This window comes from Corylus avellana, chromosome ca10 (assembly GCF_901000735.1).
Source record: "Corylus avellana chromosome ca10, CavTom2PMs-1.0".
NCBI lineage: Eukaryota > Viridiplantae > Streptophyta > Magnoliopsida > Fagales > Betulaceae > Corylus > Corylus avellana.
Window position 1 is genome coordinate 1634548 of NC_081550.1, and position 69847 is coordinate 1704394.

The window sequence follows — 69847 nt, forward strand, 5'->3', positions numbered from 1 at the left end:
TGTCCATTAGAGTGTTATCAGTTTCTTCAATCTGCCCAACAAGGGTCTTGCAGAATTGCTTCACTGACAATCTTGCTTCTGATACTACCTGCAAGAAACCTTCCACCATTACTTCCTCATTGACAGGCATTAAATTCTCTCCACTCCCATCTGAGGATTTCCCTCTTTTAGGAAAAGTTCCAAGCTTTTCAGGAATTTGGGAATCCTTTGCCTGCATGGATTGTCTCAAAGCTCTCTTCAGCTCTTCACAGTAAGTCTCCAAGTACTCCAGCTTCTGTCTAAGCTCCCCCAAGGAAGATTTCATCTCAGCAACTTCCATCAAGGCTGCGTCTCTATTCTCATTTGCTTCCATCAGCTCTTTCTTCAATGTTTCCATTGACATTATCCCCAAGTCCTTAAAGATTTGGGAGACTTCCTCAGATTCCGCTCGGTTTGGGGAGTTTTCGTTCTTGTTCTTCTTCTTTAAACGAGGAAAAAGCCATGAGATCACTCCCCGATTCTTGGGTTGTGATTGAATGGATGAGTGAGAATCAGTTAATGGAACAATAATATTAGAATTCCTGCTGTTTTTTGTCAAATTCTCAGATTCTGTAGTTATAATTGCAGGCTTGCATCTATTGCAGGAGGAGGATACTGATTTGAAGTCCCCCAAACTGTTTCTTCTGCTTGACTTAAAGAAGTCATTCCCGGGGGATGTTTGAAGGACAGTGATCTGCGTTGAACAAGAACCAGTGACAGATTTGTGATCTTCAGCTGGACAAATGTGGGATTCTAAGCCGGCCAAACCAGAAGGCAATCCCTTTCTTGATGATGAATTCTCCTTATAATCTGATAAAACAGTTTCATTGCCATATCCTCCTAGTCCATACTCATCCCAACTTTCTGATATTGCTCGGTCTTTTAGTGGGATTTGATGATATCCTGCCAGCGGTTCATCTTCATAGCTCTGTCAATATTTCCCAAATTCAGAAACTTTTCCATAATTGTACAAACAAAAATTGCAAATATTGAAATAGAGAATTTTTCTTTGTGGGTCAAATGTAGGCTCAAGTACTAAAGATCTGTGGTAAACATACACCCATTTAAACACAGACTGGAAATCAATGCAAAAGTAGAAAAGAATAGTTGTCATAAAATTCTGCAAATACGTTAACAATATTCGATTACAGGCAAAATTCAGAAATAATCCTGACAGTAAATAAGGTCAGAAGCGCATAAAGAGTACTTAAAAAAACACACACACGGATGTATACATGAACATAGAGAATAAATAATCTTTATTATAACGAGGTTATCTATTTATTTGATTTTAAATGCAACTCTTATGGTGGACGAGACCCATCTAACAGTTCTTTCACTATCCAATTAATTAATGCACGAAAAAAAATATAAAAGAATAAATGAACAACAGGATCATCATTACAACACGTGAAATTGACTTTGTTGGTTTTGGTATAATTAGAGGCATGAACCTAAAACAATCATCAACTTAAAATACTTATGTTTCAGGCCAAAGCTAGCAATTCATATTGGTGGCAAACTGTAAAGCAAGTGTTTAACTTTAATTTAAAAAAACAAAAACCCAATACATAAAACACGTAGAGTACAGGCTATAAAGCAAAAAATTATGGAGAAGATTAAGAAAAATTTATACTCACAGGTGTGAAAACTGGGTAATCTTGAGCAGAGAACTGAGAAGTAGTGTGTGAAGCGGGGGAAGAAGACTGGAATCTCAGATTGGCAGGACTGTTTCCTTGCATTAGAGCAGCATGGAGAGCTCTCAGCTCCACTGCTTTGGCAATGGCAGCTTGGATTTCTTGCCTGCTGATTTCATGGTTGGTATTGTTGGTGTTGGTTTTGCTTTTGCTGTTGTGGTTTTCAAAGATTTGAGAGACAGTAGTAGCAGCAGCAGCCATGAACAGAGGACAGAACAGAGCAGTACATATGAACCCAAAAAAGAGAATATCTAGTGTAGGAATAGTTCAGAAATTTTTCAATGTGAGAAAAAAACAAAGAGGATTAACATGTGGGTATCCGACGGTTGGATTTGATTCAAAGAGAGGAAGATCATATCCAGTGCAAAATCTTGGAGAACCAGAAACTAGGGAGATATACTCAAGAGAGAGAGAGAGAGAAAGAAAGATGTGTAGAGGAGGTATCTCAAACCAATAACCTTTTGTCTTTGTTCTAAAGGATTAATAGAATGAGAGCATGTGAAGCACAGAGAGAGACAGAGAGAGAGAGAGTGGGGAGAGGAGGAGAGGAGAGAGTAGTTTCTACTCTATGTGGGCATGACTCTTTGAAAGTAATTTACCAAAATGCCCATAGTTTCCAAATTTAACCATGACAAATTGACAACAACATGAAATGGTGGTACGATTGTCAACATGATTAAATGGATACTATCATAAGCAGTTCCACTACTACAATGCCAACAGTTTGAAGTTGTATCCTCCAAATTATTGCTTTGAGAGAGTCCTTAGAATACTCTGTGTTATCATCACCTGCAATCATAGCACTTTGTTGCCTGTTAAGAGGGCCTTTATACGTACATTGATTAGACACATACACATCATTTTGGATCCCATTATTTAAGCTCCTACCAAATTCATAATTTAGTCCCTTTCCCTCCCCAATGTGTTTCCCGGGCTTGATTTTTGATTCTTTGCACCGTTTCCTTTTGGTGCAATATTAATCTTTTCTTACCCAACATATTATATACAAGCATGTACATTGATGATGTTCAAATCTGTGCTTAAGAGGACTTTAAAGTATTGAGAGTAATGGCTTAAAAGCCTACACCGACGAGCCGGTGAGAATTTCTTTGATGTATAAGTTAGTTGAAAACTTGAAATAAAGAATTTTTCTTTCTTCCCAAAGAGGAAGAGCAACTTTCCTGAAGAACCAAAGAAGGTATGGAAGCACCACTCTCTTCTATAACAAGGACAATATGCATTTAATGCCTCTTGACCTGTTTCAAATGAAGCATTATCAAGGTTTGAACCATTTTAGGTAATGTGAATGATTGAGTATGTTACGGTCTAATGTGATTTTTCTGAGTTCATTGAAATGAGACACCTTAGGCCAATATGAGCATAGGCTGGTCAGCACCGAAAATAGGTTGTCTGGCCCAAACCTAAGAAGATAAAATCCAAGCGTATCTCATATATATATATATATATATATGAAAGAGATCCAATAATGCAAGGAATTCCTTTGTCTTTGTTCATGGGAATGTATGGTGACAATTTGATAATGTTTTTAAATTTATTTATTTTTGTTTTGGTTTGAAAAAATATTTTGATGGAATATAAAATAAGAAGTAGTTGTTGGTAGGGTTTACATTTGAAAATTATTTTGGGTTAAAAAGTGTTTTACTTTATGAATTGTTTGTTAATGATTTGAAAAAAAAAAAAGTGTCTTTTAAAACGGTTAATAAACGAGGATGAGAATTATAACTAAATATATTTTTGTAAGACGTATGTACCAATAACAATAATTAGATTTAGGTTAGGTCATAGGTGTAGTATGGGAAACAACAAAAAAAGAAGAAGAAGCATTTGGATTTATCTTACCAGAAAGAAAGCAACATGGCATATGCAAATTAAAAACCTTCAAATAAAGACCACCTTAATGGACCTCGTATACCCTTTCTTTTTTCTATTAATTTCTTTTTTTCTTTTTTCTCAGGCTAGGTTAGATGATCAAGCGTGCACCAAAGAAAAGCTGAGGATAAATTAATAGATATAGCTTTTTTGATAAAGCTTTTCCTTTTTATCTTTTGTTTTCTTTTTTCAAAATAAAAACATTAACAAACAATAAAAATACAAAACACTCTAAATTATAATATTTTAAAGAAAAACCCTCTAAACATCCTTAACAATCAAGTTACTCTATGTAAATATAGCCATTAGCATTATGTGGCTGTGGCCGTGGGTCTGCCAATTGTTCATCATGCAAACGTGGGTGACCTTTAACCCTTGAAAAAAAAAGGGTAAAATCTTACACCATCCTAAACTACTTCCAAGAGGTAACTTAGAACTTATAACCTTTTGATGCAAACAATATTGGTGATGTCCAATATGTTCCCTTTGTTGATGAGAGTTGACCTTTTTGTGGACAAATAAAAGCAACCCACTTCTACTTCTGCAACTCTTAAAAGTTAACCCTAAAAAGTGATTTGGATCCTTAGAATGGACCAAGGCTCAAGCTTTCCTTCAAAGTTAATCATAAGAAATCTTCCAACAAAATTTATTAAACTGACATCTGTTTTTTACAACAAGGGCTTCTTAGTTCTCACCTACATTTTCACATACTCTAAAAACACATATTAGTTTGAAGTAAAGTTAAAAACCATACTTTTATTCGACTATTATCTCACCATACTGACGTGTCAATGTTAAAAAAACCCTTAAATTATTTTTTTTGTTGGATAGGGCATTTGACTGTCTCATTTAAAAATCAATTGGTGTCCAGTAAATAAAGTTAAAGCCTTTTACGGCATTCAAAATTACACTTCGCAAGATATGTTCTAAGAAAAACAAAAATGAGCAAAACGACATTATTGCACCTCAACATTTTTTAATAATGACGGATCCAAAAACAGATTGTCACTATCACGTTAGCATAGTAAAATAATAATGAAATAAAAATATGGTTTTTTTATTATTACTCTTAATTTAATAGACCATGTTAGTGAAAAATTTGTCCCTTAAAAAAAGTTACCATTTTTGTTGCTGTATAAAAGTGGATTTTTTTGGTGTTGAGGACAAATTTGTCAATTCAGAAGAGACTGAGCTGTCTGAGTGCTGTTCTTGCCGAAAGGGCCCAAGGTGGGTGACAGAAATATCCAAAACCTTCCAAACACTCTTACACAGTTGTCTTTCTCTTTCCTTTTTATTTTTTAATTTTATTTTTCTTTTGTTTTCCAGAGTACCCTCCTCCTCCTTTCACCAAACAAAGTGAATCTGTGGAAGCACAGTGGGCCAAACGGGGACCAAATGGAAATGGAAACTCCATTGGGCCATCTGGATCCACAAATTACTGAAATGTCCATATCGTACTATTTACTACTTCCAAGAGAATAGTATGTGGTGCTAAATGGAGTATTCCAAGGAAGCAAGGGTGCTTTCGAAGAAATTAATATAAAATATATTTGTTTGGAGATGCTTTTTAATTTTATATGAAAATGGAATTCCATGTTGGATTTGGTTATGGAGTTCGATGTTTTCCATGACTACTTTGTGTTATAAAAATCAATTATCTTATTCATTAACTTTCTCATCAATTCCAACCACCCCCATGAAGTTAGTAAGATTTTGTCAACCTCCACATGCAAAAAGTTCATGTTGTTTGATCAAAAATATCGTAATATTATGCCTCAATTAACATAAAAAAAACTGTTAATATTTTTATTTTAAAAAGGAAAATAAAAATAAAAAATGTTATGAAACAAGCAATTGAGGCAAACATTGCCTAATAAGAGTTTAAGTTTACTTTCCCTTCTTAAGTAAATCAATTAGGCTAAGGCTATGATCTTCAAGCAAAGGTTTAGAACCTAACAATTAGGTTTGTTTGTTTTGACAATAAGCATAGTTAGGAAAACATACTTGTACAATATAATATTGGAAGGCTTAATTCTTGTGAACAAAAATAATTTTAATTCAAATTCCCAGTTTCATGCCAAACTTTTTTTTTTTTTTTTGCCGTACTTCTAAATTTGACATCCATGGAGTTTTGGAGATCGAATCTGTCAGTATTTAATAACTAAGGGTCTATTTGGGTGTGTGTTTAAGGGGTTTAAAAGTTAATATTCAAAAAATCTGTTTGAAGAAAAAAGTACCCGTTTGGTAAAAAAAAATTGAAAGCGTTTTTAAGGATCCAAAAATCTTAAGAATTGCCAAAACGCACTTTTGACAAAAGCTTAAAAATGAAATTTTTGTCAAAAAATGATTTTTGACTTAAAAGCTCTATTTATCAAACGCAATTCCAAACATACTCTAAATAATACTATGTCCATACTGACATAATAATAAGACATTTTAATCATGTTTGTGACTTAAACTCGTAACATTGTGTTTACTCTAATGTTAATTATTAATTGTTAAGTGCCTAACTATTCATTTTAAAACCACTAAAAACTGTTAAATATGGATTTGTTTTAACCTTTAGGATTGTAACAGAGAGATATGATAGAAAAAACAAAGGCCGGCCACGGCATCTTCATCATTTGCCTTGTACAGCAAAACAAATAGAGCAAACATGTGTTGACTCAGCTGGAGGATCATTATAAAATCAAAATGGCAGAAAGTGCTGGGTGTTCTTCATCAATCCCCCCATGTTAAAAAGCTTTTGATCTCTTGCTTGCTGACATGATTATGCTGCGGGCATGCATGTCGAGCTTTTGCCCCCCCCAGGGCATGGTGCATGCCTATAATGATCTGGATATGGGGTACTGCATATGACATATCATTAATGACCATATAATTAGCTTCGAAGATAAATTACTCAAATGCCAATACCATAGGCTTAATTAGTTAATAAGATATATTTGGGGCCACATGGGGATCATTACTTGTACCATTGTGTAAGTTTTAATCTAATTTACTATTCTCCTTCTTCAAGAATTTCTTTAATCATGCCTTTTTTTTACCTTTAATTATAATTCTTATAAACTGACGTGGTAGTCTATGTAACAACACGTGAGCTACAATCAAACTTAACTGCTTGGTGACTAATATGGTATGTGTCATACAAACTGTCACGTCAGTTTGTAAAAAATTGTAGTACCTACAGCGATACATTTTGATACATGGCTGTTTAATATATATATATATTTGTGTTTGTTAAGATATGATGCCCTTTCATTTTCACTCACAGCCTTGCCGGATTAATGAAAAGAAAGGTGGCTTGAATTGGTGTCTCTTTCTGTGTACCAGAAGGAATAAAACAGGAAGTAGCAAATGATATACAAATAATTAACAAAACCAAAGTCTATGCAACAATATATATATATATATATATATATATATATATATATGTGTGTGTGTGTGTGTGTGTGTGTGTTGTTGTTGGAAGTCCCACATTGTCTGGGTATTAAGGAGATTGGTCATTTATAAGGGTGAGGGGAAACCTCAACTCTTGAGCTAGCTTTTGGGTTGAGTTAGGCCCAAAACTCATTTCTAACATGTGTGTGTGTGTGATTAAGTATCTTTTCTTTAGTGAAAACCCTAAAGTAAAAAAACTCTGCCTCTATCACTTTGTGGTTCAAATAACAAGTACTAAATGTTAAAGTAGAAAGATATATAAATATATAGAAGAGTATTGTTGCTGGCCTCCTCGTATAACGTTTGGTTTTGTCCTGTTTTGGTTGTCTTGGTCCCAGAAAGAGTATTCCTATGCCTTGTACTTTATCTGTGTTATTGTTACAGCATGATCAACGTAACCATAATAATGGTTTTTAATCGCATTTTTTAAGCATTATCACTAGATTAGGTGTTTTGGTGATTCTTCACGAGTATAGTACCCACTAATTTTAGTGTAATCAAGATTAGGAGAAGCGACTAGAGTAATTACTCTACTTGGCTGCGACCATGGTAGCACGTATCCGTTGAAAATCGCACAAGAGAAGCCTTAAAACGGTGAGAATCACAGATGCTTTCTCAAGTCCAATTGAGTCATAAACTAACTCAATTTCATCAAAACATTAGTGGGACGGATAATGGTTTACACTAATCAGTGATACCCATAATACCTTACACTTTTGAGTTGAATTGTATCCCAACATGTTTTATTATAATCTCGTTAAAAAAACTACCTAAAATATCAATCTCCCTGACACTAGAAACCCTCGTGAGTTCTTTCATGAGTCATGATCAAGAAGAAATGTTCCATGATAAACAGTACCAATGGAAAATGCTTGTCTTCTGTCAAACAATAGCTATCATAGACATAAGATTTGCTTCAAGGAGGAATCTGAATCCAAATTTTATAGACGTAATCTGAATAAAAAAGGCAAATAAACTAGTAGTCATCCTCTATTTCTTTATGTGCAACAGGGAAGAATGATCCAAACACATAAGAAATTCGTATGATCATGCTTAAATATTTTAAGCATTTTCTTTCATAAGGGATGAGGTTCTTAGATGAACACCTTATTTTAAGACCATAGGCACTATATTCTTGACCCGTGAATTAGGGCACCATTCTTGAGTGGTGTAGGCTCATAGCAACTTATATTCTAACCTCTTCCATTATGAACCAACTTTGAAGCCCCTCTAGTACATTGTTCTTTTTAGATATTACAATTTTTATTACTATTTCCTTACAAACTAATGTGATAATTCATGTGATACTTGTCACGTCAGCCACTAAAATATGGAATGCTACGTATGATACTTATCATGTTTAAAATGTAATTAATGCATTCGTTAATTATATTTTAAAATAATTATTTATTAAAATAGCACGTTATAAAACTATTAAATCAAACGAAGAGTTCATATACAACATATTAACCTTCCTCAAAAAAAAAAAAAAAAAAAAAAAAATACAACATATTAACCTTGCAAGTTTGCAAGCATAATTTGAGGGGCCAAATGGGCCAAAACCCAATTTGGAACGGATAGAGATCTCAAGGCCCAACGCAAACCTCTAAATTCAGTCTCCCTCTACCTCTAAAGAGAAAAATCTTATATGCATTCAAAAAGTTGATAAAATCCAATTGTGTATGCTAATCATTTTGGGGCATGAAATTTCATAAAAATTTGGATTTTTAATTCCTAGAAACTAAAGATGAAGATTTTTGTTACCAATCATTGGGTATTTTTTTCCCCCCTACAAGTTGCGTAGGTAGATGTATATTTTGAGAGTTTTCCGCAAGAGATGCGTTTTTGTTTTTTTTAGGTTAAAGATGCTTAACATTTTCATTTATGTGGCTGCTAGCTTTTGTAGAATTAGGATCATCTTTATTTCATTTGAACTGGAGAATATCCACTTAGCTATAGTAGAGGGTTTTTTTGTACTTTCAAAAAGTGAAAAGACAAAAATACCTCTCCACTATAACTAACTGGATATTCTCCAGTTCAAATGAACTGGAGAGGATCCTTTTCTGCATTTGTAGTTCACGAGGGCTGGCCAATTTTTTGCCTCTCAATTTGGGGGCCCAAATTGGTATAATCCGGTGGAGTTTCCGATGATTGACGACGTCAAAAATCAACACGTTTTTTTTTATCAACCCTAAACACAGGGATCCTCCCCATTTCATCTTCTCAATTTCACAAGATAATTTTATAGTCTACATTTTATTATACTTAAAACTTTCAAATAAAGTGACATTGCGTATACTATTCCACCCTAAACTCAAATTTTTAATTGAAAAGAAAAGAAAAAGAAAAAAAAAACAGAAAATAGTAATTTGGGCCATTTAAAGCCATTAAAACCTATGAAGTAAGAAAACCAGCCAGTGATGAATCTAACGGGTTAAAGTGACTTGAATGAAATTTATAGGACTAAAACCGTACCATACGATTCTTACTTCTTTTCAAAAACTCTCTTCTTAGCCGTAGGATACTTGCGAGGATCCAACGGTCAGAATTCAAATTACAGAGAATACGACCGTTGGCAGATTGCGTCGATTGGTGAGCTTCCTTATCAGTCTCTTGAGAAAGAAAGCAACAATATTCCACAAACCACAAATACACAGAGACTTAGAGAGCGACAGATTGTCGGGTCTAATCCCAAACTCAGATTAGATTTTGAGAGACAATCATAAAGAAGCGATGGAAGCTAGAGCGGTTCTTCCCCCACAACCCAGAGGTTCGTCACACCGTCTGAATTCTGATTGCATCTGCGTTCGGAAACTTTTATTCATTTTCTCTTGGATGATACCGTATGGGTTTTCTTGATTGATGGTGTATATATACATATAGCTTTGATTGCTTTTTGTTATAAAGCGTGGATTTGCAGATGGGTTTAGTTCTTGTTAATCATTTCTTTGATAATCTCAAGTGGGTTTTCTTGATTGACTATGTAATTTTGAGAGTAAAAAATGTTCTTTTGGTTATCTTGTTGAAATCTTTTTGTTCTTTTGCAACTGGGTAAAATGTTTGGATAATTGCAGTTAGGGTTTCATTTTGCCATCTCTTACATGTTTGTTTCTTCAACTTGATGGTTCTCATCATTTTCTGATGATACATTTCTGGGTTCTGGGTCCTTCTAAGAAATACATCCCTTTCTAGTGAGTTTGATTAAGTGGGCAGGGAGATTCATGTGGATGTGATTCTACGCTTCTTTGATTATATTATTGAAATCTTGATGGATTGGGTTTACTATGTATTTTTATTTCTAATTATCATATTCGTTGATTTTGTAGGTCCACTTAGATTGATTGGGTGGGGTCTCTCTGTGTTGAACTTTTTCACAGTTCTTTTGTATTGTGCATATGCATTTCAGGATATGCTTTGATCTCATATTCCCTTTCCCCCCCACTTTTTTTTTTAAAAAAATTTAATTTATTTGTTGTTTCAAGTTTCACACTTTCTGGGGCCTTTTATTTTCTTGTTTGAATATCTCTGATGGACCATATTGAAATCCCATGATTTTCTATTATTTTTGTAATAGGGGGAGGTAAGGTGAAGAATGTACTAGGCCAAAGAAATCGGCAAGTTCTTGGAGACATTGGTAATCTAGATGTGGTTCGTATTGTAGAGGAAAAGCGGATATCTCGCCCCATTACAAGGTTAACTCCTCTCTCTCTCTCTCTCTCTCTCTCTCTCTCTCTCTGCTCTTTGTCTCTGTCTCTGTCTCTCTCTCCCTCTCGTTGATTTTTCTTTTGGCCTCGCAGGGGTTATCATGCAAAACTGTTGGCTAATGCACAAGCTGAGGCAGAGAAGAAAAAGGCAATGACCTTCGGCAACTTTTGTTTAGTGTGAATGAAACTTTAATATTAGAAATATACCAACTCAATGCATTGAATTCTGTATGGTTGCAGAACCCAGTTATAGCACTTGTGGATGAGAAGGTAGCGGTTAAGAGAAAATCCGGTGCTAAGAAGGTGGCTGAAGCTCAAGAGAAGGGAACTGAGAAGCCCAAGCCTGAGACTGTAGTTGTGATTTCTGATGAAGAGGAAAAGGTTGACCCTGTTAGTGAAAGAAAGTCGAGAGAACGGTCCTCCAGGAAGGGAGTTAAGACTCTTACTGCGATCCTCACTGCTCGAAGCAAGGTAGATTTGGAGGTCTCCTTTTAGCATATTTTTGTTTATAGTTCGAGGGATTTTTGTCATTTTTCTTCCTCTTTTCTGTACTGAACTTTGATTTCCCTCAGGCTGCTTCTGGAGTCACATTTAAGCCAAAAGGTCAGGTTGTGAACATCGATGCCGGAGATGAAAATGATGCTTTGGCAGTAGTTGAATATATCGATGACATATACAAGTTCTATAAGCTCACAGAAGTAATCCTAGTATTTTCAAATCATCAGCTCAAAGTTTAGTTTTGTTCCTTCTCCCTCATAATGTGTGGAAGTTTTTTATGCAGGATGAGAGTCAAGTACAGGATTACATGAACTACCAGCCAGACATCAATGTGAAGATGAGGAGTATTCTCATAGACTGGTTGATTGAAGTTCACAGAAGATTTGAACTCATGCCTGAAACCCTCTACCTTACAATAAACATACTTGATCGGTACCTTTCAATGAAGAATGTATCAAGGAGAGAACTTCAATTGGTGGGCATAGGCTCCATACTCTTAGCCTGCAAGTATGAAGAAAGTTACTGTATGCAGGTAGCTACCATTCTTCTGTGATGACTTCTATTTTGTAATTTTCTTGCCTTCCTACTCACTATATTTTTCAATCTTATTGGAATTTTTAGGTACATGACCTGGTTTGCATATCAGACTATGCTTATTCGAGTGACCAGATACTTGTAATGGAGAAATCAATTTTGGAGAAGTTGGAGTGGTATTTAACAGTTCCTACACCATATGTCTTTCTGGCTCGTTATATCAAAGCTTCTGTTCCACCTGATCAGGAGGTAGTTCTATATTTTACTTTTGACTCATAAGTTTTTTGTAAATTCCTGCAACGGTTAAGTAGCACAAACTAATTGACGTTGTTTTTTCTGCTGATGTAGACTGAGAATATGGTATTTTTTCTAGCTGAATTGGGCCTTGTGCATTATCCAACAACCATTTTGTACCGCCCATCATTGATTGCCGCTGCAGCTGTCTACGCTGCACGCTGCACTCTCGGCAAGAGTCCTTTTTGGAGTGAAACTCTGAAGCACTACTCAGGCTACTGTGAGGAACAGATAATGCAAGTATTCTTTCTTTTGTAATTCTCACATGTAGGCTCAATGTATGTGATTTGTATAGGATGATGCCATATTGTAGTACAACATGCTACTTTTCGCACCCATTTCATATCCGCTCATGTAGTGTGTTTTAAATGCTTCTTATGTCAAGGAAAAAAAAATAAAATGAAAATCACTTAAAATATACCACGTCAATTGATAATATGGGTATAAAGAGTAAAAGGGAAAAACATAAACAAGTACTAATTTCAGTTGGTGTTTTCTATCTTTTGACAGGGATTGTGCCAAACTTTTGGTTGGCTTCCACTCAGCTGCTGCTGAAAGCAAACTCAAGGTGGTGTATAGGAAGTACTCAAGTCCAGACAGGGGTGCTGTTGCTCAATGTACTCCACCCAAAAGTCTTCTGCCCACATCATTGTGAAGATACCATCTTGTGTCTTGGCTACTTTTTGTACCCAAATCACTACTCTGTATATCTGGTGGTGTGTTTGAATCGGATTTTATGCTAGAAGATCTGAAATTCTTTTATATGTTGGATACTTAAGACTTGAATAATGATGTATATGCCTTTATTTCTAGTCTTTTGCAACGATCGATGCTGGCATGCATGTTTGCAGTAGTTGCTCAAGTGGGTGCTCAAATAATGATGAAATATGCAAATGCAGAGCTTTTCAAAAAGAAACTGAAAAAAAACAAAATCAAAAAAGCAGTTCATGGCATGAGAGACAGGAAGATATGTTCACTAAAAAGGAATCTTTTTCTTTTTTATTCTTTAAAGAAGAGGCATATGAACAATACGAATAATAGAAAGAACATACTCGAAAGGTAAATTAGGTCATCAATCACAATTTAGCAGAAAAAATTAGAACAACGATGGCTGCAAATTTCACAAAATTCAACCTCTACCACCAATTATCAAACAGATAAGATACAATAAAGAAAACCATTAGAAATCTAATAAGCGATTAGATTTCCAAAACATTCTCAGGCCACATAGAAACTAGAATAACAAAGATCTTGACAAATAAACCTAGAGACAAAGAAAGCACTTAGATCTAATCGTTAGCTCCACAATTTTCGTTCCCTAATTAAGCCCTCTCGCCTCTAATCCTACGGGCAAGCTGGATATCCTTGGGCATGATGGTAACTCTCTTGGCGTGAATAGCGCAAAGATTGGTGTCCTCAAAGAGCCCCACGAGGTAGGCCTCAGCAGCCTCCTGAAGAGCGGCGACGGCACTGCTCTGGAAGCGGAGGTCGGTCTTGAAGTCCTGAGCGATCTCTCTCACCAGCCTTTGGAACGGGAGCTTCCTGATCAGCAGCTCCGTGCTCTTTTGGTACTTCCTGATCTCTCTCAGAGCAACCGTCCCCGGCCTGAACCTGTGTGGCTTCTTCACTCCTCCGGTGGCAGGAGCCGACTTCCTGGCTGCCTTAGTCGCCAGCTGCTTCCGAGGCGCCTTCCCTCCCGTCGACTTCCGGGCGGTCTGCTTGGTACGAGCCATTTGAGAACTTGCTTGAAAATATGAAATGTGTTTGTTTCTCAAGAAAAGAAATCAGATCTATGTGAGCGATGGAAAATGACTAGGGGTTTGGGGTTTTTATAGATGGGGTTTTGGGGGCTGAACGGAGCGGGAAATTTTGAAATTTTGTGTTTCGTTGAAATTTTTGAAGAGGGAATATAGACGGTTGATAAGTGGGATAATCGACGGTTGACGCTCTTTAAAAGAGCATGACACGGATCGTGATCCGTGGCATTCCAAACCCACCAATAGCATTTTTTTGGTGATTTTTTTGGTAAAGCAGCTTGATCACTTTTCTTAACAAGCTTTTTAAACATGGTACATTTGATCATATATTTTGGCCGATGAGCCAAAATTTAACTGCGCCAAACCAACAGTTTTTATTGCAATTCTTTATAAAGTCATGACGTTATAAGTGCTACATAAATTGTCACATTATATGTACACATGATAAATGCCAAGCAAATTCCTAATTAACAATCTACATTTTATTGGCTAACATAGTAAATGACACGTCAATTTGTAAGAAGACTTATAGTTAAAACTATAGTATTTTTAGCAACACTCACATTTTTTATGTTCAAAGCTTATATATCACCTACGAGGTTTCATTTAAACAGGCTATAGCAATATTTGTATCCCCTGCCAAGCAGCAAACACAGCAGCTTGAAAAGCAAGAAATCATGAACTCCGTTAGTGGAGTCATGATTCTAAGAACGCCGGTGTGCATGACTGTTCATGCACGCCAGGCTTCTTTCTTTCTTTTTTTCTTTTTTTTTTTAATTAAAATAATAAAATATTATTATTTTATTATAATATTATTATTTCAGCCCGGTGTGCATCACGCTAGGCGTGACGTTTAACATCACTCCCGTTGGGTCGTGATACACTTGTAACACGCCAGTCAAAATTTTTTTTTTTAGTATTTTTAATTATAAATAATAATAATAATAATAATTTTGGCTGGCGTGCACATTCTGTTTTGCTTCACCCTGTGGCTTTCAAACTATCTTCCAATCGCAATTGGTCTCTCCAAACAATTCATCCACTAGACTGCCTCAAAAACCATTGTTTTTGGCCTCTTTCTTGGACTATGTACCAAGAAACTATTGTACTGAGCCACTTACGTGATGTTTTATTTTGCACTCTGATGTTTGTACTGAAGTCTTATTGGGGCGGGCAGCTCACCCCCTCCTTATGTTTTTCTTTATTTTATTAATGAAATTTCACTTGTCCAAAAAAAAAAAAAAAAATCTCCATCGTCCTAAATCAATGAAGTGATTCCATTCCTTCAATACAAGAAGGTTGCTTTAGGAGTCCACTGTCTTTGTGACCCCCAAGTAGGTCTGTCACTTGTGTGCAATGAATTATTCACTTGTCAAGAAAAGAAAGAAGATGCCACTTGCTATCACAAAGTTGTCATTACATCTACACACTCACAAAACATGTAAAATTTTATTGTGTATGTAAAGTCCTATACTTTCTATACTGAATTTTCTAAATGATCAAGCCGATGGTGAAAGAGCAACTTACAATCAAATGACATGCCTATTAGAGACCTCTCTATTTACAACTATTAAAGATGGAAGCACCTTAAATGAAGAACCAAAATCATACCCAATTGCTTGAGAGTGAAAAATCATGGAATCTAAACGAGACTTCCCCAGCCGTGTCTCGATCAAGCCTTAGCTCTGCTCCGTCACCGGCGACTTTACTCTCGGTAGGAACTTCAGGCGGCGCAGGAGGCTGTATTTGATTCTCATTTGGAGGGGGTGCCAATTGAACTTCAGGTGGTAATGCCTGGGCATGTGGAGGAGCCGCCCTAAATCTGTTGGCCCCACTGGGAAGAGCTACTCCTCGGTCCCACAAAAACACATGAATGAAAATGGGAACCTTGGCATGCCGGTGCAATGAGAGCTTCTGGCTGAGTGAAACAGTATCAAAGCATCGAATTGCTCCGGTCGAGGAAACCATCCATGGAAGGACCTTTTGATTGCCAACTCTTGAGATTACCAGCAGCCTAGATACATTTGAAGCCTCTTTGTACAAATTACCCAACCCTGAGCGGGTCGAAGGTGCATTTGCATCACCGTCAATAACCGATGAGACGAAAATAAATCCCTGTCAATTACAAGCACATGATAAGCAAATGCCTTGAGAATAAATGAATTCTATTAGCTATATAGAACATGATCAGGGCCTGGAGAATAAGTAGGGAAACCTCTTCTGTGCGGCTAATAGCGAATCCAAGCCTCGTATCACTATCTTTTAGCTTGATTTCTATAGGAAATTCTCCTCCAAGAGGAGCATACCAGAGACGAACTGCTTTAACCACACCGATGTCCACCCCATGGTAATCCTCAAAACCATATAGACTTGTATTTGTAAGATTAGACAAATCGGATAAGGACCCAGCATTTACTGTGGAAGATGCTGTTTCTCCAGAGATCTGTGACAGTAGAATTATCGTATGATATCAGGGGATCATCAAGATTAAATAGATGATCTGAAAGTAACTCAAGGATAACGCTTTCGCATTCAAGAGACTAATATATCGTTATCTATGAGATTTCTTGTATATATTATATGTTTAAACAGTCATGTCAATGAAATGGCACACAGATTATCCCCCCTGCTTTTGACACATAATTACTTATCTGCAAAATGCTCAAGAACTTTTCCAGAGTATTATGAGAAATTCTACGTTTTAGATGTTTTTGGATGAAACATCAACAGAATCTATGAAGCATATACATGAACAAAGGTGCCCAGGAATGTGGAGGAAGAATAATGCTCAAGTATGATGCGACTCCGACAGAACATTTGTACCTCAAAATGGTTTTTCATTAGTTTCGATTGAGAAATAATGATCCCTCCCTTTTAGGAATCTATTTTAGACTGGTCTAGACATCACCCTAGATTGCTGCTTAGTAACTTGTTATGAATTTTATGGCAAGTTCATTCTGTAATTCATCCTCCATAGAACTCACTACAAGGACCAAAACCGATCCGAGTTTCTATCATATTACTTTGTTGAGACTGGGAAGTTTACCTTGGTAAGCAGTGACTCAGTCTGGATGTTCATAAAGACTATAGGAACCCCAGACGCCTGACACGCATTAAGCCATGCATTTGCCCTAGCAAGGGTGTCTTCCAAGTCATTGTACCGAGAAGCAACTTGATCTGAAGCTTTTGGAAGGAGAAGAATAGAAAGAAAGGAGCTGGAAGAGGGAACTGATAGAAACTCCTGCATCCTCCTCTCCCATGGATATGCAACATATCCATCTTGAAGCCGAGTAGTCGATAGTGCATTTACCATCCTGGCACTCCTTGAAGCTGAAAGCTACAGCTCATTATTTCACATTGCATGAAGAATATTAAAACAGATAAAACAAAAAATTGTGAAGTTTGATATCATATGCGTTAGTTCTCATGCAGATACTGTTACCACCCTCAAATTCTTTCTTTTTTCTTTTCTATAATATTACAGCAAAAATATTAGCCCATATAAATCCAAAATTGGAGACAATTCTATGGTTGAAGCACAATTACTTCCATTTGAACAGCAACATGGCATAAATTGGCTCCTGCACTGCAGTCCCAACTGCTCATTAGACACTTGCTAAGATTATTACTAATGCAACACACACACACACTGAAGCCCCAACACTTGCTAAGATTATTACTAATGCAACGCACACGCACACCGCAGCCCCATCAAGGATGGAATTATAAACTGCAAACATTATGTTCATTTAAGTAATTCTACACATCAAAAAGGAAAACATATGTCTACAGGAGGCTGAACCATTTAGAAGCAGATTCCATCTTATATGCCTATTTTAGAGAATGTATTGAGTGGATCACAATCCAATCAATTTGGTTTACAACACCCCGAATGATTGCAACCAATTTAAACCCAAAACCAATACTTTACTAGGAGAAAAGAGAAGAAAAAGAAATAAAGACCTTCTGTACGTAATACTCCGATCTCATATTGAGAAGATGAGTCGTCTATATAGAGTGGGTGGTTAATATAGAGACACTCATAAGTGGTAAGTCTCGCATTGCTTACTTACTAAGTGAAACTGGGATTTATAAGTAATTCCAGAAAAATTCCAAATTGACTAATTTTTTGGGGGTGATAACGTAGAGGTAGCAAACCCTTTTCCCTAAGTTTTTACAAACTAGTCAAAATAATGTTTTCCTCAACAGGAATAGCTATATTCTGGTTATGGAATGGACTTCTGAAGTAACCAATTGGTCCCCATAGTCTAAAGTTCAGAGATTTCAACAATCATACTCAATTGGAAAAGTAAAGCCGGATCTTGAATAGTGGAAATATGATGCGTATGAGCATATATAGGTGAACTAAAAAAAAAGGTTGTAGACTGTAGACAGCCAAGCCAGCATTAAGGTCAATATTTTTAAAAAAGGTTGTCTTGCGTATCATGCCGTTTCGGAGGATACAGATAGGTTGCTTTCACATGACACACCAAGTTTTTTGAAAGTGATGATTGCCTCTCGAGAAAAAAGGAAAACTGCTAAGTCTTTTCTAAATTTTTCCTTCATAGCTAAGCCTTTTTTTTTTATTTTTTTTTTTAATCCATTTTGGAGCTTCAAGTTATCAACATGCCAAGTGGACCAATTGAGAAGTCTTTGCTAATATTCCAAGTCAGCTTTCTTGACCTCGTCAAAACCAATTTTCCAAGCGACAATTACCAAAAGTATACTAATAAATCCAAGGGACATATACAAATATTATCCCAGAACCACACATCATAATCCCCCTCTAAAGCCAACTCCACAAGATTCTCTTGAATTAATGTATGGGTGGGGCTAGAAGACAGGTATCATGATCCCATATATGAGCAACTAATGTGACTGAGTTGCCAATACTTGAGTCTATATTAAAAGGTGCAAAATCATATATATATATATATATATATATATAATAAATAATTGAATTAAAACGCAAAGGGCACAACCCAAGTACAAAGAGACACCTTATCAAGAAAAAGTTAAAAAAAATCAAGAATACAAGAAATATGAAATAATTATAGGCAACCCAACCATCTAGTGCTAAAGGATTTCGAAGAAAAAGGCCTTTACTTTCGCGGTTGTCCTCTTTCACAATCTTCAAAACTATGATCAATTATATGTTTATTTTTGGACCGGCAAATCTAAACCATAAAATAAATCTTTAATTAAACTTAAGGGAATAATATATAAACCAAATGCCACCAAACCCACCCAACTGGGGATACAATCTACTGGACGAAGTCTTACTTAAACCTCGGAACTCGGCTATGAATCAGTATATATATACTAACAAGGTTAAATGTATTTATATCCCACTAATTGATCAATTAAATTAATCAATCGAAGTATATAAAAGATCAAACAACAACAACAATAATAATTATTCATAAAAATAAAAAATAAAAAAAATAAAAAAAAAACAACAACAACAACAATCATAATAATAATAATAATAATAATGCACGTCCAAAAATAAGCCACGTTTGAGGTAGAAAGGGAAACGAAAAATCAAACGCAAAAAGTCAAAGGTGGCAGCTGAGCTGACCTTGGAGCTCCAAGCACTCGGCCTCAGAGCGATCAACGAAACCGACGGCGTAATTCGGATCTGCGATCGACCGGAGGACGTACTGCTTCTTTCCAGCGGAGTCGTTGGGGACGATGCAGGCCTGCAGCTCGGCGAACTCGTCGGCGCCTCTCCGAACGCGGACGAGAATCGAGGTCTCCTTCTTCTTGAAGGCGTCGTTGAGGACCTTCTGGACGCCGCTCCGGCCGTTCTTGAACGGCTGAGTGAAGTGGAGGACCGATCCGGAGCTTCCGCTACGGCGAGAACCAATACGGCCGATCCGAAGCTCCTCGACGATGTCTCCAGTCTGGAGGAAATCGCCGGTCCACTCGTCGGCCTTGGAGCTGCCTTTGAGGCAGTCTATGGAGAGAACCGTTGGTGAGGTCCTCTGGTCCGGTATGGGCTGGACTCGGTCCATGCGCATTGGTTTAGCTCTCCACGGCCCAAAAACTCCAAGCCTAACAACACCTCATCAAATATATGTCGCACCCAGAGAGAGAGAGAGAGAGAGAGATTTGAGAGGCAAAGTGAAGAAATTTGAGGGGTTGAAGGAGTTTATTATACTTTCTCTTCTTCTTCTTCTTTTTTCTTTGTAAAAGTATAGACTTTCTTTTGGATATATATGTGTGAGGTGGGTTATTTGTCAAAAAGAGAGATGATTATTGCCTTGATTGTCAATAAAGATGGAACTACTACTTCCTATGAAAAGTATGAAGTGTTTATTTTCCAAAACATGTTGCTTGAGGTTGACTTGAGAGGAAGGAGACAATATATCCTTTTTTTTTGTGATTTGGGGTGGATAAATGAACCATTTTTTTTTTAGCATAGAATTGTTTTTTCAATTAAATTTTGACAAAGTTTTCTCTAATTCATTATTTGTCTAATTTTCATTTGCATTTTTAAAAGGACTAGATTAAACTAAGACATCTTGCTTTATTTTGTTTGAAACATGTTCTATGACATAAAGGTCGTTGAGGTGCAATAGTGCTGCTCTGCTCACATAGACGACTCTTAAAATCTGCACTGCAGAGTGTGATTTCAAATGCCATAAAACGTTTTTGCTTCCCTCGCTAGACACTAATTGTTTTTCAAATGAGATAGTCAAATACCTGATTCAACAAATGGTATTAGAGCCAGAGTTATAGGTTTGAGTCGCAGGAGCACAATTTCAAATGCTATAAAAAGGTTTTGGCTTCTCTCTCTAAACACCTATTGGTTTTCAAATAAGATGGTCAAGATCCAACAAAAGTAAAAGTAGTTTTTTAAGTATTTTGAGTTATTTGTTAATATTTTTAGGAGAAACTTCACTCATCTCCTAAATTGTCAAACTTTTTGTAATGTCCCTCTAAAGTTCAAAACATTTCAATTTAATGTATCGAACTTTTAATTTTTTTCAATGTCCCCATCCATTAAGATTTTCCGTTAAATTCCAACAAAATTTCTAAAATGCCCATTTTTTATAGAAGAAATAATACAAGCAAAAATCGTGGAGTAATTCTATAAGTCCTTCTTGTGTCACTTTTGTGCCCTCCAAGAAAGATGTGGCTCTTAAAATTACCATTTGATCAAAATTCAATAATGATTAATTACAAGCTCAATGATAATTTTAAGAGTCATATCATTCTTGGAAAGATATAAGAGGGACTTGTAGCATTATTCGGAATTGTGTGCTACTATGCTTTAAAAATATGTGTTAGAGTTTAATAAATTAAATTAAAAAAAAATTCATTCGACTTAATTTAGAGGAAAATTTTGAATTTGATGTAATTGATGACATAAACGAATGAGCAAAGCTTTTATTTGGAGTTATTGTGGAGGACAATTGCTAAATAGATTTAGTGGAGGTTTAATTAAATTTAGCTTGTTTAGTTCTTTGGGTTGTATGTGAAAATAAACGTGATAAAGAACCTACCTAGGAGATATTTTAACCCAATTCTTTATTGGAGTCCCACATTCATATTTAATTGGCATTGAGCCGCCCACCATTTTGCTTGACTTGCTTTTCTTTTCTTTTTTTTCATTGAATTCAACTAAGTTTGATGTGGTGGGTGGTGCTGCACATATCAACATCAAGTTTTGGATGTACACATTACCTATTGGGGTGAAGTAAAGAGATGGCACACCGGCAAATTTTTTTTTTTTTTTTTTTAATATTAAAATTTTTTTAAAAAAATGAAAATGGCATGGCATTCTAAGCATGCCGGCGTGCTTAGAATCACGGCCCTACCTATTGGCTCCCAAGTAAAAAGTAACTCAGCATATATCAACAAGTTAAATTGGTTGATTAGTATCCATTTTAAAAGAATTATTGCAATAGGTCACTCTTTTAATATAGGCGATTTAGGTATTTTCTTAGTAGGATTACAAATTGTTGGGAGTAATATCGTCAACACATGCCCATGAGCTTGTTTTGTAGGACCAAGGGGTTGGGAGTATCAACAGTCGTATGGCTCGAAATAAAGTGGTTGGTTAACTAGCAGAAAGATTTTCAGAAGCCAAGGCAGTCCCGAAAATTAAAGGCATGGGATAACGGTATCCCATGAAGGGTGCTAGCATTCCCCCTAAGAAAAAAATTTGTGAGCAAATACGATTAGATTTGAATATCCCAATTCACGATGGCGAAAGAGGGAGATACAGATGTGGTATCTTTCTAAATAAGGATAAGATGGCATTAAAGGCCCCAATCATGTGCAGCAATACTCATCCGTATTAGATCCCGGATCCTCAGCCAATATATCATATTTGGCTCAACTATTTAGCCTATAAATAGGCACCAACGACAGATATGAAACCTAGACTCAATGGCATACACTTTGATCAATGGAACTAACTTAGGCATTGGAGGAGTATTTGCCAACGCACCAACGAATATCAAGCTACCTTAAAGAAAGCGTTTGCACCATACCGGAAATTGTATCAACGCAAATGAATTATTATTTTTTTTTTTATCAACGCAAATGAATTATTATTATTTTTTTTTAAAAAAAAAGTAATTCTTTTAATATAGCCTATTATATATATAAAGCATATAATATTCACAAACATTATTCATCCAAAAAAGTATATTCACAAACATGTGTGAAAACCATATGTGAAATATAAATTATTATCTTTTACCGTAAAACTGATCAAAATATCTGTAGCAGTGTCGCTATCGATCGGTCTCACGCACTCAAAATCTGAAGAAAAAAGAAAGGGCACGGATCACTTGATTGACGTAATCCAATTCCCTGGTGCTGATGTTTGAAACTTGACATTTACAAAAAGCCCTTTCTAGTAGTCTGAAAAATCCTTGCTAAATTCACCCTGCCTTAATCATAGGATCCACACCACAAAAACGTTTGCCCTTAATTTACTTGCGTCTGGGATTAAATTTCCTTAGTTCATACTATTAATTTCACATTTATTTTTAGAGCGTTTAAACATTGCATTGCATGAGAATCACATATTTTAAAAACATAATACAAATCTTTAGTTGAACTAATCTACTATGGTTTATTCTATCTTATATGTTATCTCTTTTATGACTCGAACCCGTAATGTGATGTTTGACTTTGATACCAAATGATATAAATTTCAAATAAATTCATTCTTAAAAACCAACTTTGCATGAAAATAGTGTTCGAGAACTTGTATACACATGATTACAATGTATTTAACTTAGAGTCGTAAATTAAAATGTATGTGAAAATAACGTACTTTTAAGGGCCGACCGATATAACTTTAATCAAGTGTAATTTGAAAATTTTGCTTCAATCCAATTTGCAAACCTTTGCCCAAATTTACCGTGTGCTAGCTCGTTAAGGATAATACTAGACATCCCAATACTTTTTTCCAAATTCCTTTTTCCAAATGATCTGGTTCATTCAATAAATAAATAGATTTATATATATATTTTTTCTTAAATGAATGGGTCGATCATTTGGGAAAGAGAATTTAAAAAAGTGTCTTAGCAGCCCTCGCTCACTAATAGAAAGCTTAGAACCTGTTTGGTATTGCATTTGGAAAATCACTTTTTGGCAAAAGCTTCAAAATGTAACTTTTGGTAAAAGTACATTTACACTATTTTTAGATTTTTTTTGAACCTTTAAAAGCGTTTTTAATTTTTTTACCAAACAATTATTTAAAAGCTTCCCGAGCCGACCAAACTGAGAACAGTTGTTCCCACTTTCACATTAAAAAGCGACGGCAATATATAATAAGCCAATCATTTTGCAGATGTTTGGCATCTAAATGTATAGCACCAACTATATCCAGTTGTCAGGTTGCAGTGGACCAATTAGCAACTATATTCCCCCCCACAACATTAAATTAATTGCGTTAATGCTTTGTGAAACATAAATGGAGTGATTAAACGTGCATAAATGCCGACACATGAACTAGGCAAAAAGTTGACCATAAGCAAGAGAAAATCGGCCATTTAAAGAAGACAAGCAATAGTGAATACATAACATCAGTTGTGTATCTACTTGAATTGAGGTACTGTGGTTTCTAGGAATTTATGAATTAAACAAGGGCCAAAGGGTTCGGAAACTAAAAACAAAATTCCGCCCACTTGCGTCGGAAAACGGCCTACACGGATTCGGAACTGTGTCGATGGCAGGCCGGTCGGCACTCGGTGGTCCAAAGGCAGAAAATTTTGACACCCCTATTAAGGCAGTACCATGCAGCTCCCGAGCATCATTTCATATGAAAGGAGACAGAACCACCAATATGCCACAATTATCAAACCTCGTTGTTGTGGTGATACAAGAGCTGGTTAGAAACATAATTGATTTCTAATTAAACCATTAAGACTAATTAGTAATCAATCGTCTCCTTGTTCTCAAAGTCAAGCTGAAGCAACATGTTCTAAAAAACCACAAGATGTACTCACAGGCCAAACCCATCTAACATTGTGAATGGGTTCCCCACTCAGTAGGCATACGGTATCCATGGAGAGCAGGAGTTTCTTCCAAATCCATCTCCATGAATTGGCTCAGCTAAAAAATGCTGGCAGGTTTTAGCGTTGGGAGTTACCTGATTGGTTTAGTTGTGATTCACCCAAGGTTGAAGAAAGCCTCTTATGTTGTGTGTACCAATTGGATTCCAAGTCACAATCGTCGTCATCATCATCATCATCATGATGCCTCTTGGAGGGTTGAATACCATCGATTGAATCTCCTGAATTTTTAATTTCTTCATCAGCTACATCCGAATAGACATCAACATCCTCATCGAGTATCAGATGGACTCCACAACTTTTAATGAACAATGAACGTGAATCAACAAAAAACTCAAATCCCAGATTGCCCGCCTCCAGCTCAGAAAATTCTAGAGTGGAGTACTCCAGCCATACATGATCTGAGTTCATTAAATAATTAATTGTAACTCTTGCAATATAAGTTGGGCAACCTTTACCGGTGATGCTAACCTCAACATTAAGAATGCCGTCTTCAGGGGAGATTGCAGGAATGGGTCCAATAACAGCACAAAAAGCAATTCTTGTGATCTCATCCAAATACAGGACCCCAGTAATATCTATTTCACACCACTTTCTATTTGAATTCTCGTTACGATAGCTGAACCAATCTGGAATCTTATTTCCCGGAAATATAATGCCACCAAAGTAGTCCTTCAGGTGTTCCTATTAAATGAAGATCATGAATTTTCAGCAATATAATCTATAAACCAAGGCACACAAACACGTATAAAATAGTGAGAGAGAGAGAGAGAGACACACACCTCATCCGATAAAGGATTTGCCTCAGGATTCCCTATATTCACAAGCATTTTGTAGCATCTAGACAAGTCAATCAAATCTAACGCTCGTAACTCGCTTGTATCGAACTGAAATTTTTTTGATACTTCTGGAAAACTTTCCAATGAAACGCATCCACTAGCTCTTATACTTTCTATATTTGGTGGAAGTTCTAGAACTTCTTGAAGTTGCTTGCAATCATTCAATAGAAGGCCCCTCAATCTAACAAAGCTTTTGATGCATGTAGGAAGACTGACAATATCACTCCCAGATAGATTTAAGCGTTCCAAAGCGGAAAAGCAATCAAGTATGTCAAGGAAATCTGATTTTGATAAGTGCATACAGTTGTCAAGATCCAAATCTCTCAGTGCTGGAAACACTGTTGAGGAACAACCATTGTCTAAATTGCTTGCATTTGTTGGAGGTAGCAACGACAGTAATTCTGTACTTGATGAAATTTCAGATTCCTTTATGGACACAATTGAGGGCAAGGATTGTCTTTCATCCCTCACCTTAGTTGGAAGCTTGAAAAGTTCTGAACAATTTTCGATAGAAAGTTCCTCAAGATGTTGCAATTGAAGAATGCTACTTGGGAGATGCATAAGGTTTGGGCAATTCTTTATATATAATTGGCGAAGCCCAGTGAGATACCCAATGGATGAAGGCAGATCTTTTATAAGAATGTCGCTGAATGAAATGTATCTTAAGCATTCCATTTCTATATCAATTTCAGGAAAGTTCTGAAGGCTTGAGCAATCATCAAGGTAAAGAGCTTCTAAAGATCTCAACTTGAGGCTTCTTGGCAAGCTGATAAGATTTGAGCATTTCATAATTGTCAAAGAGGCAAGCTTATCATGGAATCCAACTGAGTCATGAACTTCAACTAAACTTTCACATTCAAAAAGCGATAATTTCTCTAAATTTGGGGTCCTTGACATATCCGGAATTTTTGTTAGAAAATGACACTCAGAGAATTCCATAATCTTCATGTTTTGAAAATTCTGTAAACAAAATGAGAGGATAAATTAGCTTTACATAAGTTTACAACCAAGGGCAGAACTAGAATTTCAAGTGTGGGGGGAAACTATAAACAAAAAAAAAAAAAAGTTTTGGGAGGTAAAAAATTAGTTTTGAAGGGTCTATTTCATTATATATATATTAAGAAATTTTAAAAATTTTGGGGACTACTACCCCATGCATGAACGTAGTTCTGCCCCTGTTTACAACATAATTTAAAGGAAAATATATAAAAATAATAATTGTACCTTGAATCCCTCATCCGGTTCCTTGTAGAGGCTATTATGCATTCTAAACACAACGAGTTTTTTTCCATGAAAATTAGATGGCAAAGATTGCAAAGGACATTCGGCCCAATCAAGCAATCTTAACTCATTAGAGAGATAATTAGGCCTTCCGGAAAAATATGCATTACGACTTATAAACAATCTGAGCATTTTCATCTTCATAAAGGCTTTGGAACTCAACTGTATCAAGTCTCGTTCAGGCAACTCTATCAATATGCCTTCAATTTTGTTTGTTTCCTAGTAAGACAATACATAAGAATTATAATTTTGGTCAAAACATAAACTTCTCCATATTTTACCATTTGCTAGAATTATAATTTTGTTTATAAATATATATGAAAAGGTAACAAACTTATACTTCATAATCTAGCTCAGTATGTTGCGTTTATTTTTGGGGAAATGTATATATGAAATGGTAACAAACTTATACTTCATAATCTAGCTCAGTATGTTGCGTTTATTTTTGGGGAAATGTATATATGAAATGGTAACAAACCTATACTTCATAATCTAGCTTAGTATGTTGCGTTTATTTTTGGGGAAAATACATATTACCCCGACTATCACTTCTTTTACACTTATACCACCAAATTTAAAAAAGTGACACCTGAACCCTTACAACAACTACTTTGTTACAAAAAAACCACTTTGTTAATAATTGGCATCAAAATTGACACAAAAAATAGTCATGAATGCCAAACGCGACTATTTTTGCATTGGCATATATGCAAGACTATTCTTGTGTCAACTTTCCAAAATACCCTTAATATTATTAAAAAAATTAAAAAAACAAAAAAAAAAAAACTGAAAAGATTAAAATTATTAAAAAAATAAAACAAAAAACAACTAAAAGAAACCAAGGGATTTTTGGGGTGGCCAAACCAACCCCCACAGGCTGTGGGAATGATCCGACCACCCCCATTTTGCATGTAGGAGGTGATCAAATCCCTTGTTGATGTCAATTGCTAATGAGGGGCTTATTTGTAACCGGACGGTAATTGAAAGGTATCAATTACTAAAGTTTGGTGGTCTAAGTGTAAAAAGTGGTTGTAGCTCGAGGGTAAAGCGTATTTTCTTTAAAAAATAAAAAATAAAAAATAAAAACTGCACTTGGACTACACCTCCAAACTTCAAAAAGTCATACTTGACCTCCTTAAACTATCACTTTGTTGTAAGTTACCCAACTCGGACTCATATTGAAGTTTCGATGCTAGTTTCCCCCTCTACCCAAATCAAGCGTTAAGATAGATGGAAAATATATGAAAATACTAAATTAATCCTTTATGTAAAAAAAAAATCTCAAATGTAAAACACACGCCAATATCATTCTTAAATACCCATTATGTCAATTTTCAAAATCATAATATAGAATATTTCTATAGCTAAAAAAAATCGGCATGTCTTATGTTAAGGACGACTTAGTCATTTTACTTGCTTTTTATACAATTTAAGGAGGGGGCAAATTGACACTGAAACTTCAAAATAGGGTCTAAGTTGCACTAATTTAAGTTAGGACACACTAATGGTAGTTTATGGGGGGAAAGTATAATTTGACTTGAGTAATTTGTTTCTATTATAGGAATGACCCAAAGTGATCTTACTCAAAACTGTCAATATTGTTTTTTACATATGTACTTATTGCCTATGATGATTTATTTAGTCTTCTTAGTTCTTACAACTAAAATAGCTATTTTGAGAGAAATGGTGTGTGTTGTGTGTGCGTAAACATATGCGTTTGTGCATGAATATGTCACTATGTGTGCGCGTGTTCATGTGTTAGTGTGTTTGCGCGTGCATCCATACGTGTTCTCCATTCATTTTGACAAACACAGAAATTTTTGTTTTTTGTTTTTGTTTATGTGAGTCTTACCATATTTTCTTCTAGCACATGACGAATGTCTTCCTGAATCCACAACCTGCTACGTTTGCCAGGTTCTTTTGGTGATTCTTGACGAACAATTTCTCTACCCATATCTTGCAATAAGTCATGCATGACCAATCTATCATCATCCATAGTTATGAGAGACTTCTCCATAAGCACTTTAATACCAATATCTGGAAAGAAACCACAACTCTCTAGTATTTTAGAGACATATTCCACATCCTCTCCTTTGAAAAAACATGCAATGTCAAGGAAGATATTCTTCTCACTTTCCTCCAACCCATCATAACTTATTCTAAGTTTTTCATGAATATCTTTTCCAGGAATTTTTTTATACTTTTCTAATGCACTTTTCCAATGATGTGCATCTCTTCCATATAGATATGAACCCAGCACTTCTAAAGCTAGTGGGAGGCCCCCAGCATAACGTAATGCAAGTTTTGTGAATTCCACAAATTCATCATTAGGTATGTCACTTTGGAAGGCGTGTCGACTAAAGAGCTGAAGAGCTTCTTTGTGATCCAATTCATTCATCTTGTATGTTAAATCAACTTTATGCTTAGTTAGTAAATGTTCATCTCTAGTTGTTATGATAATTCTACTTCCCAAACCAAACCAATCTTTTTTTCCAGATAATATTTCTAATTGGACCAACTGATCCACATCATCAAGAACTAAAAGGATCCTTTTACAACAAAGCCTTTCCTTTATCACGTTGATTCCTCGATGAATATTACCAACCTTCAAACTTGAGTCGCCTATAATCTCATATAGAAGTGTCTCTTGCAATTGAACCAAGCCACTCTCTTTATTTGAAGATTCTCTAACGTTTGCAAGAAAACAACTATCTTTAAACTGATAAGCAATCGAGTTATAGATTGCTTTGGCAATAGTTGTTTTACCAATTCCACCAACTCCAAAGATTCCTAACATGCGTATATCACTCTCCCCAATATTTAAAAGTGCATTGATTTCTTGTACATGAGACTCTAATCCAACTGGATACTTGGCGACCTTTAAGTATGTATGACTTACTATTCTTAAGATGACTCGAACAATTTCATGGACGCATTTAGATTCATTCCTTCCACTGCAAAAGATATAACAACATTTAATGAGTTAAAGTAATCATATGAAAAGACATAGGAACCTGATCCACTTACAATTATTTTTTTCTCTCTTGTAACAAATGACAATGGTAGGCAATGAGATAGGATATAATCCTTCCTTCCCTAAATCTCAATCCTCGAATAGATTGACCACAAGTCTTCCCTCAATTAGAGTCATACTTTTCATAGTCTTTATATGTATTATTAAACTTCTTTAATTTTTTTGTTCCATTCTGAAATTTGCTTTTGCCTTTGTTGATACTTACCAAGAGTATTTTTTCGCTATTTACTCTAAAATGTCATTGCATTTCTTAATACATTTTTTTTTTTTCATTAGAATGTTTTATTTAGTTCACCATCCATTTCAATTAATATTTCTATATTCATGTTCCTCGAATTTTTTTTATTCTCGTAAAATGAATAACGAATTACTTAGAGTGAGTGAGAAATACCTTTTCTGTAAATGCCACCCTGACAAATTGGCCACTTTATTCAGGGCTGCCTTCCATCTCTGGAATGTATCCTCTTTGAATCTCTCTTCATGTTTATCCAATGCTTTACCAAAACTTTTTATTTGATGCCGTACTTCCGATGGATCAACTTTGTAAAATACTGGTAGAACGATTTGTTGCTTTGTTTTCCTACACTCAAGGATCTCCATCAGCTCGGCCAAGCAACATGTGGATGATGCATACTTTTCAGAGAGCACAACGATTGAAGTTCTTGACTCTTTAATGGCTTTGAGAAGTGTTGGTGAAATCTCATCTCCTCCTTGAAGTTTGTGATCTATGTAAATATGGATACCCTTTTCACACAAAGCTTTGTATAGATTAGCAGTAAAACTGTCGCAGGCATACTCACCTCCAAAGCTCAAGAATACATCGTAAGGCCATCGACGGGTGAAAGAAGAAGAGGGTGAGGAAGAGGCTGCTTGGAAGGCCATGGAAGAAGCCATTTTGTCTGTAAGGCTGATTACTGCTACTTCAGAGAGATATGGAGAAGACGATGCCTACCTTTCTATTTTTATCATATTTTTAGTAAAGCAATCTCTAGAAGGAAAAGAATATTAAAAACAAAAAAATATAAAAAGGAATAAAGAATGCGCGTTGAATTTAATCAAAGAAAAATGAGAAGATTAGAAGATTTTTAAACGGATGAACGTCACATAAACGACAAGAAATTCATGGCGAATTATTTCCCGGTTCTGAAACTGCGTTGATGTAAGTGCAGCAACGCGGGCCCTTCCCCGACCAAACGCGAATCCAATGGCGTATTATTTGCCCCGAGACTCACCCCCATCAGAGCACGCGATCTTTTATTCTTTTTTTATTTTTTATTTTTTATTTTTATGGATATAAATTTTTTACGAATTGAATTTTAGGAATTTTCTTAACAGCCTATTAAAAAGCATCAAGAGACGTGACAGTACGAAAAATTCTATCTTTTTTATATTCGTATCCTACGGCTAAAAAAGAGGTTGCTTTGAATAAAGAAAAGATGATGGGATGTAAAAGCCAAGGCCATGGAAATAGATGAGTCGCTTTGTCGCTGCTGTAAATAATAATCAGGCTTTCATACGCCAAGAGCTTCTTCCATGGCCTTCCAATCATCCTCTTCTTCTTTCGGCCGTCGATGGCCCTACGATGTATTCTTAAGCTTTAGAAGCGAAGACACCCACCTCAGTTTTACTGCTCGTCTATGCAAAGCTTTGTGTGAAAGGGGAATCTATACCTACATGGATGACAAACTTAGAGAAGAAGAAGAAATTTCACCGGAAATTCTCAAAGCCATTAAAGATTCAAGGACTTCAATCGTTGTACTCTCTGAAAACTATGCATCATCTACATGGTGCTTGGGTGAGCTGATCGAGATCCTCCGGTGTAGGGAATCAAACCAACAAATTGTTTTACCGGTGTTTTACAAAGTAGATCCATCCGATGTACGGCATCAAAAAAAGAATTTTGGAGAAGCATTGGCTCAACACCAAGACAGCTTCATGGAGGATACTGTGCATAACTGGAAGGCAGCCCTGAATAAAGTGGCCAATTTGTCTGGGTGGCATTTAGAGAAAGGGTATTTTCGACCACGCAAGCTTCTTCATTCTAGACCTCTAAGTTTCATTCTTATATATATGTTTTGTTCTTATTTAATTTGTCTCATTAATTTGGGCAACTATATAAATTCAGTCAATTAAAAACACTATTTTAATGTAAGAATGTTTTAAGCTGCGTCCTTATAAAAGTGAAAAAGATAAAGATTACACTTCACAATGTAAGATTTCAATACCAATTTTAATGGTAGTGTTTGCATGCATCTAGTATTTAACTTTTACGGTATTTTGCTTTATTCTAAAGTTTAGTGGGAATATTAGAGATTATTCAATGTTTGCACGATGAAAAAAATGCAATTTACTAAAAGATTAAACATTTGAGAACTGTCAATCCAAGGAGGATTGAGATGTAGAAAAGGAAGGATTATTTCCTATCTTGTCTCCTATCATTATCACTTGTTGCAAGAGAAGAAAAAAAATTGTCAGTAGATCATATTACTATGCTTTTTCATGTGGAAGGTGTAACTCATTTAATTTTTTTATTTTTTAAACCTTTTGCAGTGGTAGGAATGAATTTAAATTCATCAACGAAATTGTTCAAGTGGTTTCAAGAATAGTAAATCACACATACTTAAGTGTTGCCAAATATCCGGTTGGAATAGAGTCTCGCATACAAGATATCAATGAGCGGCTGTTACATATTGGGATGAGTGACATACACATGATAGGAATCTTCGGAGCTGGTGGAATTGGTAAGACAACTATTGCCAAAGCGATCTATAACTCGTTTGCTTACCAGTTTAAAGATTGTTGTTTTCTTGCAAATGTTAGAGAAACTTCAATGAAAGAGTTCGGCTTAGTCCAATTGCAAGAGACACTACTTTATGAGATCCTAGGCAACTCAAGTTTGAAGGTTGGCAATGTTGATCGAGGAATCAATGTCATAAAGGAAAGGCTTTGTTGTAAAAAAGTTCTTTTAGTTCTTGATGATGTGGATGAGTTGGTCCAATTAAAAGCATTAGCTGGAGAATCCAATTGGTTTGGTTTAGGAAGTAGAATCATTATAACAACAAGAGATGAACACTTGCTAATTAAGCATAACGTTGATTTAACATACAAGATGAATGAATTGGATCACAATGAAGCTTTTCAGCTCTTTAGTCTACATGCTTTCAAAAGTGACAAACCTCATGATGATTTTGTGGACCTTACAGAACATGCACTACGTTATGCTGGGGGCCTCCCACTAGCTTTAACCGTGCTAGGTTCAGATCTATATGGTAGAGATATACACTATTGGAAAAGTGCATTGGAAAATTACAAAAGAATTCCAAAGAAAAATATTCTCGAAAAACTTCAACTAAGTTATGATGGATTGGAGGAAAGTGAGAAGAATATTTTCCTTGACATTGCATGCTTCTTCAAAGGGAAAAATGCAAAGTATGTTACTAAGATACTAGAAGGTTGTGGTTTCTTCCCAGATATTGGTATTATAGTACTTGTGGAGAAGTCTCTCATAACTATTGATGAGGATACATTGGTCATGCATGACTTATTGCAAGATATGGGTAGAGAAATTGTTCGTCAAGAATCGCCCAAAGAACCAGGCAAACGCAGTAGGTTGTGGTTTCAAGAAGACGTTCGTTATGTACTAGAAGAAAATATGGTAAGACTAACATCAAAAAATTATTTTAATTTTATATTTGTAAAAATGGATGTGGAGAAATACACAGACATAACATGCACACCATTCCACGAATACACACAGCACACGCGCACACACACACCATTCGTAAGTAGAATGCCATTAATTAAGAACAGAAAATAAGTCATCCTTGGCAATTGCCTTTTACCCTATTTAAGAGACATACATTCTTTTCATGAGCATCATGTCTTTTCTTCTGTAAAGAGATAAGAGTAATAGGTAAATATTATTTATTTATTTATTTATTTATTTGACATTTTGAGTATGGTCACTTAATTTGGGACATCCCAATATAAAAACAAGGGAAAAATATTCTTTTGGCCCTTAAGCATCACCACATTTTCATTTATGGCACTAAACTACCATGCTTGTCAAAAAAACAATTCAATCAACGTCAAATGTTAAAATTGATAAAAAAAAAAAAAGTGGTCAAGTGTCTCGTACGAGCATGACCATTTTTATTCATTCTTCCCGCAACAACCCCATTTTTACTTTTGAAATACCATAGTTGCCCCCATTATAATTATTAAAAAATAAAAACTAATTAAACATACATTTGGAAATACCCTCTCAGCCTTCTTTCTCTTTTTTTTTTTCCTTGTTCTTTTTCCTCTTTTAGATTTTCATATTTTTTATTGATAATTTGGGTAGTTCAAGTGAAGAACCGGCACTTGCACAACATGCTTGAGATTTTTCATCCATTTAACACCATATGCTAACAAAAGGTGTAACAATTAACGAAGTTGTAGTTTGAGGGAACCAAATTTGGATGTCTTAGTGTAAAAGAGATGTCAGTTTAGGGTGATTAGGCGTAGTTTTTCCTTAAAAATAATAATAATAATAATAATCACATACTAAGCCAATCGAATGAAGCATAAATTTATTTCATTTTCACAAAGTCACAAACATAAATTATAATTCTACCACATGATAAAATATGAGGAAGTTTATGTTTGATTTTATTGACACATTTATGCATTGTCTTATTAGGGAACAAACAAAATTGAAGGCATTTTGATAGAGTTGCCTCAAAGAGACTTGATATGCTTAAGTTCCGAACCCTTCATAAAGATGAAGATGCTCAGATTGTTTATAAATCGTAATGCATGCTTTTCTAGAAGGCCTAGTTATCTCTCTAATGAGTTAAGAGTGCTTGATTGGGCAGAATGTCCTCTACAATCTTTGCCATCCAATTTTCATGGAAAGAAACTCGTCGTTTTTAAAATAGATAATAGCCCCTTTAAGGAATTGAAGCAGGGATTCAAGGTACAATCATTATTTTCTTTATTTATTTCCTTTAAATTATGTTGTAAACTTCTTTGAACCTAATTTATCCATTCTTTTTTGCTTTACAGAATTTCCAAAACATGAGGATTATGGCATTCACTAAGTGTAATTTCTTCACAAAAATGCCTGATATTTCAGGTATCCCCCATTTAGAAGAGTTTACTCTTTTTGAATGTAACAGTTTAGTTGAGGTTCATGACTCTCTTGGATTCCTTGATAAGCTTTCCTATTTGTCAGTTCGCGCATGCTCTAATCTTATCTCTTTGCCAAGAAGTCTCAAGTTAAAATCTCTAGAAATGCTTTACCTTGATGGTTGCTCAAGCCTTCAAAACTTTCCTGAAACTGAGATTCAAATGGAGAGCTTAAGAGACATTACATTAAATGACACTGCTATAAAGGAACTGCCTTCATCCATTGGGTATTTGACTGGGCTTCGCCAGTTATATCTAAGCGGTTGCAAAAACCTTATGCATCTCCCAAGTAGCATTCTTCAATTACAACATCTAGAGATTCTTTCTCTCACAAATTGTTCAGAACATGTTAAGCTTCCAACAAAGGTGAGGAGGGATGAAAGACAATCCATGCCCTCAAATGTGTTAGCGAACACATATGAAGTTTTGTCAAGTACAAAACTATTTTCATTGCCACCTCCAACGAATTCAAGCATTTTAAATGATGGTTGCTCCTCAATAGGGCTTCCAGCACTAACATATTTGGATCTTGAAAATTGTTGCCTAGCAAAGTCAGATTTCCTTGAGATACTTAATTGCTTTTCCAGTTTAGAAAATTTAATTCTATCAAAGAGTAATATTGTTAGTCTTCCTGCATGCATCAAAAGATTTGTTGGATTGAAGTCCCTTATACTGGTGGATTGCAAGCAACTTCAAGAAATTGTAGAACTTCCACCAAATATAGAAGACATAGATGCTAGTGGATGTGTTTCATTGGAAAGTTTTCCGGAAGTATCAAAAAAATATCAATTCAATACAAGCGAGTTACAAGCTTTAGAATGGATTGACTTGTCCAGATGCTACAAAATGCTTGTGAATATAGGGAATCAAGTGACAAATCCTTCATGGGATGAGGTATATCTCTCTCTCTCTTGTACATGTTTCTATGTGCTTTTGGTTTATAGGTTATATTGCTGCAAATTCATCATATTTGGTTAATAGGGACATCTTAAGGACTACGTTGGTGGCATTCTCTTTCCGGGAAACAGGATTCCAGACTGGTTAAGCTATCGTAACGAGACTTCAAAAAATAAGTCATGTGAAATAGATATTACTGGGCACCTGCATTTGGATGAGATCAAAGGAATTGCTTTTTGTGCTGTTATGGGAACCACTGCGATCTCCCCAGAAGACCCCATTGCTTATATTGGTGTTAACATCATCGATGAAGGTGCCCCAACTTCTATTGGAGGAAGAGTACTTAATTTCATGGGCTCAGATCATGTATGGCTGCAGTACTCTGTTCTAGAATCTTCTGAACTGAAGGGGGACAATCTTCGAGTTGAGTTTTATAGTCGTTCAGATTCAGTACTCTTTAAAAGTTGCGGAGTCCATATGATATACAAGATCGAAAAGAATGCAAAGGATGATCCGGGTGTGCTCCATGAGCATGTTAATGACCATTTGGATATACCCGATGAAGAAATTAAAAATTCAGTAGATTTATTAATAGACGATTTTCAACTCTCAAAGAGGCATCTTGATGACGAAGATCACAACTTGGAATCCAATTGGCACCCACAACAGAAGAGGCGTTCCTTAACCTTTAGTTGTGATACTACATGCCTGTAAGTACATCTATGATCAATTTTCTGGTTTCACATGACATAATAATGTTATTCACGTTGATGAGTCGTGAAAATCTTAATACTTCAATTTTTTTTTTTTTTTTGTTCTGTTTGAGAAATGGGTTCTCTGCCTGATTCATGTTGCCCGTGAAATCCAATTAATCAATTCTAAATGGTTTTTTGGTAAACCTACAAATCCATGTTGTTTCTTGGGTTTTTTGTTTCTGTTTTTTATTTTTTACTTCAATATATTTGTTAGTTATCACGCATTATCGTCTATTTGGGTTTTGAAGGATTTTAAATAGGGCATGTCTTTTGGGTGTATGTATTCCTGGAGCTGATATATATTTATATATATATATATTTCAAACTTTGATTGAAACCAATGAATTATTGGGAAAAAAAAAAAAGAGAAGTAATTTTCAATTATTGGGAAAAAAAAACTATATTTTTCTTCTCAAACTATCAACGGATTTGTAGCTCAAAAAAAAAAAAAAATAAAATCAACAGATTTGTAATGCTTTTATTAAATTATCAACTGATCATGTTGAATATAGGATCCACGAGTCTCCTAGCCGAGAATGATGAGTCATTGAAACTTCAGATATGGCCGTAGTAATATGTTATTATCGTAATTGTCCCACAACAATTAAGTGTTTGAATAATTGTAAGTACATTATATATTGATGGTATTGTTTTTCATATATAATGAATGTCTTTCATAGAATAAATGCCTAGAGTCCATCTCTAGTGTTTGAGAAATTGTGCATGTTAACTTATAGTCCTATAGATTTAATAATTATTTTCAAAAATAGAAAATGAATTCACATAAGTAAAAGTATAAGTCCTACAAATTCAATAATTATTTTCATAAATGGAAATGGAAAATGAATTCAAAATGAAAGTGTAGGTCCTACAAATTAATAATCATCTTCAAAAATAAAAAATGAAAAATAGCTTCTTCTTCTTTTTTTTTTTCCCCAACGCGTGTGCTTTCTACAGTGCAAATGCAATGGGCCATGCTTTCTTTCATTTCCCACTACCTTTCTACGATCTTGTATTTTTTTTTTTCTTTTTGATGCAACTTGATCGCGGCATCGTGGACCCCACGCCCGGGTCAGCTCTTCCACACCGCTTTCTTCCGTCACGCCTTCCGCCGAAGCTGCTAATTTTTGAGTTTTTTGGCTGCTTTAATTGCTTTGTGTCTTTTTGTTACTTGGTTTCTTAAACTAAAATTTAGAGTGTTATTTTCTTTTTGGATCCTGATGTCTTTATAGTGCCTTTTTTACCGCGGTCTCTCCTTGGTGGTTGCCTTTACCTTGCGGGTGTTAGGGCTGGGTTGAAACTCCTGCCTGTTTATTCCGTCTCTGTGTTTAAACTGCTTTTTACTACCTTTAGAGGACCTATTTTCTACTTTTCTTTATATTGTTTACAGTAATTTTTATTTTGAGTCTGATTAGTTCAGGAGCCCATCCGATTTTTAATGTTTTAATCAAGTAACTATTTTTATTGGCTTAGAAAAAACAAAAAAAAAACACGGCATCTTTACACCGCCCTAAAGGGCTCCTATGGTCCTTTCGATCGTATGAATGATGATTCGATGAAACCTGACTCGATTACTGCGCCTATCTTTTTCCTTTCACGAGCTTTGTAGCAGACATGGTTATGTCACAATTCATAACTTTGTCTGCAATCAGTTGAGTCCTACAATTTTATTTTTTTTAAAATAAAAATTTTAATTCTTTTAATAAAAAAAAACCATAGAAATTCATATAAGTCCTATGAATTAAATAATTATTTTCATAAATGAAAATGGAAAATAAATGCACATAAATAAAATTGTAGGCCCTACAAATTATTTAATAATCATCTTAAAAAAATAAAAATGAAAAATAGCTTCATCTTTTTTGTTTCCCAACGCATGCGCTATCTATTTTAATATTTATCCTAATTAATTTTCTCCTCCAAGTAAAGTCACCGTGTGGAAGTTGCCAAGAAATTTCCTTCTTTCTTTGACCAACGCGTATGCTTTTTTCTCATCTTTCAAGATTGTTTATTATTATAGGACCAACTTGTAATTATATTATTATATCATTCACTGCCGCGTCGAGTACTTCTCTGTGTCTATTGAAGTTATATTGAAGAGTCATTACTCAGTATCCCTAAAACGTAGTAATCAGGCTTACATACACAAATGGCTTCTTCCATGACCTTACATGGAGCTTCTTCCTCTTCTTTTTCCACCCGTCCACGGCCTTATGATGTGTTCTTGAGTTTTAGAGGCAAAGATACCCGCGACAATTTTATTGCTCATCTATACAACGCTTTGATTCAAAAGGAAATCTATACCTACATAGATGACCAACTTAGGGGAGGAGATGAAATTTCAGAAGCACTTTTCAAAGTCATCAAAGAGTCGAAGAATGCAATCGTTGTACTCTCTGAGAACTATGCATCGTCCACCTGGTGCTTGGACGAGTTGATGGAGATCCTTAAGTGTATGGAAACAAAGCACGTCTTGCCAGTGTTTTACAAAGTAGATCCATCGGACGTACGCCATCAAAAAAAGAGTTTTGGTGAAGCACTAGCCAAGCATGAAAGCAGATTCAAAGAAGACACTGTGAAGAGTTGGAAGATAGCACTAACTAAAGTTGCCAATTTATCCGGCTTCCATTTGGAGAAAGGGTATTTCTGACCTTATTTTTATACCACCAAAATAATTTATTTGCGCATGGATTAACCTTGATCGCTCTTTGCTAGACACCTACTTTTATGCATGTGCAGCACAAATGAACCATTTTACGCAAATAAATGTTAATCACTTTAAAAGTACTCAGCTTATTTCTTAACTTTTTGCGTCCAACCAAATAAACTCATTATACTGTTTTGTTTAAGACCACGTAATTTACTTTAATAATATATGGATGATCTAATTGTTGAGGAAGAAATTTTCTTATTTATTTATTTATTTATTGACATGTCCACACAAGAGGGGGAGGGAGATTCGAACTAGTGACCTATGCTTCATTAGGCGTGGTCCCAGCCGATTAATATTTTTCTTGTGTCCTACAATATAATATTATTCATTTGGTGAAACTTCACTTAACCCCCTAAACTTACATTATTATCTCTCAAAGTTCAAAAATTCTCAATTTAGTATAACGAACTTTTAATTTTTTGCAATCTCATCAATCCGTTAGGTTTTTCCGTTAAATCCTGTCAAAATTCACAAAATACCAATTATTTTAATTACAAAAAGTAAAAAAAATTGCAAATATTTAAGCGTGAGTATTTTTGCAAATTCTGTTAAATCTTCACCAACACTTGAATCTTGAAAAAAAATTTCCCAAAAAAGAGGGGTATTTGGTAATTATGACACCCTTCTATTAGGATTTAACCAAAAAACCTAACGATAGGGTGACATTGCAAAAAATTGGAAGTTTGATACATTAGATCGAGAGTTTTTGAACTTGAGAAGTGCTAGAGAGTCAAACAAATGAACTCAGAAAAAGTTTCAAACTGGTGTGGCAAACAAAGGAGAGAGAATTACATTTTTTTAATTTAAAAATCCTTGCCACATCAATTTGGAACTTTTTCTTGGTTCTTTTGTTTGACTCTCTAGCACTTCTTTTTGAACTTTGAGGAGGCGATTGCAAAAGTAATGAAAATTCATAAGGTTAAGTGCTACTGAAGTTTGTTATTTCTAACAAATTTAATCATTATGATTTTTTTTTTTTTTTTTTTTTTGTCACAAGAACTCTAAATTCTTTTTGTATTTTTCACATTTAGGATCATATTTTTAAAATTAGTCATATTTTCAGGGGATAAGAACTTATATTTAAATAGTTTTCATTAAACTATTTAGTTTTCCATTAGTTATATGGAACACATAAACTATTTAAGACAACATAAAGGTCATTTTACATAATCTGATATAAGTAATTTCTGTGCTACAATCATAGGAGACTTCACCCTTCATAATATAAGTTTTCACCACCTATTTCAAATAGCAGGGTCTACCTGAATGTAATACTTAACTTTTGTGGTATTTTGCTACGTTCTAATTAAAGTTTAGTGGAAATATATTTTATCCCATTATTATTGAATGGTGCAAGATCAAACAATTCAATTTAATAAGAGATTAAACATTTTGGAATTAAATAAACCCTTAAGATTAAAAAAACATTTACAAAAAAAAAAATGCGGTTACATTTTAGAATAAAATGAAAAAACACTCTTGATATGTATCAACAAGGCAAAACAAATTAAATTCTTGAATGAAAAAAGAAAAGTTAAGTTTAGTAACAAAAACAAAAATCCTTAGGAGGATTAATTGAGATATAGGGAGGGAAGGGTTAAATCAAATCTTGTTGCATACCATTCTCATTTGTTAAAAGAAATCGAACAAATGTATGTAAATCATGTTCTTATGTCTTTTCATGTGACTACTCCAACTCACTAAATGTTTTTTTTTTTTTTTTTGTTCTGCACTGGTAGGAATGAATTTGAATTTATCCAACGAATTGTTCAACTTGTGATCTCAAGAATGAACCGTCATACATACTTAAATGTTGCCAAGTATCCAATTGGACTAGAGTCTCGTGTACGAGATATCAAAGATCGTTTTTTAAGTCTAGGAATGAGTGACAGACACAAAGTAGGAATCTTTGGAGTTGGTGGAATTGGTAAGACAACTATCGCAAAAGCGATCTATAACTCGATTGCTGATCAATTTGAAGATAAATGTTTTCTTGCAAACGTTAGAGAAAATTCAAAGCGAGAGGGTGGTCTAGTCCAATTGCAGAAGACACTTCTTTATGATATCCTAGGCGACTCAAACTTGAAGATTCGCAATGTTTATCAAGGAATCAATGTCATAAAGGAAAGACTTTGCAATAAAAAGGTTCTTTTAGTTCTTGATGATGTGGATCAATTGATTCAGTTAGATGCATTATCTGGAGAATATGATTGGTTTGGTTTGGGGAGTATAACCATCATAACGACAAGAGATGCACATTTACTTGCTAAGCATAAAGTTAATTTAGCATACAAGATGAAGGAATTGGATAACAATGAAGCTGTTCAGCTCTTTAGTCGACACGCCTTCCAAAGTGATAAACCTAATGATGATTTTGTTGAACTCACTGAAAAATTCCTACTTTATGTTGGGGGCCTCCCACTAGCTTTAACGGTGTTAGGTTCGGATCTATATGGAAGAGACAAAAATCATTGGAAAAGTGTATTGAAAAAGTACGAAAGAATTCCTCATAATTATATTCATGAAAAGCTTAAAATAAGTTATGATGGATTGGAAGAGAATGAGAAAAATATTTTTCTTGACATTGCTTGTTTCTTCAAAGGAGAGAATGCAGAATATGTCACTAAAATACTAGACAGTTGTGATTTCTTTCCGGATATTGGTCTTAAAGTGCTTATGGATAAGTCTCTCATAACTATTGATCAGAATGAAAGATTGATGATGCATGACTTATTGCAAGATATGGGTAGGAAAATTGTTCGTCAAGAATCACCCAATGAACCTGGCAAACGCAGTAGGTTGTGGTTTCATGAAGACGTCCGTGATGTATTAGAAGAAAATATGGTATGACTCATAAAAACACTTTTAGTTTTACATTTTGCAAATGTTGATGGAAAAATAACACGCATGCGCGCGCACACACCACCATAAAAACTAATTTGGCTCATTTGTGTATGCGATTTTTTTTTTTGGTATTCTTTATATAATTTTTTTGTTGTATTCAAAATTGTGAATACCGATCTTTTTTTTTCTTTTTTTTTTTTTTTTAAAAAAAAAATTAGGTTTAGATGCTTTAGAGAATACGAAACAAAATTAGAAAAGATGTTTCAGAAGGTAAATTAAATTGAATATATTTGGAAAAAAAAAATTCTAAATTCTAAATTTTAAAAATAAAAAATTTGAAGTTCGAAAATCATCCCTAAGGGGTAGTAGAGGGTGACTCTTGTTGTGAGTGTTGTGTCTTACATTGAGAAAATATAAAAGAAAAGAGTGCTTAATATACATAAATGGATCTTAGCCCATTAGCTTAGACTTTTGGGCTAGAGTTGTGTTCAATTATGTATATTAATGTACTCTTGGTAAAAACTCCATAATCGCTTTATCTCCCAACAGCTCTACCACCCCCGGGTGTCTTCGGGTGGCCGAGTCACCCCAAACAGCGGTTGGGGGTGGAACCTTGGGTTTTTTTTTAATTATTATTTTTTTGCTTTTTGTTTTGTTTTGTTTTTGTTTTTGTTTTTTTTTTTTTTTTGAGTTAAGTTAAAAAGATTTGAATTGGGCGTAAAAATTTGGGTTGGGTTAAAAAAATTAGAGTTGGGTGTAAAAGACACCCAAACATAAACTCAAAAAATAATTAAACATAAAACATCACCCAAACATGTATTTGGATGTAGGTAGGATGCCTTTAATCCAAAAGAATAAATAAATCATAAAGGAAATTGGCTTTTATGCTTTGTCAAAGATATATATAATTTTTATGAGTATTGTACTTTTTATTTTATAAATAAGAAAGAATAATAAGTAAATATGAGAAAAAAAGAAAAAGAAAAAAAAGAAGCACCACAGGTAGCCAGATTGATGGAATATAAGTTTGCTTCATTTTCATAAAATAATGTGTGTATATATGAGAATAAAATTATAATTCTATCAAGTCATATATATATATATATATGACTTGATAGAATTATAATATATATATATATATGTATATATAAAATTCTAGCAAGTGATAAAGTAGGGAGAACTTCATGTTTTCATTTTGTTGCCACATTTATGCATTATCTTACTAGGGAACAAACAAAATTGAAGGCATACTAGTGGAATTGCCGGAACGAGACTTGATACAGTGGAGTTCCAAAGTGTTTGTGAAGATGAAAAGGCTCAGATATTTTATATGTCGTAATGCAAACTTTTCTACAAAGCCGACTTATCTCCCTAATGAGTTAAGAGTCCTTGATTGGACTGAATGTCCTTTAGAATCTCTGCCATCCAATTTTCATGGACGGAAACTCACTATTCTAAAAATACGTAATGGCCTCTTTAAAGGACTCAATGGCGGATTTCAGGTATGATTGTAATTTTTAATGTTTTTTCTTTAAAATTTTGTTGTAAACTTCTTTGAAGCTTATTTTACCCCTTTCTTTTTTTCCTTTGCAGAATTTATCAAACCTGATTATTATGGAATTCATTCGACTTAAAAGCCTAACTGAAATTCCTGATATTTCAAGAATTCCAAATTTACAAGAATTACGTGTTTCTCGTTGCAAAAGTTTAGTTAAGGTTCATGACTCTGTTGGATTCCTTGATAAGCTTACCCTTATGTCATTTTTCGAATGCTCTAACCTTATTCATCTTCCAAGTAGCATTCTTCAGTTACAGCATCTCGACTATCTTTGTGTCCGAGGGTGTCCAAAACTTGTAACAAATGTGAGGGATGAAAGACAATCCATGCTCCCAATTGTGTCCATAGAGGGAAGAACAGAATTATTTTTATCGCCTCCTCCAGCGAATTTAAGCATTTCCGATGTTGGTTGTTCCTCGGTTGGGTTTCCGGCACTAACACGACTGGTTCTTGATAAAATACATTTCTCTGGGACACTTTTCCCTTCCACTTTAGAGGTGTTAGATATATCAGGGAGTGAAATTGTTAGTCTGCCTGTATGGATCAAAACATTTGTTAGATTGAGGTGGCTTGGGTTTGCCCAATGCAAGCAACTTCAAGAAATTCTAGAACTTCCAGCAAATATAAAAGAAATAAGTGCTGGCGGATGTGTTTCATTGGAAAGTTTTCCGCAAATATCAAAAGAAAATCAATTCAATACAAGTCAGTTGCCAGCGTTAGAGTGGATTGAATTGACTGACTGCGCTAAAATGGCTAAGAAAATAGGGAATCAGGTGGAAGATTTTTTATTGAATAAGGTATGTCTATCTCTCTCTCTCTTTCTTATGTACGTATTTGTATGTGTCTTGGTTTATGGGTTATACTTGAGAAAATTCTTGATATTCAATAGGTACATTATAAGGACTCTTTTTCCGGTGGAATTGTATTTCCTGGAAATAGGATACCAGACTGGTTCCGCCATAGTAGGGACTGTTCATATGGTAGTCAATCATGTATAATAGATATTAAAGGGCTCCCTCCTTTGGATGAGATCCAAGGAATTGTTTTTTGTGCTCTTCTTCAACCCATTCGTGAGGGCTTCCATGATAATACTATAGATGTGGTTCAGTTTACGATGAGGCATAAAGGTATAGACATAATTGGTAGACTGAGAGAATTCAAGTTTGTGGAATCAAAAAATGTATGGCATGACTACTTCGACCTAGAATATTTTGAGCTAAAGGGTGGCAGTTTGCAAGTTGAGTTGTCTATAATTTCACGGATGTTCGTCAGAAGTGTCGGAGTTCATATTATACACAAGGATGCAGAGAATGCGAAAGATCATCCAGATGTGACCCACATGGATTTTCATTTCTCTAGTGATGAATCCAATGGAAGAAGAACTTATTTCTTGGAAAGTTCATCCGCAGAGGACGAATCCGATGAAGAAATTGAAAATTCAGTGTGTTCAATCGAAGAGGATGAAGTCGATGAAGAAAGTGAAATTCCAAAATGTTTAACCAGAAAGGATGAACGCAATAAGATTGAAAGGATTCGTCCATCTAAGAGCCGATGTGACGACGATGATGATAATGGTGATCATTACAACTTGGAATCCAGTTGTTTTTCAGTAAGGACTCCTTACCTTACCTTAACTTAATGCTTGTTAATTTTGTTATTGGTTAACTGGTTTGCAGCCCAATGTTGATGCTAGTATATATTTATTTGTCCACTTAATCATGGATCAGGTTTTTCTGGCTTGGAAACGGTGTTTAGGGTGCAAATGACAAATGGGGTTCCATATTTGAGAGAGAGCCACTAGCTTGAGTTCCCATCTCAATTCGCAGGAGATGGATGTAGAAGGAACTCCTGCACTCCATGGACATGTATTGATTATTTGGAAATTTCATCCTCAGAGTACGAATCCGATGAAGAAATTGAAAATTCAGTGGGTTCAATCAAAGAGGATGAATTCGATGAAGAAAGTGAAAATTCAGTGTGTTCAATGAAATCGATGAAGAAAGTGAAATTGCAATGGGTTCGATCAAAGAGGATGAAGTCAATGAAGAAAGTGAAAATTCCATGGGTTCAATCGAAGAGGATGAATGCAAAACAATTGAACGGATATCAGATGGTATTCAATCATCAAAGAGGCGCCGTGATGATGCTTGTAACTTGGAATCCAATTGTAACCCACAACAAATGAGGAGTTATTTTTCGGTAAGGACCTTTTAATGCTTGTTAATTTTGTTTTTGGTTAACTGCTTGGTACTGTGAGTTTAGAGGGCTGTTGTAGCTTTTGGGTCTTACCTGTCCACTTAATTATCTAATGATATATTGATTTGTCCACTTCATTATGGATCAAGTTTTTCCTAAATTGAGATGGTGTTCCATATGGGAATCTCTGGGACATATTTAGCACCTTTGAGTCTCTCAACCCAACCTCACATTCCTTCTACTCTTCCAGCAGCATAGCCAATTGTCACATTTAGAAGGAACTCCTGCTCTTCATGGATACCACATGCCTGCAGAGTGGCAAACACAGAACTACTCACAGCATTAGATGGGTTCGATCTATCATATTCTTATCATTACGGGATTTGGTTTTATTGTATTTGATTGTCATGAACTCAAATCATATTTGCATACATCCATAATTTGATTGTCATGGGAAACTAGTCAGGCCTTCATTTGGTGTGGAAAAGTATTCCTGGAGGAGCATATTTCCAACTTGACACTCAGAAATTCAAAATACTCAAAAAATTGACTCTGGCTTAAGTTCGTCCCGGAATAATTAAGTTTTTACTTTGTGTGCTACTTACCAGTTAATAGAAGGATCTCTAGGACCAGCCTTAATTTCACTTTGAAGAGCATTGCAAAAAGATCCATCCATTTTGCAAGTGTTTGCCCAACTATAGGTATAGCGAAGTTAAGTGCAGAAATTTGGGACTGTTTTGTTTTGGAAATGTAGAGGGTGGGTTTTGCCAACATCAGGTTTAGGATGTATGCATTATCAAGAAGTTAACTACAAGAAGTTTCTAAACATATATATAAATTCAACATCGACAGGAAGATGATAACAAAAAAAGACAGTGGTCGATCTGTACTTATAAATAGGTCAGATATGCAATGTCTAATTTACTTATATGCATGTTTGTGATTATGCTTATGTATTTTTTGCATAATGGTACTAGAGATGAACTGAGATTCTAGTATTGTGCTGGTTGGTGTTTTTTTTATTAGATTCTACAATTCCTATTTTTGATAATTTTAGGAAGAAATCTATCCCGTGGACCATTGAGTGGCGGTTTCACTCATCAAATGTCGTTTTGCATGATCACGGGTGAGTTGTCTTATGAACTCTTATACAGAGGAGAACAATTCTTTCTTAGTAATTCTTATCCTCTTACAGAAACCTGTTGGCATGGAATTTTTTTTTTAAAAAAATAAAATAAAATTGATGCATGAGTCAATTGTATGGAGAACTGATGCAATTAATGTTGTTTCAGTGGTCTGCTGTCAAGTTTCTATTATTTTTTTATGTAGCATGCATAAAACATGGCCTCTTACCTAAAGTATTTGTTGTCCTTAGTTTACGACTTAAATGTTAATGGATGGCTGGAAATCTAATGTAGGGCTGAGATGGCATGAGATTTCTCTTATTGTATCAAATGCTGCAGCCTTACTTCCTGCATTTATGGTCCTTCAAAAGAAGGTAAGATCCAAGTCATGAGGGCTTGGTTCAAAACAAATTGTATCTGAAAGCTTCTAATCATGACACTCTTAATGTGCAAAGTACTTTGTTGCCTTATGCAAGCATGTGCAGAGTGGGTCATCTTCATGTCTAGTGGAATTTCAAGGCATATTATACATGCATAAATATATCTGTTCATGTGTACACATATAGATATGTTTTGGAGATTGATAACAATCTTGGGGGATATCTAAAATCTTGCTTAGTGTGAGATTTCTCATCAAGTTTGTTCCCTTGCTTTATTGTATCTTGATTGTATCATCTGAAAATCTGGTCTAACTTGCTCTTCTTGTTTCAACATTCTCTCATCTTTAGTGAGAAGAAAATATTGTCAAGTAGGTTCTTTTTCTGTATTTGAAGGTTTACTTTTACTTGTCACCCTGCTGTCACCTTTTCTTCAGATGTTAATATTGAGTCACCACCTTCTATTGCATTCATGCAAGCGAATCTTCTATTAACAGCCAAAGAACCATTTAAGATTTACTTATGATTTTGAAACAGCTCAATGAAGGAAGTGATTATTTCTTGGGAAGTTCATCCGTAGAGGATGAATCCTATGAAGAAAGTGAAAATTCAGTGTTCAATCAAAGAGGATGAAGTCGATGAAGAAAGTGAAATTTTAGAATGTTCAATTGAAGAGGATGAACTCGATGAAGAAAGTGAAAATTCAGAACGTTTAACCGAAGAGGATGAACGCAATAAGATTCAAAGGATTCAACAATCTAAGAGCCGTTGTGACGATGATAATGATGATGGTGATTATAACTTGGAATCCAGTTGTTTTTCAGTAAGGACTCCTTACCTTACCTTACCTTAGTGATTGTTAATTTTGCTTTTGGCTAACTGCTTTTAAAGGGCTGTGTTGATGCTACTATATATTGATTTGTCCACTTCACCAGCTAGCTGTGAATTTACTTAAATTAAGGTACTGTGGTTTCTAAAAATGTACAAATTCAACAACTACAAGAATATGACAACAACAAAAAAGACACTGCTCGCACATATAAATATTTGCATTCTGTTAACCATACTGCAGCTGAAGCGCATGCTCATAGTGAAGTGGCAGCCGTGAGGAGTCCTACTGCAGCAGCTGAGGCTCCTGCTCCTAGTGAAATGGCAGCTGTGAAAAGCAAGGCTAGCTGCTGCTGCTGCAATTGATAAAGATGTTGCTGCAATTGATGAAGATGAAGCTGAGAAGAATTCTACTACAACAGATCAAGACAAGAGGAGAAGGAGTGAAGCTGTACAACACTTATCCAAGATAAAGTGCAAAGAAAGAGAAGTTGGATTCAAACCAACTTCCCATTCTAAGATTGAAGTAGAAAACCTTCAAGTTATTAATGTTAGATAACATTCTGTTTTCAATCTCTAGTTTCCAGCTTTTAATCAAAGTCATTGTAATTACTTAGAACACCTCATGTATAGTTCAAATAGGTTTCTTCCTTTGTAATTGCTTATGCTTATAAATAATGTTTTCCTTCAATGGTTTTGGAATTCTGTCAAAATCAGTCCATTAAAGTTTTCTTTACATTCAACCAACAGAAAGCAGCAGAGATGTAAGGCATATTACATGCCCACCAAAATAAACAAAAGAACATAATATGCTTCAAGAGAACGTCAACCAACGTTATAGCATTGGGAAGTGCTTTATATATCAACCTACAAAAACATTGATTAATTCAAGCCACATTTAAAGGGTATTAAAATATATGCTTAAAGGACTACATATTGGTTAGGATGTCAGAACTGGAGACTCCAAACTCAGAAATGGAAAAGGTTTTTTGCTTTTAAGAATAAGTTGAAAATTTCAAACCAGTTATGACCACATTCCTGCAATGAGAATTCAGGTTTAGCTTCAATATACACCGAAAGATTTGTCATTTCAAAATTCCAGATCAGAAGTTATCTTATTATGACAAGTTTTTTGACAAAACAAAAAAGAAAAAGTCCACAACAGATAACAAATAACAAATTAAAAGCTTAAATCAAATGTGAAAACTTCTTGTAGTGGCATCATTAAGAACAAGACCTGAGGTGCTCCGGGGGTATGGCATCATTAGAGCACATGCCTCTTTTTTTCTAAAATGCAGAGCTTTTTCACATTGAATTTCAGATGTGCAGAAGGAATGGAAACCCTTTATTACGTATAGGGGTCGGCAAATTAACCGTCTACCGATTACCAATCGTCTGTCGACTACGACCGAACCAAAATTAATTGTCAACCAACTTATGTGAGTCCAAAATCAGTATGGATTCTTTATACCGACGTCGATTCAGTTTGGTTAACTAAACCGAACCGAACCGTCAAATTTGACACAGTTTAAGGCTTTGACGGATGAACTTTGCGAAGTGATGTTATGTTAAAAATATTTGATAAGCTTTTTGCATCTTATATTCTTATTGTTTGCATCTTATGTTGAATAAGTTTTTTTAGCCAAAAATAAAAATAAAAAAAAAAACAATTTGGGCCGAATAACTATTTTTGGCCCATTTAAAAATAGCATTGGCCCAATTAAAAAAGCTCACAGTTAACCGATTGAAATTAACTTAAAATTTCAAGATAATTTGTTATCGAAATGAAATCGGTGAATTAACCGACAATTTTGATTAACCGACCAATAATGACTTTACCAAACTGAACCAAACCGATAATGATTTAGTGTAGTTGTTCGAGGGAAAATGAGAAAAAAGATGTTGATTTCTATGGCTCTTCAAATATACATTTTTGGATTACATTACATACTTGAAAATGTTCTAAATATGTCATCAAATGGCAGCTTAATCAGGTGAGGACTAAATCTCATGAAGTGGAAGTTACTAATTCGAATCTCCTTCCCCTTGTGCGAACATGAAAAAATATATATATATATATATATATATATACAAAAAGGTTCTAAATGGTCTATTAATTTAGTTTATTCATCCAAAAAAAAATAAAAATTGATTGATGGGATATTAGAAATGGGAAAACATGAATACATACCATTTTATGAGGGTGAATGCATCCCGTAAATGATTTAAGAATTATCCTTTCTATGCTAGTACTTGAGCAACCATTTTACTTAATTGATTCCAAAATGAATGGAGTAATGTTACAAGTCCCTTTTTTATTACTCTTGTGTTACTCCAAGAATGATGTGGCTCTTAAAATCACTATTGAACTTGTGATTGATCATTATTGAATTTTGATCAAATAATGATTTTAAAAGCCACCTCATTTTTTGAGGGATATAAGATTGACTTTTAAAATTACTCTCTTAGGCCTGCTGGGCAAGTGATGCAAAATATCATATATGTATGTTAATGACTGGATACATATCATATGTAATGGGTTTGTGAACATGCATGTTAATTAATTACCATGAACATACCATCCATATATTCCTCAATTATTGTTATTATTAATTTTGGGCAAACAAATAAAGCCTAACAAATTTGACTTGAAGATATTTCCTATATATATATTCTTTTTGAGCAACCATTATCTAATTGCATCTAGAAATGTATAAAGCCATATATATCGTGTGGCCAAACTATCATCCGGGTCGTCAATTTGATTACTAATTTACCATTTTTCTACAATATTATTTCAAACACCGTGTGGAAGTAATTGCCAATTTGCCAAGAATTTTCTGGTCTCTCTTTTATCAACGCGGAAGCTGAAACATGACTCTATTTCACATGGCTCTATTTCGTAGCCTTATAATGTTTGGTAAATGACTCTTTCTTCTATTGAAAAAAAAAAAAAAAAAAAGTTTGATTGATGGGACATTGAAAATAGAAAACATGAATGCATTATACATATTATTTTATTAGGTTGATCATACATCCCTCAATTGATATTAGAATAATCCTTTAATTTTCTGCTAGTTGTGCAAACATTTTACTTAATGGATACCAAACTGAATGGTGTTGGGCAAGTGATGCAGAAGATCGATCACACATGAGGAACTGGTATGGTATTATTCCAACTATTTACAGTAGAGGAAGATAATGCAAATTATGAAAGAATATATCATCATCATTTATTTCCTAATTGACTACTGACTGATGCATTTATTCAGGAAATAAATTATTATGAAACTTGACGATCCATTTAGTTACATATATATATATATATATATTTTTTTTGAGAGAAAGTTATATATATATATATGTGATGGGTTTGTGATCATGCATGTTACCTTGAACATACCATCCATTATTCCTCAATTATTGCTATTAATTATTTCGTGGAAACAAAGAAAGCCTTACAAATTTTACTTCAAGATCTAAATGAGAAGTGTACGTTAAACCAACGTCCATCTATCATCCAGGTCAGTTTAATTAATTACACATTTAGCATTTTTCTACAATTCAAGTAGACCGTGTGGAAGATGCCATGGCTCTAATTAACTTTCCCACTACTTTTCGTTGCAGAAAAGGATTTATGTGTCGAAATCGGTAGGGTGACCAGTTGTAGAAGATAGAGTATGTGTTGGCAAAACATTATCACAAAAATAGTCTCCTTTAAAAAAATAAAAATTTTCGTTTTTTAAAACAATTTATTTTTAAATAAAAAATTTCGTCTTTTTTTTTTTAAAAAAAAAAAAAAAATCGTTTTTTTAATTAAATTATTATTTTTTTTTTTGAATTTATAATAGTATTTTTGTCTTATTGAGAAATATGTATGAATATTTTTATCTTTTTGCTAAATTTAAAAAGACATGGACAATATTTTATTAATTTAGAAGAACATTATCAATTGATGATAATTTAAAGAGTGGATAAACTTTACCCAATTTTATAATTTGAGTTTAAAATTGAAAAAAATCCTAATCAACTGCAAAGAGGCATCAAGATATAGGAAGTTGCCCAAGGAAGATCACATTTAATGTTTATCCTCGGCAGTTGAACAAAATAATTGTAAAAATTAATAGGACAATTAAATCTCTCAGTTCTTATCATTATGAGACACCGACCTCAGGCTCACCAACTGTAATATGTGCTATGGGCGTTGGATCACATTAATTTTCTCCTCCAAATAAAGTTACGTGTTCCGTGTGGGAGGTGCCAAGAATTTTCCGCGTATGCTTTTTCTCATCTTTCAAGATTGTTTATTAATTAATTATAAGGAAGCTGCCAAGAATTTTCTTCTTTCTTTGAAGTTTGAAGAGTAATTTAGCTTATATTTAGGTCATATTGGAGGAGTTTATGTTTCGATTTTGTTTTATAATTTTTTTAAATAAAAATTTCGGTTTTAAAAAGATTAAAAAATTTCCTTTAAACAAATCTGAATGCATGGTTTTTTTTTTTAGAAAGTTTAGCTATCTCTTTAATGAGTTAAGATTTAATTGATAATATAAATTAAATTTTTAAATAATAAAGATTAGATGCATTTATATAAGTTAAACATCTCCTAAATTAACAAGAAAAATAAAAAACAAACTTAATTGAAATCTTAACTCGTTACTCTCATTTTATCCTATATATAATTTTAGCCTACATATACATACAGCACTCATTACTCTCATTTTATCTCTAAAACATACGTAGTAATCAGGCTTGCACACAAAATCGCTTCTTTCATGGCTTTCCCAGTAGTAGCTTCTTCTTCCGTCATTACCCGTCCAGGGCATTTCGATGTGTTCTTGAGCTTTAGAGGTGCAGATACCCGCAACAATTTTATTACTCATCTATTCAAGGCTCTAGATCAAAAGGGAATCTATACCTACATGGATGACAAACTTGAAGGAGGAGAGGAAATTTCATTGGCTCTTCTCAAAGCCATCAAAGAGTCGAAGATCGCAATAATTGTACTCTCTGAAAACTTTGCATCATCCACATGGTGCTTGGACGAGCTGAAGGAGATCCTTGAGTGTAGAGAAAACAATCAACAAACCGTTCTGCCAGTGTTTTACAAAGTACTTCCCTCAGATGTACGATATCAAAACAAGAAATTTGGTGAAGCCTTGGCCAAACATGAACGCAGATTCAAGAAGGAAATTGTGCAAAGGTGGAAGGAAGACCTAGAGAAAGTTTCCAAATTGTCCGGCTACCATTTGACGAAGGACAGGTATTTCTGACCTTTTATATATATACATGCAAAATAATTTATTGAATTAATGTAGTAGTCGCTTGCACATGGATAACATTAATTGGATCGTTCTTATAGCTTACTTATGCATGTGTAGCACATGTGAACTATTTTACACAAATAAATGTTAACTCACTTCTAAAGTACTTATAGCTAGCTTGTTTCCTAAATTGTTGTGTTCAAGAAATTAAATTTATTAAATTATTTTGTTTAGGACCACATAATTTACTTAAATAATTTATGGATGATCTAATTGTTGAAGATGAACTTTGCATTTATTCTTGTATGCAAAGATTCAGATGTTTGTCAATATTTAATGGAATTTGTAAAAATACACATGTTTGAATCTTTACAATTTATTTTTTTCAAAGAAAAAATTAGAGTATTTTGAAATTTTGATAGAATTTAACCAAAAAAAAACTGACAAATGGGTGACATTACAAAATAAATTAAAAGTTCGATACACTAAATTGAGAGTTTTTAAACTTTGGGAAGTAATTGCAAAAGTTTTTCAATATTTTAAAAGTTAAGAACAATTAAATTATTTAATCTGAAAAATTTGGTAAAAATAAAGAAAGCTTCGATTCTTAAAACTTTGAATAAATCCAAATTGAATAGTGCAATACTGCAAACGACTTAAGATAAATATACATAATTTAGGGGATAAGAACTTCTATTTTAAATAGTTTTTATTATTAAATATTAAGTTTTCCTTAATTAAGTTATACGAAGCACATATATTTTGAAACTAAGATGTCATTTTTTTTTTTTTTTGTTCCTAAGAGATAGTTCAATTGGCTGGGACCACGCCTAATGAAGCGGAGGTCACTAGTTCAAATCCCCCTCCCCCCCTCTTGTGCGAATATGTCAAAAAAAAAAAAAAAGTCATTTTTTTAGATCTATATCAAGATGAATGAAATGAAAGCATTGTCCGAAAAATGAAAGATAAATTGAATTTTTTCAGTCAAAATTATTGGTTGGTTTACACTATTTGAAATTTAACTCACAAATTTAAGCACTAATTAAAAAGTAATTCTAGGTGGCCTACTTATGTCCCATTGAGAATGATGTATATATTAAAATCACCATTTGATCAAAATTTAATAATGATCAATCACAAGCCCAATGGTAATTTTAATAGCTACATCATTCTTAGTAAGATACAAATAAAACACAAATAGACCACCTCTAATTACTCCTAATTAAATGCAAAAGCTCCGACTTGTTACAAATTAGTATTACAATTAAACTTTTAACACGAAAATGTCATGCGGCAATGAATAAAGACAAAACTAAAAAACATAAAGAAAAAGGTCACTATGAGCCTGCACCCTTCTCTCCGCCTTTAATAAGATTTCCTATGTAACTAAGGCTGGCAATTTTGACACAACCCACGAATACGACACGAAGTTAGCAAGTATTGAGGTTAGGTTTATCGAGTTTGGGTCTTAATCGAGTCTACCCAATTAAGACCTGGCTAAATTCATGTCTAGCGGGTTGACCCGGTGGGTCCAAGGGTCAACTCGCCAAACACGTTTAAATTAATGAGTCTGGCGGGTCAGTCGGGTCTCGAGTGACCTGCCAAACCCGTCACCCATTTAAATTACAAAAAAAAAAAAACCCAAGCGTGTAAGTGTTGTAACCCGGACCTGGTAATGGTATAACCCTAAAAGTCCTAATTCCTAAACACACTCCCACGACTCACCCCACTACCCCAGCAGCTGCCGCCACCAGCACTCCAACTCCAAAACCAAATACCAACGTAATCTTGGATCGGCTCTCCTCTCTCCCTCTTGGCTCTACCTCTATCTCCCTCGAACCCTCTCTCATCTAAAAAGTGTGGCTTTCACACCCCTGCAGCCGCCAGCTTCCCCCCCACCCAAATTGGCGACCGGACTGTCACTACGCAATTAAGGTCACAACACTTTTCTCATTCACTTTGTTTCCCATAATTTCGTTTCAATTTTCTCTCTATTTCTCTATCTATCTACCTATCTATCTATATCTATCTCTCTGTTTGGTTGCTGTGAAATCAGTCCCCTGCAAAATTAATTAAAACTGATAAATTTATTTTAAAGTTACAATACCATCAGGAAATCAAACAATATATTGTAAATCAAACAATAAATCAAACGCTATATATATATATATTAAATTTTGTTACTTAATATTGGTACAAATAATTAATATTATTAATTAATTAATAGCCATAAATTAATGAATATAAAGCACATATATAGTGAAAGCATTGCATAATTTTTATTATTAATTAATAGCCATATATATTTTGTTACCTAATATTAATTAATAACCATAAATTAAAGAATTCAAAGCACATATAATAACCATATATAGTGAAAGCATTGCATATAAGAGACAAGAGCATTAACTAGTTTTATAAAATTTTAATGGGTTTGAATATATCTCTTAATATATGACGACATATACCAATTAAATTTTGTTACTTAGTATAGGTACCAATTAATATTGTTATCTAATTTTGTTAACCAGTTAATTAAATTTTGTTACTTAATATAGGTCCAAATAATTAATATTATTAATTAACTAATTTTTGACATGTGAAATAATGGCACGTCAATAATTATTGACATGTTAAAATGCCACATCAATAATTATTGACGTGTCAAAATGTTACACGTCAAGAAATTATTGACGTGTTACATTTGACAGGTCAAGAAAATATATTGAAAATAATAAGAGAAAAAAAATTATATGATCACATATTTTTAAAAAAATACTATATACTTAAAACTAAGATAATACATATATGTATTAATATTCCTACAATATTGAAAACGTGATATGTATTAATACTATATCACTTTAATTAATAACCATATATATTTTGTTACCTACTATTAATTAATAACCATAAATTAAAGAATATAAAGCACATATATATAATAACCATATATAGTGAAAGCATTGCATAATTTTTATTATTAATTAATAGCCATATATATTTTGTTACCTAATATTAATTAATAACCATAAATTAAAGAATTCAAAGCACATATAATAACCCCAAGCGTGTAAGTGTTGTAACCGGGACCCGGTAATGGTATAACCCTAAAAGTCCTAATTCCAAAACACACTCTCACCACTCACCCCACTACCACAACAGGCAGCAACCACCAGTCCCCCCTACCGAAACCAGCGACGCCAAACAACTGGACTGTCTTTCCTCTCTCCCTCTCCGGCACTCCCTCTCCCTCTCGGCTCTACCTCTATCTCCCTCGGATCCTCTCTCATCTAAAAAGTGTGGTTTTCACACCCCTGCAGCCGCCAGCTCCCCCCCACCCAAACCTGTGAGCGGACTGTCGCTACGCGATTAAGGTCACAACACTTTTCTCATTCACTTTGTTTCCCATAATTTCGTTTCAATTTTCTCTCTATTTCTCTATCTACCTACCTATCTATCTATATCTATCTCTCTGTTTTGTTGCCGAGAAATCTGTCGTTGGTTTAGAAAATGTGAGGGAAAAATTGGGTTTCTTCAAATCCAAGGGGTTTGCGTTTAATTTTTGGATTTGACCTGTTTTAAGATTGGGGGGTTTGACGATCTCCAGAGCCATAATTGTTTGTGTCTTATGAGTTTGTTGGTGTTTCTTTGTATGGGTTTCTTAGATTAAGTTTGGAGTTGTCTAGTTCGAGTGAGTAGCTTCTGTTTGGTTGCTGAGGAAAAAAGTGGGAAGTAAAAGGACACAGGAATTTTTTTTTTAGTCTACAAGCTCAGTTTACCAGTTTAGAGCATGGGTCGTGTCAGGTCGTGTCCACCCGATCTGACCCAATTATGTTAAATGGGTCGTGTCGGGTTACCCGGATATTTTTCGTATCATAATCGTGTCAGACCGGTTAACCCGATTAGCTAAACGGGTTGTGTTCGTGTCTTGGGTAATCGGGTCGCGGGTCCTAATTGGGTCTACTCGATTACCCGTTTTACCAGCCATTGTAACCATGATTTAATACAACATAAGGTCATTTTACATAATCTAATATAATTTCTGTTTTAGTACTACAATCATAGGCGACTTAACACTTCATAATATAATTAAGTTTTTAGCACCCATTTCAAATAGCAAGATCTACCTGAATGTAATACTTAATTATTATTGAATGGTGCAAGATGAAACAGTTCAATTTACTTAAAAATTAAACATTTTAAACAAAAATAACCCCTTCTGATACATAAAAAAGAAAATTAGAACAAATGCAGTTACATTTTAGAGTAAAATGCAAAAAACACTTTTGATATCAATAAGGCAAAACCAAATTCGAGAATGACTGAAAAGTGAAAAGTATGAGTCTTTTTACGGGAGGACATGTGATCAATCAATAGGAGGATTGAGATTTGTGGAGGGAAGGATTAAATCATATCTTGTTGCCTACCATTTTCATTTGTTACAAAGAAAAAAAAAGTATGTAAATCTTGCTCCTAAATCTTTTCATGTGATTACTCCAACTCATTTAATGTTTGTTTGTTTTTGTTTTTTTTTTTTAATCTTTTACGTTGGTAGGAATGAATCTGAATTTATAAACGAAATTGTTCGTGTGGTCTCAAAAATGCTAAGTCGTTCAAGCTTAAACGTCCCTGCCAATTATCCAGTTGGAATAGAGTCTCCTGTTAAAGACATCAATGCACTTTTAAGTATTGGAAAGAGTGACAAACGAATGGTAGGAATATTTGGAGTTGGTGGAATTGGTAAGACAACTATTGCCGAAGCGATCTATAACTCGATTGCTCACCAATTTGAAGATAAGTGTTTTCTTGAAAATGTTAGAGAAAATTCAAAGCAAGAGTATGGTCTACTCAAGTTGCAAGAGAAACTTCTTTCTCAGATCCTACGTGACTCAAATTTGAAGGTTCGCACTGTTAATCTAGGAAAAGATGCCATAAAGAAAAGACTTTGCATGAAAAAGGTTCTTTTAGTTCTCGATGATGTGGATGATTTGATCCAATTAGAAGCATTATCCGGAGAACTTGATTGGTTTGGTTTGGAAAGTAGAATCATCATAACAACTAGAGATAAGCAGTTATTAGCTACGCATGGAGTTGATTTAAGACACAAGATGAATGAATTGCGGGACTGTGAAGCTCTTAAAGTATTTAGTCGACACGCCTTCCATAGTGACAAACCTAATGACGATTTTGTGGAACTCACAGAACATGCATTATGTTATGCTGGGGGCAACCCACTAGCTTTAAAAGTGGTAGGTTCAAATCTATATGGAAAAGGCATAAATTTTTGGAAAAGTGAATTGGAAAAGTACAAAAAAATTCCCCACACAAGAATTTATAATGTTCTTAAAATAAGTTATGATGGATTGGAGGAAAATGAGAAAAATATTTTCCTTGACATTGCTTGTTTCTTCAAAGGGAAGGATGCTTCATATGTCACTCATATACTCGACAATTGCGATTTCTATCCACATAGTGGTATCAAAGTACTTATTGATAAGTCTCTAATACATATTCACTGTGGTAATTTGGTCATGCATGACTTGCTACAAGATATGGGTAGAGAAATAGTTCGTCAAGAGTCACTCAACAAACCTGGCAATCGCAGTAGATTATGGCATCATGAAGACGTCCGTTATGTGCTAGAAAAAAATGCGGTAAGACTCATAAAAACACCCTTTTAAATGTACATTTTGCAAAAATTGATAGAAAAATATCCACATACTTGCGCACACACATATACATGCACCATCCATCTCAAAACAAAGTATTTGGATGTACTTCAGTCCAAAAGAATAAATAAATCATCAATGAAATTGTCTTTTACTCTATTTCAAAGATTGATATAGTTTTTATGAGTGCTGTGCTTTTTATTTTATAAATATGGAAATACTTTTTATGAGTATTGTACTTTTTATATTATAAGTAAGTTAGAATAATAAGTTAATATGAGAAAAAAAAAATTGACATCTTGAATTTGATCACTTACTTTGAGAAACATTCTAATAATAAAAGTAAATTATCTATTATGAAAATCTTTTTTTTTTTTTTTTTTTTTTTTTAAAAAAAAAAGCAACATAGGTTGCTAGATTGATGGAATATAAGTTTGCTTCATTTTCATAAAATAATGTGTGTATATATAAGAATAAAATTATAATTCTAGCAAGTGATAAAATATGAAAAACTTCATGTTTTGATTTTGTTGACACACTTATGTATTGTCTTCACAGGGAACAGAAAATATTAAAGGCATATTAGTGGACTTGCCGGAACGAGACTTGATACAGTGGAAATCCGATACATTTGAGAACATGGAAGGGCTTAGATATTTTATATGTCGTAATGCAGAGTTTTCTGAAGAGCCTACTTATGTCCCTGATGAGTTAAGAGTGCTTGATTGGATAGAATATCCTTTGCAATCTCTACCATCCAATTTTCATGGACGGAAACTCACTATTCTACGAATATGTAATGGCCACTTCAAAGGAGTCAAGGAAGGATTTAAGGTATGATTGATATTTTTAATGTTTTTTTCTTTAGAATTATGTTGTAAACTTCTTTGAAGCTTATTTCATTCTATTTTTATTTTGCAGAATTTACCAAACCTGACTATTATGGAACTCATTGCACTTGAAAACCTAACTGAAATTCCTGATATTTCAAGAATCCCAAATTTACAAAAATTACATATTTCTGATTGCAAAAGTTTAGTTGAGGTTCATGACTCTGTTGGATCCCTTGATAAGCTTGTCTGGCTGTCATTTTTCAATTGCTCTAATCTTATTAGTTTGCCAAAAAGCCTCAAGGTGAAGTCTGGGGGAGGTCTTTATTTTCTAGGTTGTTCAAGGCTCGAGACCTTTCCTGAAATTGAGTGTAAAATGGAACAATATGGTTTAACTTTAGACGTATTTGATTGCATAAACCTTATCCATCTTCCAAGTAGCATTTTTCAGTTGAAGTTCATCTCGCTTTCTGTCTTATGCTGTCCAAAACTCGTTATGACTCCGACAAATGTGAGGGATGAAAGACAATCCCCAGAGGAAAGTAGAGATTTATTCTTATCACCTCCTTTACTGAATTCAAGCATTTCCGATGTTGGTTGTTCGTATTCGGCACAAACTGGACTGAAGCTTGATAGAATTCATGCCTCTTTTGATATCTTAACCATATCAGGGAGTGAAATTGTTAGTCTGCCTGTATGGTTCAAAACATTTATCAGATTGAGGGTGCTTCGGTTGGAAGGATGCAAGCAACTTCAAGAAATTCTAGAACTTCCAGCAAATATAGTAGAAGTAAGTGCCTGCAGATGTGTTTCATTGGAAAGTTTCCCACAAATATCAAGAGAAAATCAATTCAATACAAGTCAGTTGCCATCGTTAGAGTGGATTGACTTGAGTGACTGCTATAAAATGGCTGACAAAATAGGGAAGGTGGAAGATTTTGTATTGGATAAGGTATGTCTCTCTCTTATGTACGTGTTTGTATGTGTCTTGGTTTATGGTTTATACTTATGAAAATTCATGATATTCGTTTAATAGGTACATTATAAGGACTCTTTTGCTGGTGGAATTATATTTCCTGGAAATAAGATACCAGATTGGTTTCGCCATCGTATGGACTGTCCAATGGGGAGTCGCACATGTATAATGGATATTAAAGGGCTCCCTCATTTGGATGAGATCCAAGGAATTTTTTTTTGTGCTATTCTTCAACCCTTTTCTAATCGCATCATCGACGAAGATGCTCGGTTTACGATGAGGAATAGAGGAAGAGATATTCATAAATTGAGAGATTTCATTGGTATGAAATCAAAAAATGTATGGTATGAGTACTTCTTCCAAGAATCTTTTGAGCTAAAAGGGGAGTGTTTGCAATTTAGGTTGGTTACAAATCCAGAGTTGACCATCAGAAGTTTCGGAGTTCATATTATACACAAGCATGAAGAGAATGCGAACGATCATCCAGATATGCCCCCTGTGGACTTTTTTTTCTTTTCTGATGAAATTAATCATGACTGGAAAATTTCATCCATAGAGGATGAATCAGATGAAGAATGTGATAATTCAGTGGGTTCACTTACAAAGGATGAATCAGATGAAGAGCGGCCTGAATTGAGTGAGTGCGCTAAAATGGTTGAGAAAATAGGGAATGATCAGGTGGAAGAGTTTTTATTGGAGAAGGTATGTCTCTCTCTCTTATGTACGTGTTTGTATGTGTCTTGGTTTATGGGTCATACTCATGAAAATTCCTGATATTCGTTTAATAGGTACATTCTAAGGACTCTTTTGATGGAGGAATATTTCCTGGAAATAGGATACCAGACTGGTTCCGCCATCCTATGAAGTGTCGAATCGGGTGGAGTAACTCATGTATAATGAATATTAAAGGGCTCCCTCATTTGGATGAGATAATCATACAAGGAATTATCTTTTGTGCTGTTCTTAAATCCGATTTGTGCTCTGGCAACGCCGATTGTGTGCATTTCGCCAAGTTTACGATGGAGCATAAAGGTATAGAATTTGATAAAATGAAAGATTTCAATTATATGAAATCAGAAAATGTATGGTATGAGTACTTCGTCCTAGAATCTTTTGAGCTAAATGGGGACAGTTTGCTGCAAGTTAGGTTGGTTACAGATTTTCAGTTGTCCATCAAAAGTTTTGGAGTTCATATTATACACAAGCATGAAGAGAATGCAAACGATCAGCCAGAAATGACCCACGTGGAGTCTTGTTTCAGTTTTCGAGAACTTGTTAATTGTTTCCCGAAAATTTCATCCACACAGGATGAATCATCAACACAGGATGAATCATCCACAGAGGATGAATCAGATGAAGAAAGTGAAAATTCAGAGTGTTCAATCATAGAGGAGTCAGTGGTGTCAGTGGTGAAAAGGCTTGCAACTTGGAATCCAATTGTTATCCACAACAGATAAGGAGTTCTTTTTCAGTTACAATTTGGTATTTTCTCTTGCAATTTTGGGAACTATGTAGCAATTATGGACTTTTTCCCTTCCTATTCATGAATTATAATTTTCTTGAGGAAGTTTTCTACATGGTGTTTTTTAATCAAATTGTGTGCTCTTTATGTGATTTAGAAATTTTAGTACTTATGGTTTTTTTTTTTTTTTTAAGTAAAATTCCCTCCTATTGCTCCTTTAGTGTCAGATTCAATATCCTTTTCATAGGTTTGAATAAATTTTCACAGCTGGCTTATAATTTGCTTAGAGAAGCTCATTATTTTGTCTCTAAACATGTTGAGATCATTCTTTGTTATTTTCTTAGAATCTTAAACCGTATGTTATAACTTGATTGATGAAAGTTGCTACTTTTTTTACATATTTAAAATCGCAGTTTATTTTTTAAAATTATTATTATTATTATTATTATTATTGTTATTATTATTATTATTTTATCAAAAAAACACCTACTTCGAAAACACATTTTCTACGTTTTTCAAATTACAATTTTTTAAGAACGCAATCCCAAACAATCTATATTTTTTATAATTTTGTTTAAAATTATACTTTTTATTTATAAAATCGCAATGACAAATGTACCATAATTGTGTAACGGACTTTAAATCTGCACTTGATGCAGATAGATGCCCTTACCATAACTTAACTACAAGTACAACAAAGTGAATATATAACACCAGTAAATTAAGGTACTGTGGTTTCTAAAAATGTACAAATTCAACAACAGGAATATGATACACTGCCGGTCAATTCCATTCATCTCTCGAGCATCATTTTGGAAATGTGAGGGCGTCTCATCTTCAGATGGCAAAAATATTTGCATTCAACCTACACAAAGCCGCAGAGATGTGAGGCATAATACATGCCCACCAAAATAAAACAAAAGAACATAATATGCTTCAATAGAACTTCAACCAACGTCATAGCATTGGGAAGTGCTATATATACCTATAAAAACATTGATTCATTCAAGCCACATTTAAAGAGTGAAAATATATAACTCCAATCTGTTTAAAGGCTCCATATTGGTTAAGGATGTCAGAATTGGAGGCTCCAAACTCAGAAATGGAAAAGGTTTATGCTTTTAAGAATAAGTTGAAAATTTTAAACCAGTTCTGACCAAATATTGTAAGTTTGACCAAATATTGTCCTTCCTTGAAAGATAAACGTCAATTAAGTTTAACAATTGCTTCTGATTTTGAGTGTAAATCTATATGTTGAAATAATTAGAAACTTTTGGATTTCAGATGTGGGGAAGAAAATTGATGTGATAATGAAATTCAAAACAAAAATGTAACATATAGATCGAGCATTTTGAGGATAATTTCTCACCAATAATTTCATGGTTTCCAGGTTAATTTGAATAACATGGCTCAAACCGAGTTATATGTACGATGGACTGTAAGTTGGCTTCTTTCTTTTCATGATATAACTTAAATAAACATTAGGAATTAATCCCCAACAAAGCACTATTATATATTACATATGCCATATTCTAGGTTGGTGGGTCAGTAGTCCCAAGAAAATTTTTTAAACTGGTCATGTTCGTACACATTAGGGCATGGGGTTTGAATCCTGCAGTAATGGAAATCTCAATGCCTAATTAATGTAAACAACAATAGGTCTCATTCATGTTTTGATTGGGCTAGGTTAGCTTATGACTCAATTGGATTTGATGAAGCACTTGCAGTTCACACTGTCTAGACCCCTCTTGTGTCGCCCCCTCCTACCCTTTTTGAATAGAAAAAAATAAAAATAAATTGCATACATGCTTATCAAACGAAGAGATCATCTTGAGTTTCGAGCTAATTCTTAGCATGCATCCACGTGTCAAATTGCGAATCAAGCTATATGTGGTTGTAAGAGGGGAGGAGGAACAGCCGGGTGTCAAATTGCGAATCAAGCTATATGTGGTTGTAAGAGGGGAGGAGGAACAGCCGGGTGTTACAATCTCGATTGTCCTGGTTTCGTGCAAGTAAACCATAAAGTTGCACTTGGGTCTTTAATAAGGTCTGTTTCAACCAACGGTGGGAAGCAATTAATACGAAATAAATGTTAAAATATATAAAGTAAATTCTCTTTACATTTTTGGTGTAAATTCATTTTTCTATTTGAGTAAATTGTCTTTACATATTTCTCACTAAATTCTCCAACTTATGTGCTTCAGCCGTTGGATGACAATTGGTGGGTAAAAGTGCAAGATCAGTTAATTGGATATTGGCCTGGCTCCATCGTCCCAAATTTAAAAAACGGTGCTACCGAAGTTAGCTGGGGGGGACAGGTTTATGACTCATGGCAAACTGGTTGTCGTTCTACATCAACTCAAATGGGGGGTGGGGGTTTTCCGAGTGAAGGTTATGGAAAAGCAAGTTATTTTCGCAATATTCAATAATTGGATGCCTTACGAAATATTAATGATGTTGAACCAAAGACTCTGATACCAAATGTGAATTATCCTATGTGCTATGATGTAAAAGTAGCAAATGATAGGAATGGAGGCTATGGGTTACCATTTCTATTATGGGGGTCCTGGGTATTCAACAGCATGTAATTAGAAAGGGAAGAAGAAAAATTGCTGGTTTATTTAATAAAAATATTTTATTTTCGGAGAATTACTTGAGCAGCATTTGAGCATTACATATTCATTTGATGAAGGTAGTCCTTTTTTTTTTTTTTTGTAACAAGACATCCATTAACAAACCAAGGGGCCAAAGGCCTTACAACAGGAGAAAGAAAGAGAGGGGGGTGGATCCTTTCCACTACATAAGGGGATTGAAGGAGGGGGGGGAAAATAAGTGGGAATGCAGCCCGAGAACACTCTTGCCGCGGCCCAATAAGCCACATGGTGGGCGCAGAAGTTTGCACTTCTGTGAATTTTCTTTGCCTCCCAAAGAGGGGAGGCTTTAAGGAGTAACAAAGAGTTGGCAATCACTGATTGTATATGCCAGTCAAAAGTGATGGAAGGGTTTTGCAAAGCATCAATAATCACCGATGAGTCACCTTCAAGAGAGAAACTTGAGAGCTTCAAAGAGGCTGCTAAGGAGGCAGCAAGCTGAGCTGCAAGAGCTTCACCATAGATGGGATCACATGGAGGATTTATTTGGGAAATAGCCTTAACAATGTGACCCTTTGAATCTCTGCAAACAGCAGCCTGCACTGAAAATTTTTCCCTTATAGCAGTGTCAAAATTGATCTTGTGTGAACCTGCTGGGGGAGGAAACCAGAATTCTTTTACAGTAATAGGGGAGGAATACTTCCAAGCTGCTGCATGATCCAGAGATGTTCTTTTGATGGAGCTAGCCAAAGAAATGATATCTGGAATAATGCCTTCATGCACTGCTTTATTTCTAGAAAACCAGAGAAGATCACATAAAACCGAAGCATAAATTTGAAACAAGTGAGAATCAGCTTTAGGAATACCAAAAGAGGAAAAAGGATAGATGATGCCTTTTATCCAGTCTGGGAGACTAAGAGAGGACCAAGCTAAGGAATCAAGAGGCCAAAAAGAGGATCTCCATGCAACTCTAGCAAAAATGCAACGAAAGAAGAGATGGGAAAGAGAATCCTCTTCTGAGCTGCAAAGAGGGCAAAGGGATTCTGAATTAGGGATATTGAAGATAGCTTTCAGCCTGATTTTAGAGGGGAGAATGTCCCAAGCAATTTTCCAGAGAAACAAAATCAGCCTAGCATTAAGCTTTAGCTTCCATAAAGCCTTCCAAGAGCTAGACTCAAGAGGAGAAATGACAGTAGAGGTTCTAGAGTTGCTAATCAACCTAAAAGCTGAGCAGGTAGAAAAATTGCCATTTGAGGAGGGGGTCCAAAGAAAAGAAGTGGAAATGTTAGGGCTGATTGGAATCTTTAGAATTTCTTTGACACAAGGGGAAGTGAACAAAGAGACCAGAAGAGGGAGATTCCAACAGCCATTTGGGGTAATGAGATCCGATATAATCAAGTCAGGATAAGAGGACCTACTCAGAAGAAGAGGAGTGGGGGTGAAAAAAGGCACAGTAGGAATCCAGGAGGAGTTCCAAACAGAAAGGGAGGAAAATCTATGAATCCTATGGCAAGCACCTTGAGAGATGATTGGCTTAGACTTTAAAATGCCTTTCCACAGCCATGAAGAGGAAGAAAGGGAAGAGGGGGAGAGGAAAGATTCAGATTGGAGATACTTACCTGAGAGCTGGGACACCCAAAGAGAGTCTGAACCCGTGAGGAGCTTCCAACCAAGCTTTGATATGAGGGCTAGATTCACATCTTTCATCCTCCTAATGCCTAAGCCACCAAAAACTTTGGGGGTGCAGATAGAGTTCCAAGACTTGAGAGAGAGATTCCTGGTTTTTGATGAGGGAAATCCCCACCAAAATTTTTTGAAAGCCTTGTCTAACTGGCTGCAGAGACTCTTTGGGAGCAGGAAAGTGCTCATGGCATAGGAAGGGATGGCTGCAGCCACAGAATTGATAAGCATCAACCTTCCAGCTTGAGAGAGGGACTTTGCACGCCATCCATCCATCTTAGATTTAACTCTATCAAGGATATTGAGGAAAGCTGCTTTTTTGGAATTGCCTAAGAGGATAGGGAGACCAAGATAAATAGACTTTGATGGGTTTTTTGAGTAGGGCAAGATATCAAGAATCATTGCAGCAGTGGTGAGGTTGGTGTTTTTTGAGAATCTTATAGAAGATTTTCCATTGTTAATGGATTGGCCAGACCAGAGGCAGTATTTCTTAAGGCAAGAACAGATACTATTGGTTCTTTGAGGGTGGCTTTACCAAAGATCAAGAGATCATCAGCAAAAAGGAGGTGGTGGATGGCTGGGGTATTCCTGGAGATTTTCAGCCCTTTGATGTTTCCTAGAGTTTCTTCTCTAAACAGCAATCTAGATAGGACTTCTGTGCCTAAGATGAAAAGGAATGGAGAGAGGGGATCACCTTGGCGAAGGCCTCTCTTGGGGGAAAACTGACCAAAGGGGCTTCCATTAATAAGAATGGAGAAAGAAGAAGAGGAGATGCAAAGTCTGATCCAGTTAATCCAAGATGGATGGAATCCCAACTTCTTCATAACAGATAATATGAAATCCCATTCCATTTTGTCAAAAGCTTTCTCCATATCCATATGAAGAAACATGAAACCCCCTTTCCCTTTTTTGCTTTTGAAAGAATGCAGAAGCTCATGGGCCAGAATGGTGTTGTCTTGGATATTTCTGGAAGGAACAAAAGCTGATTGCAGGGGAGATATGATCTTGGGGAGCAAAGTCTTCAATCTAGTAGCCAAAATTTTTGTAATAATTTTGTAGACAATGTTACACAAGCTGATAGGCCGAAAATGGTGCACTGAATGAGAACCCTGCTGCTTTGGAATCAAAGCAATGTGAGAGTGATTTTGCTCCTGCTGCAGATGATGATTCTGGAAAAAATTTCTAATGCAAACAAGAACATCAGTTTTGACAATGGACCAGTATTTCTTATAAAAGAGAGCTGTGAACCCATCCGGACCAGGAGCTTTAGTTGATCCTAAACTGGAGAGGGCTTGAACCACCTCTTCTTCAGGAGGTAAGCACATAAGAAAGAGTTGTCCTCTGCAGAGACAACAGGATCAAAAAGACTAAGCATATCTTCTTCAATAGGAGGAACCGAGGAGGAGAACAAATTGGAGAAATGGGACACAAAATTCCCTCCAATTTCAGCTCTATCAGAAATCCATGCCCCTTCATTTGTCTTCAAAAAGTTTACTGCATTTGATCTTCTTCTAATCAGAGTAGAGGAGTGGAAAAATCTGGTGTTGAGATCCTTACACTGCAACCAAGTTTCTCTGGATTTTGACCTCCAAAGAGATTCTTCTTTAATCAATAAACCATCAAGTTCTTTTTTCAGCAGAGATTCTTGCAAGCTAGCTTGGGAGCTAGGAGGGGAAGTCTGGATCTGATCAATCTTAAACAGAGAGGACTTGATCTTTGCTTGAATGTTACCAAAAATAAGGTTGTTCCACCTTTTAAGGGCTGCTTTAGTTTGAGCCAGCTTCTTCACCAGAACAAGGCCTGGAGGGCCAGAAACCAAATGCTTCCAAGTAGCTGCAATGACCAGACCACAAGAGGGATCCAGAGTCCAGAATTCTTCAAATTTGAAAGGTCTAGGCAAAAAGGAGGAGGTAGTATTAGTGTTTAGAGAGATGGGGTTATGATCTGAGATGGAGGCCGGGAGATGGATAAGAGAGAAATCAGGGTGAAGATGAACCCACTCTAGGGAGGCTAAACCTCTATCAAGCCTTTCTTTAATAGTAGCAAAACCTTTTCTATTGTTGCACCAAGTGAAGGGGTTACCAACAAAGCCAAGGTCCACCATGCCATGCTGATCTATAAAGTTTCTGAAGGGACAGTGGGAGGAGCTAGCAACAGGTCTGCCTCCAAGTTTTTCAGATTGATCCAGCACAAAGTTGAAATCACCAATGCAGAGCCATGGACTAACAAAAGCCTCACCAGCAGCAGTGAGAGAGTCCCAGAAGGCTAGTTTGTTTTTCTTTTCTGAGGGGCCATAAATACAAGATAGGATCCAGGGGCAGTTGGGAGGGTCAGAATAACACCAAGCAGTGATGTTGTTCTTATTTGTGAGAAAGCTTTCTAGTTCCACGCCTAACCTCCAGGCAAGAACAAGACCACCACTAGAACCAATTGAAGCAACTTGAGTCATCAAGTAGAAACCAAGACGATTCAGAATAGAGGAGACTTGAGAAGGAGAAGTTTTTGTTTCAGAGAGAAAGAGAACATCAGGGCTATTGGCTCTGATCAAAGCCCTGAGACCACGAACTGCAGCAGGGCGAGAAATCCCTCTGCAGTTCCAAGATAAAATCTTCATATGCTGCTGGGGGACACCACATGGTCCCCTAATTCAGTGGATACAATATTAATTGGCACAACAGAGGCAGCAAGAGAGATAGAAGGTATAACCTTTTTCTTTTTTCTAGAAGCTTTGAAGAAAGACCTTGCTGGGAGCTGCAGAAATTTGTTTGGAATGGAGTCCATAGGAGTGGGAGATTCCAACTCATCAGGTGTGAGAGCTATCAGAGGCGAGCTACAAGAGCCTTTCTTACATGGGAGAAGATCCCCAGTCAGCCTAGCTCTTTTCTTTTTAACCAGAGGAGGGTTATAACCTGGAGGGGAAGGCTTTACAGGTTTGTGTAGGCGTGGTGGGAAGAGGGAAGAACGAGTGTTTTTTGAGGGGCTAGCTTTTTTGGAATTGTTTGAAATTTTTTTCCCGGGTAGAGTTGAAGGGTTAGTTAATACCGTTGGCTTGAAAGTGAATTCTGATGTGGAGGGGAGAGGTAGAGACATGTTTGGGCTTAATGGGAGACTAATGAATAGAGAAGGTTGGGCTTTAGTGGAGGGCCCAGGTAGATCCTGGTTCGAAACTAACGAGCATTGGGAGTGAGGAGATAACTGTTTTGGAGGTTGGGATATGGGATGGATAAGAGATTGATGTGGAGTTGGTGGTATGGCTGTGTTGTCCAGAACAGTAGCGGTGGAGGGGATAAAGGTGATGGCATTTATTGAAGGAGTTGGTGGTATGGCTGTGTTGTCCTGAGCAGAAGCGGTGGAGGGGATAAAGGTGATGGCATTTAATG

General features: G+C 35.1%; 9 protein-coding genes across 11 annotated transcripts in view; 4 read left to right on the plus strand and 5 right to left on the minus strand.

Annotated features, from left to right (window-relative positions):
* Nucleotides 1-2235, minus strand: part of LOC132163517 (IRK-interacting protein) — a 2929-nt gene extending 694 nt beyond the window's left edge. Inside the window, exons 1-2 of the mRNA XM_059573828.1 lie at nt 1659-2235; nt 1-946 (exon numbers count right to left, since the gene is read on the minus strand). The exon at nt 1-946 is cut by the window's left edge and continues 694 nt beyond it. Coding sequence (XP_059429811.1) covers nt 1-946; nt 1659-1916 — 1204 coding nt within the window. The 5' untranslated portion in view covers nt 1917-2235. The remainder of the gene's footprint in view (nt 947-1658) is intronic.
* A 7460-nt stretch (nt 2236-9695) lies between these two features.
* LOC132164002 (G2/mitotic-specific cyclin S13-7-like) lies at nt 9696-12901 on the plus strand. The gene is made up of 9 exons (XM_059574407.1): nt 9696-9816; nt 10621-10738; nt 10844-10898; nt 10991-11221; nt 11323-11448; nt 11532-11780; nt 11870-12031; nt 12131-12312; nt 12587-12901. The coding sequence occupies exons 1-9, from the start codon at nt 9780-9782 to the stop codon at nt 12729-12731; spliced, it is 1305 nt and encodes a 434-aa protein (XP_059430390.1). The 5' UTR covers nt 9696-9779; the 3' UTR covers nt 12732-12901.
* A 230-nt stretch (nt 12902-13131) lies between these two features.
* Nucleotides 13132-13894, minus strand: LOC132163272 (histone H3.2). The gene has a single exon (XM_059573495.1). The coding sequence runs from the start codon at nt 13807-13809 to the stop codon at nt 13399-13401; it is 411 nt and encodes a 136-aa protein (XP_059429478.1). The 5' UTR covers nt 13810-13894; the 3' UTR covers nt 13132-13398.
* A 1316-nt stretch (nt 13895-15210) lies between these two features.
* Nucleotides 15211-20087, minus strand: LOC132163271 (uncharacterized). The gene is made up of 4 exons (XM_059573494.1): nt 19415-20087; nt 16880-17163; nt 16049-16276; nt 15211-15948 (listed from the first exon to the last, which is right to left on the minus strand). The coding sequence occupies exons 1-4, from the start codon at nt 19854-19856 to the stop codon at nt 15439-15441; spliced, it is 1464 nt and encodes a 487-aa protein (XP_059429477.1). The 5' UTR covers nt 19857-20087; the 3' UTR covers nt 15211-15438.
* Nucleotides 20088-23851: 3764 nt separating this feature from the next.
* Nucleotides 23852-30504, minus strand: LOC132164045 (disease resistance protein RPV1-like). 2 transcript variants are annotated; one of them, XM_059574453.1, is made up of 6 exons: nt 30329-30504; nt 29920-30253; nt 28347-29448; nt 26438-26713; nt 25157-26173; nt 23852-25058 (listed from the first exon to the last, which is right to left on the minus strand). In XM_059574453.1, exons 1-6 carry the CDS (start codon nt 30420-30422, stop codon nt 24435-24437), a joined length of 3447 nt encoding a protein of 1148 aa, XP_059430436.1. In that variant the 5' UTR covers nt 30423-30504; the 3' UTR covers nt 23852-24434. The 2 variants fall into 2 exon arrangements, with proteins under 2 accessions (XP_059430436.1, XP_059430437.1); XM_059574454.1 differs by lacking the exon at nt 26438-26713 and having other exon boundaries at nt 29920-30504.
* A 494-nt stretch (nt 30505-30998) lies between these two features.
* On the plus strand, nt 30999-36389 carry LOC132164085 (disease resistance protein RPV1-like). The gene is made up of 5 exons (XM_059574503.1): nt 30999-31540; nt 32079-33183; nt 34213-34488; nt 34578-35594; nt 35682-36389. Exons 1-5 carry the CDS (start codon nt 31062-31064, stop codon nt 36309-36311), a joined length of 3507 nt encoding a protein of 1168 aa, XP_059430486.1. The 5' UTR covers nt 30999-31061; the 3' UTR covers nt 36312-36389.
* A 2076-nt stretch (nt 36390-38465) lies between these two features.
* On the plus strand, nt 38466-48699 carry LOC132164640 (disease resistance protein RUN1-like). 2 transcript variants are annotated; one of them, XM_059575182.1, is made up of 10 exons: nt 38466-38992; nt 40805-41909; nt 43136-43411; nt 43503-44264; nt 44357-45076; nt 45195-45666; nt 46721-46789; nt 47082-47161; nt 47702-47987; nt 48237-48699. In XM_059575182.1, exons 1-6 carry the CDS (start codon nt 38502-38504, stop codon nt 45231-45233), a joined length of 3393 nt encoding a protein of 1130 aa, XP_059431165.1. In that variant the 5' UTR covers nt 38466-38501; the 3' UTR covers nt 45234-45666; nt 46721-46789; nt 47082-47161; nt 47702-47987; nt 48237-48699. The 2 variants fall into 2 exon arrangements, with proteins under 2 accessions (XP_059431165.1, XP_059431166.1); XM_059575183.1 differs by lacking the exons at nt 46721-46789; nt 47082-47161.
* A 4068-nt stretch (nt 48700-52767) lies between these two features.
* LOC132163746 (disease resistance protein RPV1-like) lies at nt 52768-62191 on the plus strand. The gene is made up of 6 exons (XM_059574116.1): nt 52768-53255; nt 57815-58508; nt 59487-59762; nt 59850-60710; nt 60795-61436; nt 61523-62191. Exons 1-6 carry the CDS (start codon nt 52768-52770, stop codon nt 62189-62191), a joined length of 3630 nt encoding a protein of 1209 aa, XP_059430099.1.
* A 4713-nt stretch (nt 62192-66904) lies between these two features.
* LOC132163748 (uncharacterized) overlaps nt 66905-69847 on the minus strand; it is a 3481-nt gene continuing 538 nt past the window's right edge. The window contains exons 1-3 of the mRNA XM_059574119.1: nt 69208-69847; nt 67769-69109; nt 66905-67649 (exon numbers count right to left, since the gene is read on the minus strand). The exon at nt 69208-69847 is cut by the window's right edge and continues 538 nt beyond it. Of these exons, the coding sequence (XP_059430102.1) occupies nt 66905-67649; nt 67769-69109; nt 69208-69847 (2726 nt within the window). The remainder of the gene's footprint in view (nt 67650-67768; nt 69110-69207) is intronic.

Excerpts from the sequence above, each read along its gene's own strand:
- LOC132164002 (XM_059574407.1), top strand. The coding sequence starts at position 9,780 with ATGGAAGCTAGAGCGGTTCTTCCCCCACAACCCAGAG. Across the intron at positions 11,222-11,322 it reads TCCTCACTGCTCGAAGCAAG|GCTGCTTCTGGAGTCACATT; the intron begins GTAGATTTGGAG and ends GATTTCCCTCAG. Across the intron at positions 12,032-12,130 it reads CTGTTCCACCTGATCAGGAG|ACTGAGAATATGGTATTTTT; the intron begins GTAGTTCTATAT and ends CTGCTGATGTAG.
- LOC132164085 (XM_059574503.1), top strand. The coding sequence starts at position 31,062 with ATGGCCTTCCAATCATCCTCTTCTTCTTTCGGCCGTCGATGGCCCTAC. Across the intron at positions 31,541-32,078 it reads GGGTGGCATTTAGAGAAAGG|TGGTAGGAATGAATTTAAAT; the intron begins GTATTTTCGACC and ends AACCTTTTGCAG. Across the intron at positions 33,184-34,212 it reads ATGTACTAGAAGAAAATATG|GGAACAAACAAAATTGAAGG; the intron begins GTAAGACTAACA and ends TTGTCTTATTAG.
- LOC132163746 (XM_059574116.1), top strand. The coding sequence starts at position 52,768 with ATGGCTTTCCCAGTAGTAGCTTCTTCTTCCGTCATTACCCGTCCAGGG. Across the intron at positions 53,256-57,814 it reads TACCATTTGACGAAGGACAG|GAATGAATCTGAATTTATAA; the intron begins GTATTTCTGACC and ends TTACGTTGGTAG. Across the intron at positions 60,711-60,794 it reads AAGATTTTGTATTGGATAAG|GTACATTATAAGGACTCTTT; the intron begins GTATGTCTCTCT and ends TTCGTTTAATAG.
- LOC132164045 (XM_059574453.1), bottom strand. The coding sequence starts at position 30,422 with ATGGCTTCTTCCATGGCCTTCCAAGCAGCCTCTTCCTCACCCTCTTCT. Across the intron at positions 26,714-28,346 it reads ATGTGCTAGAAGAAAATATG|GAAACAAACAAAATTGAAGG; the intron begins GTAAGACTCACA and ends TTGTCTTACTAG. Across the intron at positions 25,059-25,156 it reads CAAATCCTTTATCGGATGAG|GAACACCTGAAGGACTACTT; the intron begins GTGTGTGTCTCT and ends TTCATTTAATAG.
- LOC132163271 (XM_059573494.1), bottom strand. The coding sequence starts at position 19,856 with ATGCGCATGGACCGAGTCCAGCCCATACCGGACCAGAGGACCTCACCA. Across the intron at positions 17,164-19,414 it reads CGAGTGCTTGGAGCTCCAAG|CTTCAAGGAGTGCCAGGATG; the intron begins GTCAGCTCAGCT and ends TGTAGCTTTCAG. Across the intron at positions 16,277-16,879 it reads CTGAGTCACTGCTTACCAAG|ATCTCTGGAGAAACAGCATC; the intron begins GTAAACTTCCCA and ends CTACTGTCACAG.
- LOC132163272 (XM_059573495.1), bottom strand. The coding sequence starts at position 13,809 with ATGGCTCGTACCAAGCAGACCGCCCGGAAGTCGACGGGAGGGAAGGCG.
- LOC132164640 (XM_059575182.1), top strand. The coding sequence starts at position 38,502 with ATGGCTTCTTCCATGACCTTACATGGAGCTTCTTCCTCTTCTTTTTCC. Across the intron at positions 38,993-40,804 it reads GGCTTCCATTTGGAGAAAGG|GAATGAATTTGAATTTATCC; the intron begins GTATTTCTGACC and ends CTGCACTGGTAG. Across the intron at positions 45,077-45,194 it reads TGGAATCCAGTTGTTTTTCA|GTTTTTCTGGCTTGGAAACG; the intron begins GTAAGGACTCCT and ends ATCATGGATCAG.